The sequence below is a fragment of the Medicago sativa genome, chromosome 3, assembly GCF_051527215.1.
Source record: "Medicago sativa cultivar Bolivia chromosome 3, Bolivia_mono, whole genome shotgun sequence".
In the NCBI taxonomy this organism is placed as follows: Eukaryota; Viridiplantae; Streptophyta; class Magnoliopsida; order Fabales; family Fabaceae; genus Medicago; species Medicago sativa.
The window spans coordinates 47,824,415-47,896,503 of record NC_140751.1 but is presented as its reverse complement, the minus strand read 5'-3'; the positions used below and the strand labels follow the sequence as shown (position 1 = coordinate 47,896,503).

At 36.6% G+C, this 72,089-nt stretch overlaps 4 protein-coding genes, 1 long non-coding RNA gene and 1 pseudogene across 8 annotated transcripts; 2 read left to right on the top strand and 4 right to left on the bottom strand.

The window, feature by feature from the left end:
• Positions 1–10,821: 10,821 nt before the first annotated feature.
• LOC146937846 (uncharacterized) lies at positions 10,822–14,308 on the bottom strand. Of its 3 annotated transcripts, XR_015031054.1 has the most exons (4): positions 13,990–14,308; positions 13,729–13,849; positions 12,370–12,399; positions 10,822–11,809 (listed from the first exon to the last, which is right to left on the bottom strand). It is a non-coding gene; the product is annotated as an uncharacterized LOC146937846 (long non-coding RNA). The 3 variants fall into 3 exon arrangements; XR_015031052.1 differs by lacking the exon at positions 12,370–12,399 and having other exon boundaries at positions 13,990–14,283; XR_015031053.1 differs by having other exon boundaries at positions 12,370–13,849; positions 13,990–14,282.
• Positions 14,309–15,102: 794 nt separating this feature from the next.
• Positions 15,103–23,635, top strand: LOC146937845 (uncharacterized; annotated as a pseudogene). Its single transcript, XR_015029987.1, has 9 exons — positions 15,103–18,164; positions 19,035–19,568; positions 20,066–20,768; positions 21,026–21,153; positions 21,440–21,514; positions 21,749–21,802; positions 22,523–22,625; positions 22,721–22,855; positions 22,934–23,635. The product of XR_015029987.1 is annotated as an uncharacterized LOC146937845 (transcript).
• A 3,400-nt stretch (positions 23,636–27,035) lies between these two features.
• Positions 27,036–32,812, bottom strand: LOC146937844 (multicystatin-like). Its single transcript, XM_085749538.1, has 3 exons — positions 32,675–32,812; positions 31,951–32,376; positions 27,036–27,555 (listed from the first exon to the last, which is right to left on the bottom strand). Exons 1-3 carry the CDS (start codon positions 32,810–32,812, stop codon positions 27,358–27,360), a joined length of 762 nt encoding a protein of 253 aa, XP_085605664.1. The 3' UTR covers positions 27,036–27,357.
• Positions 32,813–48,965: 16,153 nt separating this feature from the next.
• LOC146937843 (multicystatin-like) lies at positions 48,966–53,406 on the bottom strand. The gene is made up of 7 exons (XM_085757802.1): positions 53,295–53,406; positions 52,893–53,027; positions 52,464–52,650; positions 52,225–52,280; positions 51,471–51,935; positions 49,785–49,944; positions 48,966–49,348 (listed from the first exon to the last, which is right to left on the bottom strand). The coding sequence occupies exons 1-7, from the start codon at positions 53,400–53,402 to the stop codon at positions 49,323–49,325; spliced, it is 1,137 nt and encodes a 378-aa protein (XP_085613928.1). The 5' UTR covers positions 53,403–53,406; the 3' UTR covers positions 48,966–49,322.
• A 67-nt stretch (positions 53,407–53,473) lies between these two features.
• Positions 53,474–53,839, bottom strand: LOC146937842 (uncharacterized). The gene has a single exon (XM_085749537.1). The coding sequence runs from the start codon at positions 53,837–53,839 to the stop codon at positions 53,474–53,476; it is 366 nt and encodes a 121-aa protein (XP_085605663.1).
• A 4,315-nt stretch (positions 53,840–58,154) lies between these two features.
• LOC146937841 (uncharacterized) lies at positions 58,155–62,320 on the top strand. The gene has a single exon (XM_085751942.1). The coding sequence runs from the start codon at positions 59,986–59,988 to the stop codon at positions 61,396–61,398; it is 1,413 nt and encodes a 470-aa protein (XP_085608068.1). The 5' UTR covers positions 58,155–59,985; the 3' UTR covers positions 61,399–62,320.
• Positions 62,321–72,089: the final 9,769 nt, after the last annotated feature.

Here is a 72,089-nt window from a genome sequence, read left to right as displayed (position 1 = left end):
TGGTGTTCGGGTTCTAGTCTGACTGGTTGAACCGGCTGCATCTAGTTTTAATTAGATTGGTTTATTCAAATTTTAATTTTCTCTTAACCCTCTAATTTTTTTCTCCTAATCAAGACACTAGAGTTAAGTTGCAAATAATTAAGTCCAACCAAATATTATCGGATGATCGGACCTATGTGAATTAACAAAGTATGATTCAAAATCGGCAAAAGTTTCATAAAATGGTACAAAATATGTATGTTTCGGAACACTCATCTTGCAGCGCTAACTTTAGCTAGTAAGATTCAATATTACTACTATGTTAGGAGACGACCAACACTAGAACAATAGAACATAAGACTAAAACATAAGAACTTACAAAACAAAAACAAAAATAAATTATCAACAACAAAAGAATAAAACAACTGCTTACATAAAAACTAAAGAGAGAAACAAAAGTTTGCTTATTTTAAAAAGAAAAAAATAAATTGTTAACCTCTTTGATTGCAGTTTCTCTCTGAATTTTCTCCTCACATACTGGGCAGCTGCTTCTTATATATTCGATAGTTTCAGTATATTCGATAATTTCTTGCATGCATAAGCTCTGGAATAGTTTTGTGAAAAAATTCCCCATAGTAGAGCAGGTTGAGACTATACCATTTTAGAGTTCGGATCTCTATATTTATATTGTATAATACTTTCTTGCAGCCAAAGTTTTGCAATTAATTAGCTTTTTTTTAAGGAAACTTTATATCTCCATACGATTGGGGAGATTAATTTGTAGAGCTAATTGAGATTATTTTTAAGAAAATTGAGATCTATTTCTTTAAGAGATTGATATATTTCCTAAAAAGGATTGGTTAACTATGTGTGTGCTTCTGAACAATTAAATTAAAGAGTTAAGGGATAAGGAAGATGACACAAAGCAATTATGTATAGGTTCACCCAAATGAGCTAGTCCATTCCCCAATAACTGTGAGATTTTCCAATATGGTGCCTGAGACACCCTCTCTGAATCTCCAACTTTCTCTTCTTTTCTTGTCTACTTGACCACACAAGTTTTGGACATCCTTTTCGTATACTTTAAGCTACCACAAAATCCACCTTTATAACCTAATGAGGATTAGTGAAGCTTTGCAACTGTTTACACAGTTGTTCTTGGGATCATGATTTTTTACTAGGAAGCAATTTGATCTTGTGATGACACCTCTCTCTCTCTCTCTCTCTCTCTCTCTCTCTCTCTCTCTAAGTTTAATCCGATTACATACACTTGTGAATATGAACTTTTCAAATACACATAAAAGATGTTCCAAAGATATAGTTGAAGGTTGAATGTATTTGAGATTGCTATATGATGTTTGAGAAGTGAATCTCAATTTGAGAAGATGTATAGATCTTTTTCAAGCAATCTGATCTTTTCTTCTTTTGATCTTTTTTTAGATTTAGAGATTCTTTCCAGAAAAGATTTTGCTGAGAGTTCTATTGTGGAGAGGGTTATCTTGTTCTCATTTGGTGAGCAAGCAAGGAACTAACAATTATAAAACTAGCGGTTATTTTGTCCTTTTATGTTTTGTCTTGTGGACCTAGACTGTTTTGAAACTAACCCGTTTGCAATGCTTCTCAGCATTTTATCTTTCCTTTTCATCATCTTGTGAACCTTTCGTCTAAAGGTGAGAAAAACACAAGAAGGGGGGGGGGGGGGGGGGGGGGGGGGGGTTGAATTATGTTAGCTTTTTCTTTTCTTTTTTAACTAAGTCCAAAGTTCAGAGTCTAATAGAGTTCAGATTCTAGAACAATGTTCACAGTCAATTGCAGCGGATATAAAAGAGATAGAGATAGAGAAGAAAGAGACACAAACAATTATCTTGGTTCCTTCCAAAATCCGGAAGTAGTCTAGTTCCCCTTGCACTTCCAAGGAGATTTTTCACTATAATCACACAAAATTACAATTGCTCAAGCTCCAAGCAAGAGACTTTAAATACTCAAGCACACAAGCAAGAGATTTCCTATGCTCAAGCCCAAAAGCAAGAGACTTCCTAGACAAACAAATTACAAAGAATAAGTTTGGTTGAACACTTGATATACAATCAGTGGTGTTCACAATACAAAACAGTTCTGACTCTAAGAGTTAAGAATTTCTAGGATGTGAAAGTTTCTAAGAAATTCTAAGTGTTTGGTGCACAATGATTTTAACGGAGTTTTGGCACAAGTAAAATATTGCAGAGTCTCTACTAATCTACAAGTCTTCATTAATTTATATAGAGGTATGAAAAAGACGTTGTAGAGGTGCCAACACATCAAAGAGTTGTTGTAGAAGCTTGATCAATCAACATTGATTTGTTGCTTGATATGGTTAATGTCATAGGAGCGAATAATTTGAAAACCATTACTCAATAGCGAATTAACTGTTCCAATCCAGTGTGGACATAATTGTAGCTTGTACTATGCACTGGAAATGTTGGAGTAGTGGAGGTAGTGGTTGTGCAATTATACTATTGTCCTTCACTGTCCTTTCTTTGTGGATAAGCATCTGATGCCTTCTAATTCTTGATATGGTTAATGTCATAGAAGCGAATAATTTGAAAACCATTACTCGATAGGGAATTAACTGTTCCAATCCAGTATGGACATAACTGTAGCTTGTACTATGCACTGGAAATGTTGGAGTAGTGGAGGTAGTGGTTGTACAATTATACTATTGTCCTTCACTGTCCTTTCTTTGTGGATAAGCATCTGATGCCTTCTAATTCTTGATATGGTTAATGTCATAGGAGCGAATAATTTGAAAACCATTACTCGATAGGGAATTAATTGTTCCAATCCAGTATGGACATAACTGTAGCTTTTACTATGCACTGTAAATGTTGGAGTAGTGGAGGTAGTGGTTGTACAATTATATTATTGTCCTTCACTGTCCTTTCTCTGTGGATAAGCATCTGATGCCTTCTAATTCTTTCGAATATCTGTTGCTTCAATCTTATATTCCTTCTGCATATTTGTGTCTTCAAATAACTATTTTCAGGTTCATCACTTCAGCTTCTGATGAATCTTCACACTCTGGGTGAACTTTAGACTCTGATAGTCAGCTTTTGGATAGTCTTCAGACTCTGACTTCTTCAGATTCTGAGTTGCAGCTAAGATTCTGTTGAAAATTCTTTTGCTCTCATTTGTTCTTCCAAAACCAATACTTTGTTTTAAAACATATAAATTTTAATCTATGGTCCAGCACACTTGAATAAATATTAGCATATCCAATTGAACTTTTAATATCTTGTTATCATCAAAACTTGAGAGGCATTGTTTAAACTCATTTTATTCAAGCATGGTCATGCTTCTGTCATAATTCATTTTGGTGTTTTACGAATTTTCAATTCTAAATTTTTTTAGAGACATCTCTGTCAATATTTGTGGCTAAAAACCTAACAATTAGTTTATCTTACTGCTAGATGCGACGCAAATCCAAGCTGGTTGCTGGGTATGGGTTCTGTTCGGTTAGCTGTGGGTTCACTTCGCTGCTCGCCGTCGTGGCTCTGGTGAGTTTTGCGTTTTTGTTTCATCTTGGTGGGTCGTTGGTGGTGTAGTGGGTTGTTGGTTCATTTTTGTGTCTAGCTTTCTGTTTGGGTTTTTTTGTTTGTTTCGGCTCGAGATTTGTGTTGGTGGGTTGTGCTCGCAGATTGCCTTCACCATTTTAGAAGGGGTTGTGTTTTTGTTTACAATCATGGTTGTGTTTGTATGTACCTTTATCGGCGACGATTGTGTTTTTTGGTTCAATTGTTTTTCAAAGAATGGGGTGGTTTTGGTTCTCTACTTGTGGTTGGTTATGTAAACCCGAAAGGGTATGTTGTCATTGGTTTCGTATATCCGTACGGGTTGTTGGTTCAATTAACCCGAAAGGGTCTGGTTACTAACTTATTGAACTAATCCCTCGATCTGAGTTCTTACGCGTCTTTTGGAAACCGTTGTGTTTGGTGGTCTATCCTCTGATTTTCTGATGTTTTCAGAACTGTTGAGTTCTGCAGGTTTCAAGGAGTCATTACTTCCTATTTTGCGGTACATGCTCGTGTTAATACCAAAAAATAAACATACTTTGGTTGATGCTAAAGGGGGTATGTTACTTTGGTCATGTTGCTATAATCTTGCTCTTATTAGAATAAGTCGCGGCAATGTTTTTATGGTATGGTCGAAGCGTTACTTTCTTCAAAGATGCAATTCTTCTAGGCGAAGAGACTACTAGTGTTTTGGTTATTGATTTGAAGTGCTTAATGGACATTTAAATTAAGAAAGCAAGACTTCAACAAGTCAGATGGATTATTTCGACATTCTGCAAAGTGCAAAGGGATTTCGACCAAGAACATACAAACTTCGACATACCGCAATTTTGACCAAGTGACTTAATGTGTTGCATGCATATGGTTTTCGACCAAAGATAAGGAGAAATAATTTGAAGTGGCAATTGGAGCACATGGGAGCAAACAATGCTGAGGTGCATGAAAGTTATTTTCTATAGTCTTCCCTGCAAGGTCTATATATATATATATATATATATATATATATATATATATATATATATATATATATATCTCAGTTTGTAATAAGAACAAAGGGTTGGTTTTTTGATTTCTAAAAAACTTTATAACACCCACGCCATGGGAGTAAACGGGTTCAGGAGTAGACAGATTGATAGATTCCAGCCACCATTTTATTCCCTACAATTTAATTGCATTATTACTGCTTTATTTTCCCTTTTCTTTACTTCAATATGCACTTTTCCTTTCATTTTCTTTCTCCTTCTTCTTCTTCTGAATGCTCATTTGAGTGTTATTTCTTTTAAGTTGTCATTTGATAACTTGTTTTATTAAAGTTGTTGGAATCAATTCGAACACTAATAAGAACAATTTGATTTGTTCTCAACAAACACATAAGGAAAGAGACCATAAATCGCCAAACCCAAAGAACCCCAAAACGGACTTTAGTTAAGTCCTTAAACTGTTTTTGATAATATTGTTTGTATTACCAAAAATTCGTGTAAACAGCTCAAAAGAGCTTTTATTTCAGGGAGCTGTTGGCACTTGGATTTTGATACCAGCTGGCGCTAGATCCATTCGCCATTCTTAATTCCTAATTTTTTTTGCAGAAGGTCACTCTTCATATTTTTTTGTAGCATGGTTTCGTGACTGTACGCGGGTTCGCTGGGTTGAGTGCGTGACTAGTGAATTTTTGTTAGAATAGATTAGGACTGGTCCAGTTGGTATGGTTTATCACGATGTATTTCCATATGGATTGTACCGTGGTCAGGTCTCATGCCCTCACAGTCTTTGTATCTTTCTTTTTATTTTAATTTAATTATCCTTTTGCCTAAAACAAAAAAAAATATCATAATTGTTTTTTTCTTTGGGTCAAGTAACTTAGTGGCTAGAGCTCACACATTTTAAATATGGAGAAGTAGAGTTTTTGGAGTTCGAACCTTAACCCCTTCATGAAAATTTTGAAAAATATAAAAATCAATTTGTTTACTCTTTCTTCTCCTTATTATCCATTCCTTTCAATATAGGAAAAAATCAATGTATTATGGCATAAACTACTAACATAACATAACAATATATAAAAATTGAAGTCCAGCAAAATTACATAATAAGCAAATAAAATCAATAACTGGTGTGACTCAACTATTTAACAAACTTTTGAATATATAAGAGAAAAATATTTAATAGAAACATAACATTGATCATCGTAATTTTCATTTAATTTTTTATTTTTTTTTGAAGAATCTAAATTAGTCGATCCGAATTGGCACTAGGGTGATCGAACCTGAGACATTGAGGTGGAGCACACTTCAAGGTCCCAAGCCAGTATCTCAAAATTTTCATTTAATATCTATAAACATTAAACAATATTAACAATTTAATTACTTTTTATATAATTAACGCAATGTTACGTGACCTGTGCGAAAACACGAGTATTTTACAGGTTAAAACCAAAATTCTAGGTTTAAACTAATGTTGAAATGGAAATTAATTTATAATAGTTGTGATTTAATACGGTAGTTATAGTTGAACATTTTGACTGGTAATATTCTGTCTTGCCAATCATGTAAACACATACATTTAAATTTATTTTTTTTTAACAAGCCAAAATGAGATATATTACACACAACTGAGTATTGCACCAAAAAAAAAAAATTGAGTATCCTTAATAGTACAAGATGTGCCAATAAGGACCTCAAAGGTATACAAGTGGTCAAGTCACAAAGAAAACGAAAATGCAACAAATTATCCGATGCTCAGACAAACACATGGGCTCGACCACCACATATGAATATTTAGACGAATATTAATATTACTAGTCTTCATCCACCAAAAGGAATGTAGCTTCACTATATCTAGCAACTGATGGATAAGACTTTCGATGTTCTTAAATATTCGGTTATTCCTTTCATTCCACAAAACCCAAATGCAACAAAGCTAAACAAGCTCCAAAAAGGAGTGACGAACTCTCAACCCACCTGAAGAATAAGTAAACTGAATAGCATGCTCCTAAAGATGAGACAGAACAAAGCCGCAATAAGAGAAGCAAAGATAAGACAAAAACATATGTTGAGCGGCATCTAACCCTCCACACCTAGTCACACATAACTGACTGTCGTGAGAAATAATGTCGCGCACCATCAGATTATCCTTCGTCGGTAACCTGTTTCAAAGGAATCTACAAACCAAAATAGAAACCTTTAAAGGAACATGTATATGCCAAATAAAATATGTAATAACATCAGAGCTTGGGGCCTCCTGGATAGTGATTATCTTGAGCACATCCCTGACCGAGTAACCACCATTAGGATAAAGCCGCCACTCCCACTTATCTGTAGAATTATACTGCAAAGAAATATCGTGAAGTAAAATTCTACAGTCCATTAACAAATCCTCCTCCCATACCCATAACCGATGACCCCACTACCAAGCTGCCCCGCCTTCCTCCGAACCTAAATCACATAATATCGTCACCGAAATCGACATATTCACAGCTAAGTTGAAAAGACGATTGTACCACACACACAAGGGAGAATCTCCCAACCACGGATCCATCTTGAAGAAAGTATCCACACCATTACCAACACTTATCACAATAAAAATCAAATAAATACTCTTAAGACTCTAGAATTTCTAAGATAAGTTATTAAGAAATTCTAAGTGTTTGATCACAACAATTTCAGCAAAGTTTTGGCACAGTTAAAATGTTGTAGAGTCTCTACTAATCTTCAAGTCTTCATTCCTTTATGTAGAGGTATGAAAGAGACGTTGTACAGGCGTCGTCATATTAAAGAGTCATTTCTGAAGCTTGATCAATCACCAATGATATGTTGCTTGATTTCGTTAACGTCCTAGGAAGGAATAATTTGAAATCCATTCCTTGTATGTAGAATTAACCAGTAGTGACACAATTGTAGCAATACTATGCGCAAACAATAGTAGAGTTGTGGTTGTACAATTTTACCATTGTCCTTTCTCTGACATTCTTCAATGGATAAACATCAAATGTCTTTTAATTCCTCTGAAATAGTCGTTGCTCCAGGCTTCTATTCCTTTTGCAAACCTGTGTCTTCAAATAACCAATTTAATTGACTTCAGGTTCTTCACTTCAGACTCTCATGAACTTCAGACTCTGGGTAACTTCATACTCTAACTGTCAGCTTCTGATGGTCTTCAGACTCTTAATTCTGCGAACTCTGACTTTCAACTAAGCTTCCCTTGAAAATTCTTTTGCTCTCAATTGTTCTTTCTGAACTAATACCTTGTTTTAAGACTTATAAATTTTAATTTATGGTCCTGCACACTTGAACAAATATTATCATATCCAATTGAACTTTTAATACCTTGTTATTATCAAAACTTAAGGTGACAATGTTAAACACATTTTGTTGCAACAAAATATTTCTCGTACTGGGTACTGCCACATCCTTTCCTCAGATAAAAAGTTGATAATTGTGCCAGAAAGTTTGTTAAATAGAAAGAAACGATCGGTGTAATAGCCAAGTCTTTCGAAGCTTCTTGTCAGGCCTTTTAAACTACATGCGATGGTTGTGGTGGTGATACATGAGCAATCACGCGAGCTTCCTCAACCCTTCTGTGTGATCGTGACGCCCTAACCCATGAGTGCGGAGCCGCTGACGAAGAGTTCATGTGAAGCCTCTCCTACTGTGAACCAAACCTAGACTGCCAAATCCCTTGCTCGTCCCTTTCTCCATGCCTGAAGTTCCCCCGCTGTCTGTCCCGACCTTGATCAACCTGTTACAGCGTTCTCCCACGTTGCGGTCTCATGTCAAGCTAATCTCCCCCATCCCCCTCCCCCCAATTTCTGGCACCCTCTCAGCCGGCGAAAACGACCTAAACGGTGAACGGGAGTAAACAACCCTCCACCGCCTCTCTCACGCTCTTTACCTCTCATTCTCTCAACCGCTCGTGGGTTTTCAAGCCTCTCTCATGCTCACGCTCTCTATGCATTTAATTATAATTAGTTGTATAAGAAATAAAAACGGATATTCTGTACATTTATCTTATCACTGTGTTGGAAACACAGTGATAAGATAAATGGACAGTGATATTCTGTACATTTATCTTATCACTGTGTTTCCAACGTTTATGCTTGAGTTTTGTGCTTGATCAACCTGAATTTTACTTTCAGTGGATATTTTAATTAACTGTTTACGGGGACCAAGTTTTAGATTTCTTAGGAGTATTACAAGGGTTTATAAATCAACTTGAGTTTTATGCTTTTGTATTATTTTTTAGAGGAAACAAATTCGAGTTGATAAGGATAGAATGAAACATATTCTACTTAACTTATTTTATTATCCATGTAGCACACCGTGTAGCTTTAATTTTTTATTCTTTTATATCTTTAATGTTTGGGTTAATTAAGTTTTTAATCCCTATAAATATTCAGAGTTTTGTTTTTAGTCCCTACAAAATAAAATCACACTTTTTAGTCCCTGTGACATTTTCCTTAAGCATTTTAGGGACCAAAAAGGACTAAAAATATTGATGGAAATATTTGGCAGAGACTAAAAATGCTGATGGAAAAATTTTATAGAGACTAAAAATGCTGATGGAAAATTTTATAGGGACTAAAAATTGTGTTTTTATTTTATAGGGATTAAAAACAAAATTCTGAATATTTATAAGAACTAAAAACTTAATTAACCCTTAATGTTTTAAGTAGTAACTTCAAACTTAATTAACCCTTAATGTTTTAAGTAGTAACTTCAAATATAGAATAATTATTTCCTGTTGAACCTTGAAGCTTAAACCAACTCGAAGTTTGGATTGACTTATTTTAAAGCTCATGCAAAACAACTTATGTAAATAAATAAGCTTTTGTTTATTATTTATAAGCTTGTAAAAGTGGTTTATGAAAGATCAGTTTATGAAGATACAATTTTCGTTAGTAAGAACATATAAATTAACATAAAAGTTTATTTATTTACATAAACTATTTGTGAAGCCCGAATACGAGATACGATACGGATACGATACTGCACTGATACGTCGATACGGAAAAATTTTAAAAATCAAGATACGATACGGCTGGGATACGTTAATAAAAAAATTATATAATTAAATGTACAATATAATTATAACCATTTTTTAATAAGCAAATATAATAACAAACAAAAGAAACCAGTCATAGGCTCGTAGCACATCAACATAAATATAAATAATATTGACGTTTAGGGGAGTGATAATTAGTCAATTACATACACAATATAACCCAAAAAGAGCACCATCAGTGCTATACTATATCCAAAAAATGTTATACTATATCGATCAAAAAAAGAACATATCACTCAAGAGTCAAGCTATTTTAGTTTACATTAACTAGATCGTCTACCCGTGCTGCCGCACGGGCCATAAATAGCTAAAAACATTACTTGCTATTCATTCTGAATTGTCGACGGAATGTCTATGACACACGCGATACATTATAAACGTAATGTGAATAAATAATTAATGTGGTTATTATTACATATGTTCTTATGGATGTAAAAATAACATAGAACCGCAACCATTAATGGACATCATAACGTACTGCAGTGTCCACCTTCCATTAGTTCCAAGACATTGGAACATCAAGATGAGTCTTATATAACCAAAATTAACGTCAAAAAGGTTCTTATGGCACCAATACATATATTATATGATGTACATTAATCCAAAGATAACAACATAACCAGCCAAACCTGCTATGGCCTTTGTTAGCAAAACCAAGTCCCAAGCCTTACAAACAGACAATGATTAAATCAACAAAGATGAGAATTGTAGATTCACTCTATATAATTTACATTACATAGATAGCAACACAAAACCAGCTGAACCTACTATGGCCAATGAGGAAGATAAATGAAGAAGAACATGGAGTGTTGGAACAATCGAGGAGACGAATTGAAGGAAATGAAAGTGTGTAGACTAAAGAGATACATGTTAGTAAACGAAAGATAAGAGGGAATAACACATAGCATTCACAAATATGCTTCAGGCATGACTGGAATATGCTAGCACTATATCTTTCTAAAATGCTATGATCTGCTAATTTATGCAATTCAAACAAATTCATATGCTTCATATTAACATATACTTGTGGAGCACAGGTGGCTTCAACTTGGAGGACATTAATTTTTGTCCCATTTGATGCAAAAAAATAAAATAAAATGTCAGAATAACTTTGTTAGCTATCCTACAACCGTAAAGCAATTACATTTAAGAGGCTAAAAAATTTCAAACCATCAAAACTAAATATATCAGCAATATCCAGCTCACCAAAAAACTGTATAAAATTAAATTGACATTTAAGTGTCCAAAACTCAGTAGACTTCCATTATAAAAATTACAATCAACAAATAGTTCCAAACTTATACTCACAAAATAAGCATACTCTTGACATCAGCAAATAGTCCTTCAATGTACATTTACTAATACAATGCATTGATTTGCTTCCATGATATACTACTTGCAACAACTAATCCACTAAGGTTCAAAACTGACTTTTGTAAGGACGGCTTGTAGTTTTGAGATTACATAACATTAATATGAACATCATAAAGAGACAAAAGGAAATGCAGTAGTTATGCAAGAGCACTAAAAAAAGGAAATAAGAACCAAGAGGGCATAAGAAACCATTCCAACGAATTCTCTAGTACCCACTTGCTTGGTAATAGTATGTTGTGGGATGTTTTGTGCCTGTCATGCTTTTAACTTCATTTGACTCAAAATCTAGCTGCAAATCATCAAAAGATTTCAGTTACATTAATCAATTCACATATGTCAATTCACAATATCAAAAGTAAGCGGCAAATAATCTTTTATTTTCTTCATGTATGGCTAAGAAATCACTTGTACATGCTTAAATAGTAAAGACCAATATAGTTTCTGATATACACTGATATAGTAAAATCATGCTTTTTATTTTTTGAAATCGAGTTGAAATAGAACAAAAATACCTCATTGATGACAAAATTTACTGTAAAATAATGCTTATGTTAGACAATATTCCTCCGCAATCCAACAGTACATTCAGATAACATAAGGCGAATAAAACTATATAAAGCAAAGGAATGCTTGAAGCCATAAATTGACATTAAAATAGTTTTTTGTACTTTCCTTCTAAACAATTGCCAATAGCAGTGGCCACTGCAGCAAAAACCAAGAACAAAAACACCTGAAATAAAGAACGGCCAAATCCAAGCAGTAGCTTAAAACAAACCCAAAGCTGTAACAAAAATAATTGTTGTAGCATACCTCAAAAAACCAAAGCGAAAGTGCCATGCTACTAACTCGTAGACCTAAAAATTAAAACCAAAATGTAAAAAAGAACAGTAGCAGAAAATTAAAACCCACATATGGCAGCAATGAGAGACTATACTTCAAGTATACTCTAAATCATAACCGAACCGTTGAATCATACTTCAATTATACTTTAACCAAAAACACATCAGACTAAAAGCACATAAAGTATAATTTAAGAAGGAAGAAGAGACTAATTTAAACTATTTATAAATGTAGAAATGAATACTGGCCTTCCCCTAGACATAGATAGCTATGAGACTATTGTCTTACCATCAAATGATCAATTTTATCTGACTATAAGCATACTACAATAGTTTATTTATTATTACTAATATCCTTTCATAGGAGCTACAATAAATCATGTCCCTATATAACATAGGACATGGAGGTCGCTCATGGTCATTCAAATGACCAAATGAAAAATTTTAGTCAAGAAAAAACTAAACATTTAGTATCAATATCACTTTCTATTAGGTACTGGTTGAGAACTTGGTCCAAATAGTCCTTAATAGATAGATCTCTTTCTTTGCCAATAAGTTTTCAGAGGCATTTTTACCTTGACATTGTTCTCATCCTCAACCAGTACCTGCAAGTTTCACCACATAGTTTGGAGAAAAAATAAGTTATTTTCATTGTTGATAGTATGAATACTTAGACTTGGCTTAATTAATTTTCTTGATCACATAGTTAATGTATTGTCGCAGTCGCATTCTAAACCGAAAGCATAAATTGTTGATAAAATAAAATATGAAAGATGTGCTTAGCAGTGCTTAGTAGAGAATGTTCAAGCCAGTCATTTCCTTCATTTCCATTTTAGAGAAAGAAGTTCCCTAGGTTCAACAATTTAATTTCATGACTAATGCCAATGTCTGCACTCATTCTCTTTATGCTTCTTTTCAATCAAACTTAGAAGAGAGTTTGGGAAGTTATTCTCCCAGAAACAACAAAATATATCATATCATAATAAATTGGAATACAACATGTGTTACAGACAATTCCTGCTGAACATGAGCTGCAGGCCAAGAATTTCAGTTCTAATAATGATGAAAACAAATTATAACATTACGCTATTCTCGAATCATTTTTTCTATTTCATTCAGAATGATAATTTACAATAAATTCTAAAAGAAAAGACATAAGTCAGAACACACATGTCACTAACTTTCAGCCATAACATTATGCATACTTATCAAGTAATTACAATAATTTCACAGATTATCAAATTTTAATTGCATTTGGTCATTATTCAGCATAAATAGAAGTAACGTGGAATCACTGGTAAAGTTAAGAATCATAAAGCACACAACCACCAGGACCACAAAACAAAAGCATGAAGCTTGCTAGAGTGAAAGTAAACAAAAAGTCAGGAACTGTATAATCAAATTGAAGTTGTCGACGGCGACGTTTTAATAATACTATATATAACCAATAAAAGAATTTGGGGAAATGAATAAAAAAATCAATAGCTACAGAGATGCAAGATGAAACTAAAGCATGGCTAAGTTGAAATCCAATTGTTATAGGGAAGTCACTTCTGATTGCTTTAGGGATGAATCCATGTTCAACCATGAATAAACATAATCTTTAATTTTATTGGACACATTTTTTTTTACACTATTATTTTAGTGCCACTGAAAAATTTAATTAGTTCCAATTTCCAAATAAACTGAACGAATCAGTCAAAAGAAACAATCAGGAATCACAATAGCTAAATTCATAGTTAAACTGATATCTATCATTATCACATATGAAGTATGAATACATGAAACTTTTTCAAAACATAGACAGAAACACTGTGATTTGGTTTTCAATCAACCAACATGCAGAACTAACAGAAACACTAATAGATCTACGGGAATCAGGTGTGGTTAAAATCAACACAGATATGAATTCATCTAAACTCTATAGAAAATACCTGGGGTCAGAGCACGATTTGCAGAAAATCCCTAGGATTGAAGAACAGACTTTCGGCACGAATATCGGCGGAAGAACTTCGTTCTTCGATTCTATTTCAATTGGGTTCTCCTGCTTCATGACTTATATTACATTCATGAGGAAAAAAAATATGAGATTAAAACTATATTATTGGAATAAAAAAGAAACAATCGTGAGAGAAAAAAATCATCAAAGAAAAAGCATAACAGTGATTTCAAATCTAGCATAAGTTGAACCTTACATTTCATAGAGGTAAATAAGGGAGAGACGACAGCGAGGTTGACAACGGTGGTTTCCAGTGAGAGGGGCAGAATTAGAGACGATGAGAACGAAGAAAAGTAGCGAAATCAGCGATTGAGAGAGGAAAAGAGCAGCGAATGAGACAGAAGAGCGATTATTTGTCATTGAGAGAAGAGCGATTGAGAGAGGAGAAAAACTGCTAGTGTGATGTGGTGATCGATGGTGGCACTGGGAGAATGAGGTATGAGAGAAAAGGGAGAGAGGGGGGTTAGGGAGAGTGATGGTTATTGAAAACATATGAAATTCATTTTTGTCATTTACGATGCAATTGGGTGCTGAGTCGTGTGTGGAAGATGTTAATAGATGGCTGTCAAATTTGAAATTCAAACATTAAGCAAATTAGATTCATCTAACGGCTGAAATGATTTGGAGCCAAAATATTAGGATTAGGGTTTGGAACTTAGGGTTAGCATGTTTGCTAGGATTAGATATAAAGGATTGCGAAATATCAGGGCAGCTATCGGTGCAGGATAATTATCGGATACTCTCCTGATATGTATCGGGAAGTATCGGATAATTATTTTTTTAAAAAAATAAAATTTAATCTTTGGATACTCTCCTGATACGTATCGGGAAGTATCAGGAAGGTATCGGTGCAGGATACGCAGGGGTTCATAAGCTCAAAATAAGTTCAATCCAAATGGAGATAAGGATAGAATCAAACTAAAGCTTAAACCTTCAAGCCTGCTTAAAAGAAGGGGAAATAACAGTGGATTGATACCAGCTGACTTATGTTAAACCTTACAAAAACCTCATTATTTTAGAAAGCTATTAGATTAATTAAATAAATGAGTTTGATATCCACTATGAATCATTGACAGGAGATCCTTGCCATTTCTGCAAGGTCCTATACGTTATTAGTTAAAGGATCCTATCTTTTAACTGCGCACACAATATGGTAAGAATATATTATGCCAAACTCCAACAATTCTATGATGATAACTGTGTTATCAAGTATCATTTGTCAACCATTTTATTTTTCAATACACAATACGACACACACATACACACAAACATATATATGGCTAACTTAGATCTATTGAAATTTATTTAGATGGCGAGTTTTCTGACCGATTTGGCGAAGCCTTGTGTGGACAAATTGATAAATGGGGCGATCACAGAGTCAAGTTATATATGTTGCTTCACGTGCATTGCTAAGGATTTTGAAGAAGAAAGAGCTAGATTGGAAATAGAAAAGACAACTGTCAAGCAACGTGTTGATGTGGCAACCAGAAAAGGAGAGGATGTTCAAGGTAATGCTCTTTTTTTGGGAAAAAGAAGCTGATAAGCTCATTCAAGAAGACACCAAAACAAAACAAAGATGTCTTTTTGGATTTTGTCCCCGTATCATATGGCAGTATAGAAGGGGAAAGGAACTGACAAATAAGAAGGAGCAAATCAAAAGATTGATTGAAACTGGAAAGGAACTTTCAATTGGACTCCCTGCTCGTCTTCCAGATGTAGAACGTTATTCATCCCAACACTATATTCCTTTTAAAAGCAGAGAATCAAGATACAAAGAGCTTTTGGATTCATTGAAAGATGACAACAATTATGTAATCGGGTTGAAAGGGATGGGGGGCACAGGAAAAACTACATTGGCAAAAGAAGTTGGTAAGGAACTTCAGCAATCCAAAGAATTTACTCACGTCATTGATACGACAATGTCATTATCTTTTAATATCAGTAAGATTCAAGATGATATTGCTGGACCCTTGGGATTGAAATTTGATGACTGTAGTGAATCTGACCGACCCAAGAAACTATGGAGTAGATTAACCAATGGTGAGAAGATTCTTCTAATACTGGATGACGTGTGGGGAGATATCAATTTTGTTGAAATAGGGATTCCACAAAGTGGCGATCACAATGGCTGTAGAATTCTTATAACCACACGCAATATGTTGGTGTGTAACATATTAGAATGCAGTAAGACAGTCCAACTAGAGCTCTTATCTGAAGAAGATGCGTGAACCATGTTCAAAAGGCATGCTGGTCTAAGCAAAAATTCAACTAAAAATTTGCTCGACAAGGGCCGTAAAATTGCAAATGAATGCAAAAGGTTACCTATTGCAATTGCTGTTATCGCCAGCAGTTTGAAGGGGATACAACGTCCGGAAGAGTGGGAATGGGCCTTAAAATCCATGCAGAAACATATGCCAATGCACGATGTTCATGATGACGATGATCATATGGTTAAAATTTACGAATGCTTGCGTTTAGCTATGATAATATGAAAAATGAGAAAGCTAAGAGACTATTCCTCTTGTGTTCTGTTTTTCAAGAAGATGAAGAAATTCCTATTGAAAGGTTGATCAGATTTGGCATCGGAGTAGGCCTTTTGGGGGAAGATTATGACAGCTACGAAAATGCTCGAAGTCAAGTTGTTATATCCAAAAATAAACTCCTAGATTCTTGTTTATTGTTGGAGGCCAATCAAAACAGTGTGAAAATGCATGACTTGGTTCGTGATGCAGCCCAATGGACAGCGAACAAGGAGATTCAGACAGTGAAGTTGTATGATAAAAATCAAAAGGCAATGGTTGAAAGGGAGATGAATATTAAATATTTGTTATGTGAAGGAAAGCTTAAGGATTTGTTTTCCTTTAAGCTTGATGGTTCCAAGCTTGAGATTCTAATTGTCAATGTGCATAAAGATAAAGACTGTCACAATGTGAAAATCGAAGTCCCGAATTCATTTCTTGAGAATAGTGCGGGCCTTCGAATTTTTCATTTAATCTCTGCTCGTTATTCTAAACTATATCTATCATTACCTCTGTCAATTCAGTCATTGAAGAATATTCGGTCTCTTCTCTTTACGCATGTCTTTTTGGGTGACATCTCTATTTTGGGAAACCTGCAAAGCCTTGAGACTCTTGATCTGGATGATTGTAAAATTGATGAATTACCTCATGGAATCACAAAACTAGAGAAACTGAAATTATTGAACTTGACAAATTGTATAATTTCAAGGAATAATCCTTTTGAAGTGATTGAAGGATGCTCATCACTTGAAGACTTGTATTTCAGAGGTAGTTTTAATGGTTTTTGCAGAGAAATAACTTTCCCTAAATTGCAAAGGTTCTATATAGATGAATTTTGCAGTTCAGTGGATGAATTATCATCAAAGTGTGTGTTTCTTAAAGTTAGAGATGACATTTTCCTATCTGAAACAACACTCAAGTACTGTATGCAAGAAGCAGAGGTGCTTAAACTAAGAAGAATCGAGGGGGGATGGAGAAATATCTCATACCTGATATTGTTCCGTTCGATCAAGGTATGAATGATTTAGTTGAGCTTGAATTACAATTCATTTCACAACTGCGGTGCCTCATTGACACTAAGCATACTCATTCTCAAGTACCAACTGTCTTCTCCATGTTGGTTGTACTAGATCTTTGGAGGCTAGAAAATTTGAAAGAATTATTCAATGGCCCTCTTTCTTTTGACTCTCTAAACAGTTTAGAGAAGCTGTCCATCAAGGATTGCAAACACTTGCAAAGCTTATTTAAGTGCAACCTAAACCTATTCAATCTAAAGAGTGTGTCGCTGGAAAAATGCCCGATGTTGATGTCCTTATTTCATCCGTCAACTGCTGTTAGCCTAGTGCTGTTGGAGAGATTGGAAATAGAGGACTGTGGATGTCTTGAATACATAATAGATGAAAGAAAAGGGGAGGAATCAAGAGGTGAAATAGTTGATGATAATGACAGCACAAGTCATGGCTCAATGCTTCAGAATCTGAAAGTTCTTAGTATTAAGAAGTGTCCAAGGATTGAATTAATACTTGCAATTCACTCTGCTCATGATCTACCAGCATTAGAATCCATCACAATAGAACATTGTGATAAGGTGAAATACATATTTGGCCAAGATCTCCAACTTCATGGCACACCAAATTCGATCAACATTTTTCCTGATTGTAATCTTACCATGTCTTTCTCCATTAAGGAAGCATCTTCCATATCTGGATATGCTTCCAAGCCACAAGAAAAATCAGACCCTATCAAATGCAATATCTTTTCATGGACTAATGTATATTGTTGGGGTAAAAAAAATGGGCACAAATTGAGGAGTACCACAAGTAATCAATTTCAAGTTCCGGACAACTTAATGGTAACTCTCTCAACTTCTCTTCTATCTTCATCTTCTTCAATGTTATTTTTTATACTTTTTTAATAAGAAACTATTGACACATTTTATTATTTAAAAGGAAAACTATTTTTAAATTCGTTTGATTACCTAATGGCAACCCTATCACCCAAGATGACACATTTGTCCCTTGATTATCAAAACTATGCCACCAAGACTAAGCCACTCAATAACACGATTTCCAATAATGACATTAACCGGTTTTGATAGGCACCTTCATCACCATGTAGGCATGCACTAACTTTGATAGGCATCATCATCCAAATCTTATGCTTTGATGCATAACCTATATTTGATAGACATCATCACCCAAATCTTATGCTAATGCTTTGATAAATAACCGATTAATGAGTTATGCGCTGCTCAATGCCTGGAAGAAAACTGTTCGTAGACTTTTTAGACTACTTCATGATTCTATCTGCCACACTCAAGATCATCTCATGATTTCTAAAACATATCTCTTTCTTCTTCCCACATGAATCCCAAACTGCTCTCTTTCTCATAAACTCGCCAAAACCTACCACTCTCTTTCGTCTCATTTTTTCTCCTAAAAAGGGCATATCTCTTCTTCTCTCATAAATCAGAACCCTCTCTATTTCTTTTGGATCCTCTTCACCCTCCCCTTTTTTGCTCGCTCTCCCCAAATCCCTCGTAAATATTACATTTTGCATATAACTTGCTTGTGCAAAGCACGGGTGCGTGATGTAATTATATATAAATGTAAACCGGTTGTATTGTAGGAGAGAAAAAATTACAATATATAAAAAAATTGAAACAAATTTGTTTTTATTTTCTTGAATTTTATATTCAAACACTAAGATTATATAATTGCAGGAATCAAATTCATATTCCCTTAACATATGGGAACGTGCTCAATGTCTTTCAAGACCATCACATATCTTGTGCAATGTTAAAGAGATTACATTGAAGAATGTTTCAAAGATGAAATCGGTATTTATCCTATCTACAAAATCAAGAATGTTGTTGGAAACTTTGAGAGTTCAGAACTGTGATGAATTGAGGCACATTATAATAATAGACATTAGAGATCATCATGAAAGCACTAGTGGCAACAGCTGGGGCACTGTCTTCCCAAAATTAAGACATGTTGAAGTTGAAGATTGTGAGCAATTGGAATACATAATTGTACATGATGATCATCTTTATTTTCAACTTCCAGAATTGGAATGGCTTTCTCTTTGGCATCTGCCAAGTTTAGTTGGCATGTGTCCTAAACAATATTACACAACAGCTCCAACTTTGAAAGGGTTTCAACTCCATGAATGCGCGCAGTTTAATATAAAATCTATTGGTGATTGCATAACTCATCATTCATTAACAAGATCTCTGAACAATACAACCATCAAGGTATCCATCCTTATTTCTATATATCTTTGTTGTTTGTGTTTCTAAACTTGATAATTTTGATCATGTTACAAGAAGAATACTATTGGATTGCAGTTAATAAATATTTTGCGATTGAATACAATTAGGAAAAGTGGGTAAAGGGAATTTACATTTTTTTTTAGGGTCTTGCTAATCGGTACCCTCGGGGCACTGGTTAAGGATGCCAAAAAAGGAAATTATCAATTAGTACCCTTGACATTGAGAAAATAATCTTTTAAACATAATTGCTAATTTGTAATTATATATATTTTAAAACTATGCAATTATGTTTCTTTTGACATCGGTTGAGCATATCAATTAGTCTCCATCATTGTCGTGTCTAAGTAGAGAGAAATTGTGAGTTTGAATCAACACTAGTATATCAAATATCTGCACAACCTTTTATATCTCGATTGTACTTAGGGGACTTTGTTATTCTTATTTTACGTGCTTGTTTATTTCTTATTCATTTATTGCAGGAATTGAGTGGGGATGTGGAACATTTTTGCGCTTTGGAAAGACTCAATGTAAACAATAACTCTAAAGTAGAAAGTATATTTTGTCTCAATGAAACAAATGAACAACAAATGAACTTAGCTTTGGAAGACATTATTTTGGGTGTTCTGCCTATGATGACATACCTTTTTGTCGGTCCCAAAAATTCGTTTGCCCTCCAAAACCTTACTAATTTAACAGTCAAGCGATGTGAAAAATTGAAAATTGTTTTCTCTAATTCTATGATAAGGTGTCTACCACAATTATGTCATATGAGAATTGAAGAATGCAAAGAGTTGAAACATGTTATTGAAGATGATCTGGAGAATAAAAAATCCTCAAATTTTATGTCTACAACAAAGACATGCTTCCCAAAGCTAAGAACACTTGCTGTGGAAAAGTGCAACAAGTTGAAATATGTCTTTCCATTCTCCACATGTAAAGAGCTTCCTAAGCTAGAGGGTGTAATGATAAGAGAAGCAGATGAGCTAGAGGAAATATTTGGAAATGAAGGGGATGAGAAAGTCAATATTCCGAAACTGAAAGTTGTAGCATTTGTCAACCTACCAAGCCTATGTCATGCCCAAGGAATTCGATTTCAAGCTGTAAAACATCGTTTCATACAGAATTGTCATAAACTCTCTCTGGCTTCAGCAACAACAGCAGACCTCAAAAATGATATTCGTGGTTTTTTTATCTTTCTACGGTAAACACTTTATCCAATATTTTTAAAAACTATTGCATGTTGGCTCTAAATAAGTGTTTCTTTTAAAATGTAAGCGCTCATGGATTGACCTATTTAATACAAGCTTTAATTCTATATAAAATATAGAAGTGATAAACAATATTCTACATCTTTGAACTTGAAAACGACGTTTTGATTTTATTGTTATTCTAATAAGGTACTATATAATGATGTTAACCACTATTATATTTTGCTATAGGTTTTCAATTGCACAATGATTTGACGAAGCTATTCGACCAATTAAATGATGAGCCTGGAGGCCACGATAAGAGTTCAGAAATCACTTTCGTTCAAACAGCATCAAGACACAAGTTGACTTCTTCGCAGGTCAATACTACTCTATTTATTCAATGTTCCTCTCCAATGCAATGTATTTGAATCAAACATTTTATTTTTTTGTGCAGAAAGAAATGGAAAAAACAATAGAGACAGAACATGAATTTGTTGAAAATGCTCCTCGATGAGAAATGCCAGCAGTAGCAATAATACAAAATATTTCTGATGTAATTTGTATATTCCTCTCCAAATATATACATATTCAATAGTTTACGCCTTAGCTAGTAATGGACATTATTGATAATGCAAGATCACTAATTCATATGCTCTTATATAGGAGTTGGCGAAACTGGTGCAACAACATGAACTTGGAGAAACTGATGCTACCAACAAACCTTCTCAGGAAAATAATGTAATATAGTACCACCTCGTTGTTTATATAAATCTAAAAATGAAACATTAAAAGAAATAAATTTACTTCAACTTCAGTTGGAGGGTTCAGAAACAACGAATGAGCTACCTATACAATTAGTTGCTCTTAAACGAAAGGCATTTCCCCTCATTTTGCTTGTATATTTTTTCACTCTTTGTCAATAAAGGAATTGAATTAAACTACAATCTTAAACATGTGTTTAATTATAAGCAGGGTAACAAAATAAGTGTTGAAGAAGCAGGGGCGGATCTCTTTAGAGACCCCCAGGTGCCACTGCACCCCCCAAACTTTATATAAATATCATATTATGCGTAATATAACAACTTATATGCTGGTGTTGCGGCGGTTATTCTGTCTGTATATCAGTTGAAGGTCGCGTGTTCGAACCCCATGGCACCCTCTTTTTATATTTTTTGACAAATTCTTCATATTTTATACCAAAAAAGTGGACCCAGTGGGGTTTGAACCGGAAAAAAAAGTGGACCCAGTGGGGTTTGAACCGGTGTCCCTCATGTCACAATTATTCACTTCTACCATCACACCAGTTTATAACATTGATTTGATTATTTTATGAGACTTTTTACTATATATTCTATAAATATTTGGCACCCCCGATAAATAAACTCAAGATCCGCCACTGTGAAGAAGGAACCACATCAGCTAATGCCAAAAGAATAACTTCAGCATCATTAAGTCAATTAGCTACTTCTAAGCATAAAACGACTTCACAGGTGAGTTTGAGTAATTAGGTCTTCTGCTTACAAGTATTCTTGTCGTGTTTTCTATTATTTGATTGCATTGGGATTGAATTTATAAGAGTCGAGATTTAAACTAATTTTGATACAAAGGGTACAAAATTGGAGTCTAATGCTTTTGACATGTAGTTCTTTTGTTTTCTATTTTTCTATTTTTTCCCTAATGAATTAAGGCTCTTCCAAACTAATTTAGGAAACCGTGATGATGCCATTTGTTTATTTTAAATTTTAGGAAGACGGTGATGTCCAAATAGCCATAGCTTCTCCTCCAATAGCCACTCAAGATGTTGATGTTGAAATCTGGCAGGAAACTAGAAAGACTAATGATGATCAAGGTAAAATATCTTTGGATCGGTTTTATTTTCTTAAGTTACCTCATCGCTCTTTTCATTTTGAAGTTGAGCTCTCTTCTTTCTCACCCTTTGTCCAGTTTCTCTAAATGATGATGATGTTGCGAAAGTAAGCTCAAATATTGAGGATCAGTTTCCTAAGAATGATGAAATATTAGTTTCCAAATCAATACCTTCTTGTATTGCATCTTAATATCCTTCAAAGCCTACTGAAGGTATTTTATTGCTTCATTTTATTTAATTAATTTAATTGTGCTCAAATAGGCTTAATTATTCTTTCCCTATAGTTTCAGGGGACCCTTCTCCAAAAGTAGAAGATTTCAGTTCTTCTTTGCTTGTCAAGAGGGAGCTTGATCAACTAGTCTCCAAGAAGCATTTCGATTATGAGAACGTGTTTTTTTTTGACTGATTTCTTTGTTAAGCATCCTTCAATTCTTTTGAAGGACACTTCATTGAGTAACAGATACAAGGGTTATGCCTACACTTGCCTAGCTGAGCTATTGAAATTCCTTCAAACTCATAGTGTGTTGGATGTGTTATTAGGTTCAAGCAACTCTGAATTTGTCGAGTTATTACAAGATGTGCGCAGATTTCCTTTTGATAAGAAATGGTTGGATGGTGTTGAAAAGCGCGCTTTGTTTACTGGTTTACATGTCTCTCAAGATGCATTGCAAAAATTGTTGGACTCAAAACACATTTTGACACAACATGTGATGGATCTTAAGCATCAATTGGATTCCTCTGACGCTGTTTTGCAGAACATCACTAAACAGGAGGCACAAATTTTACTAACTCGAGCTGCTTTAAGTGATCCTATTGGCTATTAGACTATTTTATTCCTTGCATTCACTCGATCTGTTTTCTGCTTTACTTTATCCTTGAATATTATGTATTTCTTGGGTAGTTTCGGTTTCTCATCTCAAATGAATTAATCAGCCTTACTGAATTCCTGATTTTTTAAAATTCTTATTGATTGTTGTATCATTGTATTATACATGTTGGTCATTAAGTATTGATATATTCTGTATTTCAAAGTAGAAAACAGGTTGAACAAATATTGTTATGTTGAACAGATATTTCAGATGTTTCCTAAGATTTGAATAAACAAAACGTGACTAAGAGAAAAGCCCGGATACAGCGACAATATGCAAAGATGTGTGTGTTGGAAATTATTACATTTAACCCGGTGCAGATACGGAAGCAAATGACATCAATAAATTCAGATATTTAATAAAGTTGGGATTTCATATATAAGCATTTTTTACGAGTTTATTGGGAAATGCCTAATGATTGCAGCAAAGAAATGTACAAAATATTTTCTGCTGGTATTTAAAAATGTTTTTTTTCGCCTTTTAGATTTTATGACTTATAATAAACAATTTACATTTTAGGTTTATTAATAAACCGACGCTGCTAGGGTTTCCTAGCTTGAGCGCCGCTTCTCAGTTTTATGGACTGATCACCATCGCTTGTGGTTTGGCTTCGAATTAATTGTTTTGTGAAGCAATTTCCATCTTCACATGTAATATACTTTGCTTGTTACAATTGATTCACTACGTGTTACAATTGATTATTTTTTGTTTATTAATCAATCGATTCTTTATGACACCTAATTCTTGGCCACCAGATTACTCTTTCTCACTGTTTTTTTCTTGCCCGTTACTGCAAGCTGAGCGTTTTAGATTCTGGTCCTGCGCTTCTCACAACAAGGTAGCAACAGCAGCCAGGCATGGGGTTTGCATGCCCTTGGCTCTGTGGTGCAGACTAGAATCCAGTGGCTTCTGCTAATCAGCCGCAGCAACATAAATCTTTCACCGAGGCTTTAAATGCTTCGACCGTCAACAACTAAGCTCTTCCTTTGCCAAAGCCAGTTATTCGTGGAGAGGGAGTAAGCATCACGATCACGCAAGAACCTTACCAATGAGGGCTGGAGCGTGCAAGATAAATTTAAGTGGTAGGCTCGTTTTGAATAAGGGCGGCAAGCCTTATTCTTCCCATTACGTAAAACAGAAGCTTGAAAAGAAGTGGAATATTGCTAGCCCTTGGATAGAACGCACTCTTTGTGATAGAACGCCCTTGGAATATTCATGTGCATGTATGGATTCGTTTAATGGAGTTACCGTAGGAGTACTGGATAGAACGCACTCTTTGTGAAATTCTAGTGTGGTTGGCACACCTCTGATTATTGATAATGCTACGACCAAACGACTTTTTTGTCACTATGCTCGGGTGCTTGTGGATTTGGACCTTTCTCGTTATATTTTCCATGAGGTAACGGTAGAGCAGGAAGAATATGCTTTTAATGTCGAGGTTATTTATGAATGGATGCCGGACTTTTTCTCCCATTAGAAAAGTATTGGTCATAATGTTAATAATTGATGTTGGATATATTCCCAAAAACAAGTCAAGATGGCAAAGGAGGGTGCAGCAATTGATAAGGGAAAGAAAGCTCTACAATCACAGAAACAGGTTACTACCCAATGGGTGGCAGTGGAGAATCCTTCAGGCATTGGCTCATCGAAATCTTTTGCTGCTACCGTAGGTGCAGATGAGCAGCAAAACGAAATCACCATAATTGCTACTGCTGAACAACAGTCGGAATTAATTTACAGCACGGTCCAGGGGGTGGCAGATGCAGGTACTGACAAAAAAAAATGCGCATTCAGCTGCAGACGTGTCGGATATTGTTGGTGTGCGTGACACAGCAGCTACTTTGCCTCTGGTTGCTTCGGCATTCTCATACAGTATGCCTGTGACTAACATCACAGATGATATAGTTCGGCCGCCTGGCACTACGGCTACCCCGGAGCATGAACCAGTCTTGACTAGAGTGGATGATGTCGGGCCTCCAGTCGCAAGTCATGATGCAGCCCAAGCTCATGTAAAGATTGATTCAAACCTACAACGCGAGCTTGCGCTTGTGGAACATTTTGTGGTCGCTGGTAAGGACGTGGATGTCCAGTTTATTCCTTATTTATCCAAGGGTCAACGGAAGAAAATTGCTCAAAAAGGTTATCAAACCCGTTCAAGGTGTTCTCCTCCAACTCCTCCGCAGTGGAGCTCTTTTATTGGAATATTCAAGGTATTGGGAATTCGGATTCTCGAATTTCCCGTGGTAATTTTTATAGTACTCATAAACCTTTATTCTTATTTATTGCCGAGCCTATGGTGCCATTTTCTGCCGTACCTGTTTGGTTGGATTCCTTACCTACAGTTTTGGTGCTTTTCCCAGATCGCGTAGGTTTGCCTATTTATAGGTTTCCTTAGGTTTCATTTTTCCTTGCTTTTCTTTTGAGGGTTTTGGTTTGGTACCCCATCTTGTATATATTTTTCCCCTTTTTTTATTAATATATATGGAGTAGGTGGTAGACGATGGATGCTTCTGCAGGGTGACAACCTAGTTGGGATGTTTCATCTTGACGTCGTCCCTACCGTTTTGCTTATCCAAAAAAAAAAAATGTTGATAAACCGATGTATTTGGTTTATAATATAGATCGGTGACATCGGTTATTCAATAAACCTAACAAGTGAATTGTTTCTTACAATAAAGACTAAAATGAATAATGTTTTAGTTTTTAAAAATACTTGGCATGTTTTAATGAAACGTACACAAAATATATAATATATAGAAAAACTGGTGTGAATGCTTGGAAATTCGTTATAATATATAACTCACAACTACACACGTTCTATAGAAAGTTAAAAATAGGATTATATGCTATTAAGATGTATTATAGGACCACAATAAAAAAATTAGTGTAAGTCACGGGGTCACTCAAAATGAGTGGACCAACCACAGTACTCTAAAGATCATTATTATAAATTGAGGCAAATATTCCTCTCAACGTTCATTCAGAACAGACCAAAGCCAGAAAGCACCCTCACTCACCATACACTGCAAAATCCCTCTGTTATTTCTTCATAATTTCTGATTCAGTTTCTTGAAATCTCTCGAAACCTTCTTTTTGAAACCATTCGACCCCTGGCATGGTGAGGCCAGCTGAATGGATTATTGGGATTGGTGTCTCATCATTCTCAGCAATTATGTAAGTTGGCTTTGTTTTGGATTAAAGGAAAAGCAAATTGTGGTGATCTATGCTATGTCTAGCTGAATCCGTTACAATTAGTTGTAATATGTTTATGTACTGATCAAGAAATTAAATACTCCAATGTTTGTTGCCATAGTTCTATTTGAGTATTGATTTTCTACTTCGCATAAATCTATATAAAAAGAGGTATCAATTTCGGTATCTACTACTTTGATCAAATATTTTTGATAAAAAAGATTAAAATAATCTTTTTTTTATAATGTTCAGAGGATTTGTATTGTTCTCTGAGGATAAAAGTGTTTTTACGTTGATGCATAGTTCGACGCATGTCGAGAAGATAATGTGCTTTTTCACAAGGTAAAACATACAACTATTTATAGCTTCAAATAAACTAGTGCATAGAGCTTTGAAGGTAGCATTATTTTGTCATACAATATGTGATTGTCTAATATGTAAAAAAGTATCAACAAAGGAGCTTCACCAACAAGCTCCTTTGGACCTTTATAACTTTCATGATTGTCCCCTGTTCTTCCCTGTTCTTCCCAGATATGATTCATATATTTAGAAACTATCTAACTTCAACCATTGGACCTTTATTTATTTAAAAAAAAAGAAAAAACCATCATAATACACTGGATTTCTATCTAGCAATTTCGTATGACTTTTGGCTAAATCAACAAAGGAGCTTTACCAACAAGCTTGAACTCTGATAGCTGCTGGAAGTTCAATCGAGGTCGCTCCCAAATCGCTGCTTGATAGACATTCACCTTCACTCCATCATTGGCCTCCAGTGTAACGTCATAAAAGTTTCCAAAAGTCAAGTACTGCTTTGAATCTATACCCTTCACAAACGTCAGATTTGAATGCTGCATCAGGTTAAAAAAAACAATTAACTAAATGATGTGGACAAATATAAATAACAAGTGAATTCATACTTTAACTTAGTCTTAATCCTGTACAGATCCATATGAATGTTGAAAAGTTTGATAATGTTGTGTTTCTGCCATCCAACAATAAAATTTCTTTTCTCACACAAACATTTGCTCTCAGGCAACATTAAAATACAAAAATGCCCCAACTGCAGTTAACTGTCATTGTCTCTGACTAGACAGTAATTAACTGCCACTGGCTATAGAGGCACTTAACTGCAGCTGCGATTTGGACATATTCCAAAACTGAACAACATGCAATCCATATGTTTAAAACTTAAAAAAAACTCAACCAAACTCCCTCAAATTTTTTAAGCAACTAATCAATCTAATTGCAAGTGTTCCTAAATCTATTGCAATCAACATTTTTGTTTTATTGTTTAGTTATTTTGAATTAAAATGGTTAAATGTTAGTGTTTAGGGTTTAATGAATTTTTGATTTGTTTGTTAGTTTTTTATCATGCTTTTATATGTTTTTCAGATATGAGAGGACCGTGTACTCCGCTGCATTGGACATGGGAGTAAGGTAGACGATCTTGCACGACCAACAAAGACGATGAACTAGTTTTAGGGTCTTAGTCATGCTTCTGGTCTTTATCCTTTGCTTCAGACAGGGTTCCATAGTCTGAGCCATGTTATGCTTACTGCCCAATCTAAAAGGTGGCATGAGGAGACTAGTAGTTTCCATTTACACATCCCAATTGAAGGGATAAGGTTGAGTCACGATAAAAAGTTCACTCGAGATAACAGAGTTCAACTTATGATTGAGTTGTTGGGAGTTTCAGAGGTTGCCGCTGTGAAAGAGTTGTTGGTACTAATTTAACTTATGTTTGGCTGAGGCAAGTTTATGCAAAACACCTTATTAGAGCTAACGACTTGGTAAATATGACTACAAGGGAAGAATTAGAGGAGAGAAATAACCGCCAGCTGTAGTGTGTGAGCAGATTTTGCTTTTTTTGCTAGGAAGTATGTTGTTCACTGGTAAGAGCAAATGGAAGATCGAGGTGATATACCTTGATATGACAAGGGACTTGGACACGATGGGTTAGTGATCATGTGGGGGAATGTTGTTGGCTTACCTTTATCACAATCTGAAAGATACAACTAATGTCACCAAAAATTCATTTGGGGGATAAATGACCTTGTATGTAATAATATGTATCGGTTATATTTGTGTATCTGAGTATGTTTCTTTTCTAAAATATGTTTGTATCTGAGTATGTTTGTTTTTTCAAGTATGTTGTGTATCTGAGTATGTTTGTCCTTTCATGTATGTTAATAGAAGTATTGTTTTTTAAAGAATGGGCTCACAAGCATTTCACAAAATTCTATGGATATACTTCTAATCCAGATTATACTCCAGGCATGCCACTCACAACCTTGTACTTTCCTATGAGGGGTCAAGCTACACAAGAGCCGTGTCGATTGATCCTTGATCGTCTTGAAGTGGACGGCGTAATATTTAGCCCGTATGATATGCATATGGAGGTCTAGGCATTCAAGGAGATATGTTGGTACTCCGGATGGATTATGTGCGGACGAGGGAGAGTGTGTCGCCACTTACCGGAGCGAGTGAAGATACAATACGGGCATGTGTAGGACACTCCTAGATCACCATCATATGTGGCTATTATTAGTTTTGCCTAGATAGTTGAAGCTTTCTTGGAATTCCATGTGCACACCATACCTAGAGAAGAGTGGGGTCCTGTGGTGGAGGTTTCGTGGCCTCACGTACCAGGATACATGTCATAGTTATGTCGGGTGTCTCACCCGAAGGTGATTCCACCTGCCTAGGGAGATCCTCCTAGGCCAGCTAATGAGGTATCATTGAGCAAGACCATGCCAGAGATAGTCCGGATTCACTCAGTATCATCATGACTGCGATCAGCCTGTGTGATGATGGGTTAAGTGGTGACTACACATCTCAGGGACTATCGTGATTACTTTCAGAGGATCGTGGCTACGTGCGAACCAGCGACGACATAATCCATCAGCAAAACAAGGAATGAGAGGTAGCACAAGGACCAGGATTAGGGATATGTCTTTAAAAAAAATTGGTTGACTTGTTATGTTGTTCATATACCTTTGTCGTTTTTAATTTCAGTTTTAACAGGGGATGTACATTATTGACTTGATCATTTTGTTAAAGAATGACATTGGTGCTTTAATATACATAAATTAATTTGGTTAAAATGTATATTTTATTTTATTTTAGATTTTATGAATGATTGAATCAAAATATTGATTGAAAAAGTATAGGCGAAAACCAATAACATCATTTTATGTAAGAAAGTGATGTCAATCTGTTAACAGGGCGCAAGTGCACTTAGTTGTCCTTGCTACCAGCGGTAGTTAAGTGTCGTCGGTTAGCCTGCTGGAGTTAAAAGTGCAATTGTGAGCTTTTATGTGTGGTTGAGGATGCAACGACAATTTATGTGGTCCAAAACGCTGAAAACCTTCTTTTAATAGGCGTGTTTGTTGAATTTACGATAAACTCATCAAAAAACTCAAAAAATTGCACTTTTGATTGTTGGTCATAAGACGAGTGATGGTGGAGGGAAGATGTTCCAACATCGTTGTTGTGAACACCTTCCCTTTCATCATCACTCATCACAAAAACTCAACAAAGAACTGTGAAAAATTATTCGTCATATCCAAACAAGAAGATGTTGTTATAAGCTAGACCTTGTTGTCTTGCCATTAAAAATATGTCAATTGGCATATCAACGGTATGTAGCTCAAAAACAACCTCTTGGACCATCTTTATCTTCATTTTATGGTATAAATTCAACATTTATCGACATTTTATGTTTTATTATCATGAGTTGTATGTAGGTCATTTCATTTCATCTGAAAAAGTTTGTTTGATTTCAATGAGTGTTTTACAAGTATGGTGTGGAAGTTTTAGCATAATCCATAACCACACTTTACTTAACTGTCACTACCATGACGATAGTTTACTGCATCTGGTTAGCCAACAAAAGTTAAGTGCAGCTGGAGGTATTAACGTATTTTCCTGGTGCATGTAAAAAATATATATCTTCTAGCAGTGGGAGCAATAAGGCGGCCTATTTGTTTTTCAAAGATGACCCATGTTGATATTGAGAGATATTGGATTAAGGAAGAGCCGAATTGCACTTTTTCTATTCTCTCGCGCCCTTCTATTTTCGAAAATACCCTTTGCTAGGATTATTTAATCCAAACATCTATTCTGGAATATATAATCTAAAATATCGCAGAGTTTGACAAACTGCATAATATGATTCTATGTTATTATATATTCAACAAAAATAGCATGTGTTACGGCCCTCGATGAACAAATTGCATCTCGAAATCACGTTTTTGACAAAAAATTTGTGTTTTTGGAGGTGTGTAGTGTTTGCTAAAAAAGGCGGTGAACTTCTATCAGGTTATGGGCAAACCTATAAATAGGAAGGTTTCAAATTATATCATCTGAAAAATTTCCCGCATCCAATTTTTTTTCTTCCAGATTATATATGGTTGGTGTAGGGGTGTGTCACTTACTTTTGGGCTAGAGTGTGTTGTTTTGACAATATTTCCCAGCTTTTCGCTTAGAGATCAAGTTCTTTTTTCATTTGATTCTTTGCTTTAGCTTCTGGTTGGAACTGTGGTACCTTGCTTTTTATTGATAGTTTAGTGTTTGTTTCGTTTATCTACCTGCTAGTTGCACTGTTTGTATTAATTTTTTAACAATGATATTGATAGGATACTTAAAATATGGAGCACTCGTGTGGTGACTCAGCTAGTTCTAGAAGCAAATATGACTTACATCAATCTCTTATCTAAAATGATCTAATGTAAAGAGTAATATTTTGTTAGGGTGCACTTGTCATATTGTGGGTGTATGGAGTAATATTTAGTATCTTAGGGTGTATTTGTCTAATTGTGGTTGTGCATTTACCTAATCATTTTATGGTCTCGTAATGAATCAATGAAGAATTTTAGTATCTTTAGTTTTTTTATATCATTAGTTGGAGTAATTTAGTACTTGGTGATGATATTCATCACCTATCAGTTATTTAGACATTCTGTCCTTTTCTAAACAATTATTCTCTCAACTTCTTCCTATCTCTCTTGATAGGTTAAAATGTGTATGAATTTCTATAGATAATTTTTCTTGGTGTTTAGTCTAGCTGCAAAGAACTTCTTGTGCTTTCGATTGATTAATAAATTTGGACGATTCCAAGAGAAAAAATAATAATCAAGAATTGAGCAGTGATAACACCTGAACGAATTTATGCTTGAACATTCATATATAAAGAATCACATACATAAAAAAAAAAAAAAAAAGAGAGAGACAAGAAAATACACCTTGTTTTTGATATTGTATTGATCAACAGCAAAACTAGCCAAGTTATCGGTGGTAGGAGGATCGATTGGATTAAAATTCTTCACTACGGTTGAGGTCGTTAGGTCTTTATGGCTCTCCTCAACTTGGAAAAATACTAGACAAAATACTCTTAAATCTTGGAAAATACTTGCAGCCAATACTCTTAAATTTAGGAAAATACTAGACAAAATACTCTTAAATTTTGGAAACATCCCTGAAGGAGCATCACAACCACGCTTGAATTCTGTTAGCAGAAACCCCTCTTGCTCATATAGCCGCCTCCGAATTTCTGCTTTGTAGACGTTCACCATCTTTCCATCCTTGGCCTTCAATGTGACATGATACAACTTTCCTGCAACAATGTACTGCTTGAAATCTACACCCTCGACACACTTCAGATTTGCGTTCTGCATTAGGTTTAAAGAAGATTAAATAATTAAATGATGTGAACAAAATTAAATATCAAGTGAGTTCATGTTTTATTTTGGTTTTAACCCTCGAATTCCCAAATATAGATTCTTTTATACGCTGAAGTTTTGGTCCGAAACAAGTAAATTCATATCAAGACATTACAACTTAGAATCAAGAACGAAACAATGATATTACATTGAGCGATTGGACCTTAACCAAAATGTTAGAACTTAGAACATTAAGATATAAACAATTCCATACAGAAGAAAAATGTGAGAGATTGAAGAAAAGAACCTCTTTCTCATTGTATAGATTAACAGCAAAACGAGCCAAAAAACCAGTGGGATCATATGGTATTCTTGATTTTGGAAATTCTCTTGTGAATATACTAGCCGCCGTTACTCTTAAATTTTGGAAAATAGTGGCTGCCATAATAGTAGCAGGTTTAGGTCAAAGAGGCCAAAAGTTCACACTTATATTTGCTGTGCGGCTTGAGTTTTGTAGTAATTAGGTTTTTTTTTTCCAAGGGAAATTGAAAGAGATCATCATCCAATAATATCTTGCCACATTATTTAATGAATTAAATTCAAATTGAAATGTCTGCTATATAATCCGGGATAGCCATAAATTTAAATAAGTGGGGTCAATGTCATATTTTTTTTTAATCGACAAATATTATTAAACGTCATCCCCGCAAGACGCAAGTTATGGACGAAACAAGATACAAATGGTGCCGCATATAGACGGTACACCATAACCACCTAAAAACCCTCGAAGAAACCCACCAAAACACATCACCACCTAAAACAGACTCCAAAAAACAAACACAGTAAACACGGTATCCACCATCGCCCAACGTCACTACTCACCCACAGAGAACACACTCAAAATAAAACTCCCAGACCTCAACACCCAAGCCGAGCCACATTCGAAGAGCACCTAACCGAAGGATCATGCAACTATCACAAACCTCGCAACCTCCGATCCACCGAAAGAGCACACAATAAAGCCCAAAAACCAACTTGAGTCAAAGAATTAACTCTCGATCTCGAATCAAAAGTGATCGGCCCACCTGATGTAATCTTTTTACATTTCATAAAACTATTTACACGTGAGTATATATAGGATCGTTTTCCGCAGGGAGTTACGCTAATCATAAGCATTTTCACAATAGTTCACATTAAGGGTATGGATATAAAATGTTTGTTTGTAACTATGTTCCTAAACGACATAAAAGTAAAAACGAGAGGAGACCGAACTATTTCGCTTGCGGTATAAGATAACAATCAAGCATAACAGCAACAATCTCTCGATCGATTAACAGACTCTAGCTTGACAACCAATATTATCACAAGCATTTCTACGACATCCTTCGTGTCCAAAGCGATATCGTTATTTCTAAGTTAGCATTTAAACATTCGTGTCCAAATCCCTTAAACGATAACAAAGTCGATCGGATAACTTAATCGACCGTGTCCAGCCTGATTAAACATCCGAAAGCATTGAGTTCTTGATTAAACTTGTCAAGAGTGATATAACTTAAGATAGATTGTTATTATAGTTCTAGATTCAAGAGTTTGTGTCCAAATCATCTTGAATCTCTTTGAAAGCATTATACACAATAATAACAACAATATTGAATCATTAAGCTAGAACCTTATACATTAAAAGATCAAAAGATTACATAATAGCTTGTTTATTACCTCTATACTACAAAGTAGATGATAGCTACACATAGACATGTATACTACGCAATGAATGAAGGAAAGATGAAGATTCCATGTCAAGATCCTTGATGTCTCAATGAATCTAGGGTTGAATCTACTCCTAAACAACTTGCTTTGTGTTTCTCTCTTGAAATAGCTCTAACCTCTCTCTTGAATGTATGAAAAATATCTAATAAAACAGTGAATAGTGCTAGAGAGAGGGAAAAGTTATATTTAAATGGGCTGAAAACGTGACAACTCGCGTGAGCGAGCTACATCTCGCGTAAGCGAGTATCATAAAAATCTAACTCTGACCAATGAAGTCTTGCCACGTAGCCCTCAGACCTGATGAAATTGCATCTCGTGTAAGCGACCTGGGAGCGAGCCAGAAGCGAGTTCTTGAAGATGATCCCTGGAGAAATCTCGCGTGAGCGAGTTTCCACTCGCGTAAGCGAGATTGCTTAAATCTTAAACCGCCTTGAATCATGCTTGAGCGACTTGGAAGCGAGATAAAAGCGAGATGTTTCAAAAGTTTCTGGAAGAATCTCGCGTAAGCGAGTTTTGCTTGGTTCACACACTTGGGTTTTGATCCTTGCTTGTCATTTCCTGCATAAATTGGGTAGGATCGGGCATGTAAAGCATAAATGGTATAATTATAACAATTGATTTCTTTTCCGCAGATAACTTGCATAACAAGTCACTAAAAATGCCTCTTTTAACACATGAAATATATTACTTTTAAGCACTTATCAAACTCTCCCCAACTTAGCTTTTTGTTTGTCCTCAAACAAAAGAATCAAAAGGAAACTAACAAGGCTTTGGACAAGCATTCTAGCACAGTACCAAACAATTTAAAACATTAAAAATTTTCAAGTGGTGATTCAAATGTGAATGCGCGGCAAGTATGAAGTTCTCCATTATTCTAAACACAACTATGAATGTGAAACCAGTTCTAAACACAAAATATACATCATAAACTTCAAAACATAAACATAACTAACTATGAACCACACCTAACACACTTCTTTAAAAGTAAATGAAATACTATGATAACAAATAAGCGAGGGTAATGAACACACACCCAACAATCATGCTAACATCCTGATTAAGTTAGGTGTCCATCCAAATATCGTCTCAAAAAGCATAAAAGCATGGATCAAAAGGTCTTTCAAGGGTTATAACTTGGCCGGGCTGCAAAAGAAATGTCATATGTGGGGCAATTATTCAGAAAGCCTATCAAAGAGGAACATTCCTTGTATTAACAATTCAAATCAAAACCTTCCCTACCAATCATTACAAACTCTTGGTGATTAACAATCTAACCAATAACCTTGACAACTTATTCTATTTTTGATTTTTCTTTCTTTTTCTTCTTTTTCTTTTCTTTTCTTTTTCAAATGTACAACTTTTTCATTTCTACAATGTTGTCAGGCTATTTTATCAATTTCACCAGATACTTGACATACAATGCCTCCTTATTCTCCCCAACTTGAATACAACAAAACTCTTAATTGAATGTTCCCCTATCCTAAGGCAAGGGACAAAGTACAATAAGGTTAAGGGTTCAACAAAGTAAAAATATCAAAGTCCTATAAGAGTCAAGCATGAACTGGATTTTTGAAAAATTTCAGGCAAATTCAATGAGCATTGTGCTTATGAATATTGACAGTTCATGTTTGAGGACTTGATTCATTTAGCTCAGATTGGGGTATCAGATACTCGCTCTTCTCACAGGTAGGCTTTATGTGGTCAATTAGGTTACTCTCAATTCAAAAAGCGCCTTGATCCTTTCCATGCTTTCAAACAATTCAAAATAATTATCTGATTTAACATAACTAAAACAAGTCAGACGGTGATTATCAGTCTCCAGCATATATATACAACAGATTGAAGCTACCTCACATTTATGTTAAGTACTAAGTGGTTCAAAATTATTTATGTTTATGAAAAGAATTAAATGAGATACATTTTGTGTAAAGTACAAGTTTCAAATTCATAGTAACACCTAGAACAACAGGAAACCAATACCTTGGCTTTGCTCTTTCTCCCAATTCATATCATTATCACATATCTGCTTTTGCTCAATAATTGGCTCCTTGGAGCACTTTAAACTTTGATGTTCATGAGCAATTTTTCTTTTGACGAAACACAAGCAAGATTAAACAAAAATTTTCATCCAAAGCAATAAGTTAAAAACCAAACAACAAGCTAAGCTATTTAACCCAAAATGAACTTAAAATTAAACCAAAATGTTGAACACCCAAAACCGTGCTCAAAAAGTATAAGTTCAAAAGCGATAAATTGTTCCAACATGAAAATAAAAACATAAACTAAAGAGTCAAAGTAGAAGTCAAAGCAAACTAAGCATCACTAAACAATCAAGAAATATTGTCAATGTGCTACATCGTCATCCATATCATCCTGAGATAGATGGACACTGGCTGTCCTGTCTGCATCATCATCGACACCATGAACACTAGCAGTCCCATGAACACTAGCAGTCCTCACCGCATCACCACCAATGTGGAAACTGGCTGTCCTAGTAAGGTCATCAGCTGCTCCACCAAATGTTGCACCACTGCCCCCTCTTGGGTAGATTGGCCTGTCCCCAGGCCACATGCAAGAGTCATAGTACTGTGCAGGAGTGAACATAAAACACTGAGGATCCATGTGAGCATCGTAAAGATGCGAGTAGATCCCCTGGTTGCTGCGGAAGACAACAGCCATCTGGCTCATCATATGCATATCTCTTTGCTCCTGTGCTTGAGCTAACTGAAAGGTTTGCTGCTGCTGTGCCTGAGCTCTCTCAACTGCTCGCTGCTCATACTGAACCATATATGCCTGAAAAAGAAGAAAAATCAAAAGTGCCAGGCTACTGAGGTGGTGGCATAGTCTGGTGAGGATCATCATGCTCAGGAAAGTCCTCAGGTGGGGGTACATCCTCAGGTGGGGGTGCTTGAGAAGAGGAAGTGGCACCCTTAGATAGTGCTCTGGAAATGTAACTCCGAATGTACTTGTCATCAATGGGAGAGACAAGCTCTTCAGAAAACTCAGGAATTTGCACCTGATGATGCTTAAGCAGCCCCATTATGAACCCTGGAAAGCATAGTCGAGTTTCAGCTCCTGCTGTCCCACCTAGAGCTATATTCTTAAGCTCTCTAGAAATGATACTAGCCACGTCCACCGGTCTTCCTTTACAAATGTGATAAATGAGAGGAGTTACAACCTTAGTAGCAGTGGTGACATGACTCTTCGGCCACACATTATGAACCAAAAATTTGAAGATGATTCCGGCCTTTGGCTTCATCTCAGTGAAGCCAGCTAAATTTGGGTTACCAGTTTTGGATGGCCGATACCTCCTCCCGGGTAAAAGGATCTCTCTCTGAATTTTCTCATGGTCCCATCTCCCATTTTTCTTCCTATCTCCATAAGGACAAAGGGCTTCTTCATCTGGGTCCTCAGGTTCAGGTAAAGTGAAAGGGTTGCCTAGATATTCATTAATTACATCCCTATCGAAGCGGATGGTCGTTCCTCTCACCATGGTGGTGTAAGAAAATGCAGTTTGCATTTCCTTAGCATTGCAATCCGGTAAGGCATTAGCATAAAACTCACATAAGAGGTCCAGATTGATTTTTGGGTATGGGTTAAGGAGTTTCTTCCACTTTCGCTCAGTGAAAACGGCTGCAATGTCCGCATACTCACCCTCAGGGTTTATCCGGAAAATTTTGTCATGCCAAGTTTTCTCTTTTTTCAGCTCGAGAAACCTGGCATAGGTTTTGTTGGAAGTGTAAATGGTACGGTCTGGGTTTCTAGGTAGGCGTGCAGGACGGTTTACCACACCAGATGAGGAAGCGGTGGTTTTTCGTTTCTTGGTTTGTTGATTTTTGGGTGCCATCTGCAAAACAACCAGGAAAAACCATATACAGTATAGAACAATGATTAGCACAAGTATGGAATCAACTGGGTTAAGGCAGAAAAACTTTCAAAATAGAGGTACAGAACAATCTCGCTTGTTCCTCGCTTACGCGAGTTGCAAGCGAGATTTTTCCAGAATTTTATATGAAGATTCGCTTGCGCGAGATTTTTGCTCAAGAACCTCGCTTGCGCGAGATTTGTCTGTACCTGCGAAAATTGACCCATTTCCAGCATAACACAACCAAAACCAAAATAATTTCAACAGAATTCAACCTCAATCCTCTTCTAACCAAACCAATTCATGAAAAGGAACCAAAATCAAGACTTGTGTTCACATTCAATCAAAACCCTTATTTTTCAAAGATTTCAACATGGGTTAAAATCTACAAAATTGAATGTTGAAAGAAATCAGTAATGATTTTGATTCATTTGCATTGTTATGAACCTAAGGAAATAGTCTCTAAACACACCAAAGTCACTAACCCTAAGCCTAGCCAATTCTACACATGTTCAAGAACATGAAATTTTTAAAATAAAAACAGAGTAAAGGCATGGATTCAAACCTGTTAGTGATGATGAATGCTGTAAGATGAATGGAATGGATGCAATGAAATGCTTGAATTGAAGTTTGTGTTTATGTGTGTGAGAGAAGAGAGAAAAAGAAATTTGATGGGAAGAAAGAAAGAAACCGTAGAAGAGAGAAATGAGTGGGTGGGGGTTGTGGTTAAGGGGAGTTAATCCCCTTGGGAACCATTACAACTTTTTGGAATTAAAAACTCATCTCGCTTACGCGAGATTTAACTCGCTTGCGCGAATTCAATGTCGTAACTTACTCAAAATTTGAAACCAAACTCGCTTACGCGAGATGCAACTCGCTTGCGCGAGATTTACCCAGAATGACTCAAAAATTGCTTCTTGCTTTGCTTGCAATGCTCATGATATCTATTCTACATGCTATAAAACATAAAAAATACTTACAAAACTGGGTGTGCCTCCCAGCAAGAGCTTGTTTTACGTCATGAGCTTGACGCTTTTATCTTTGAAGAATTCATGGTTCGATTAATGAAATCGTCGACAAACCCCGAACAATTTCACCACCGAAGTAGGGCTTAAGTCTCTGCCCATTCACAGTCCAGCTGGCTTTTGAACTTGGATCCTCTAATTCAACAACTCCATATGGTTTCACCTCTTTAACCATGAAAGGTCCGGACCATTTTGACTTTAATTTGCCCGGAAAAAGTTTGAGCCATGAATTGAAAAGCAACACCAATTGCCCCGGCGTGAATTGTTTTCGAACGATCTTCCTATCATGATATTTCTTGAGCCTCTCTTTGTAGAGCTTTGAAGATTCATAAGCTTGATTTCTCATCTCTTCAAGCTCATGCATTTGAACTTTTCTTCTTTCACCGGCCTTCTCTTGATCGAAGTTTAGGAACTTGAGCGCCCAAAATGCTTTGTGTTCAAGCTCGACCGGTAAGTGACAAGATTTGCCAAAGACCATTTGGAAAGGAGTGAGGCCTATAGGAGACTTGTAAGCTGTCCTATATGCCCACAAAGCTTCATCAAGTTTAGCCGACCAATCCTTCCGAGATGTAGAGACCGTCTTCTCAAGTATTCTTTTGATCTCTCGGTTGGAAACTTCAGCTTGTCCATTTGTTTGCGGATGATAAGGTGATGCCACCTTGTGCTTGACTCCATAATTATCCAGGGCTTTAGCAAGTTGTGTGTTGCAAAAGTGTGAACCTCCATCACTAATGAGAACTCTTGGTGTACCAAACCGTGTGAAAATATTTTTCTTTAAGAACTTCACTACCATCTTGCTATCGGCTTTAGGCGATGCTACGGCTTCCACCCACTTTGAAACATAATCAACGGCTACCAAGATGTATTCATTTGAAAATGATGAAGGAAAAGGGCCAACAAAATCTATGCTCCAACAATCAAACACTTCTACCTCCAGGATGTTTTGTAGAGGCATCTCGTTTCTCTTTGACATCGATCCGGTTCTTTGACATTCATCACAATACTTACAATGTGAATTGGCATCTTTAAAAAGTTTTGGCCAATAGAACCCGGATTGAAGTACCTTTGCGGCTGTTCTCTCCCCATTGAAGTGACCTCCAAAGGGTGAATTGTGACATCGCCAAAGGATCTTCTTTGCCTCTTCTTCATCTACACACCTACGCAAGAGGTTGTCCGATCCAATCTTGAACAAGTAGGGCTCATCCCATACATATTGATTAGCATCATGGAGGAACTTCTTGCATTGTTGCTATTCATAATCTTCTGGAATGAACCCAGTTGCTTTGTAGTTCACCATGTCGGCAAACCAAGGTCTCACGTTGATTGCAAGCAACTTTTCATCAGGAAATTCTTCAAGAACTTCGGGTTCATCCTTTGTCACCTCATTGTTTGTCAACCTTGAAAGGTGATCAGCTACAAGATTCTCCGTGTCTTTCTTATCTTTGATCTCCAAGTCAAACTCTTGTAGCAACAACATCCATCGGAGGAGCCGTGGCTTTGAATCGGACTTGGTAAGGAGATACTTGATAGCTGCATGGTCAGTATAGACAACAATTTTGGAACCTATAAAGTAAGAACGAAATTTCTCCGTTGCATAAACTATTGCAAGTAACTCTTTCTCAGTGGTGGCATAATTGATTTGTGCCTCGTTTAAAACCTTACTTGCATAGTGAATAACATGAAAAATTTTGTCCTTACGTTGACCCAACACCGCACCAACAGCATAATCACTAGCATCACACATTAATTCAAAATTTAAATCCCAATTAGGAGCTATGATTATTGGTGCGGTGGTCAACTTTTCTTTCAAAGTTTCAAATGCTAAAAGACATTCATTATCAAAAATAAAAGACTTATCTTTGTTGAGCAAGTTGCTCATAGGCTTTGCTATCTTTGAGAAGTCTTTAATGAATCTCCGGTAGAAACCGGCATGGCCAAGAAAACTCCGAACCCCTTTGACATTCACCGGTGGTGGAAGCTTTCCAATAACATCGACCTTTGCTTGGTTTACCTCGATACCCTTTGAAGAAATCTTGTGACCAAGGACAATACCCTCGGTAACCATGAAATGACATTTCTCCCAATTGAGCACCAAGCTAGTTTCAATACACCGTTTCAGCACGGTATCCAAGCTCTTCAAACACATATCAAATGACGGTCCAAAAACTGAGAAATCATCCATGAACACCTCCATGCATTTACCGATTAATTTGGAGAAGATTGCTTGAACACACCGTTGGAAAGTTGCGGGTGCATTACACAAGCCGAATGGCATTCTTCGATAAGCAAAAATTCCAAAGGGACAGGTAAAAGTTGTCTTCTCGTGATCATCTGGGTTCATGGCAATTTGATTGTAACCGGAGTAACCGTCTAGGAAGCAATAAAAGGATTGACCGGAGAGTCTCTCAAGCATTTGATCCATGAAGGGCAAAGGAAAGTGATCCTTTCTTGTTGCTTGATTAAGTCTTCTATAATCTATACACATCCTCCATCCGGTGACGGTTCTAGTTGGGATCAACTCATTTTTATCATTAGTGATCACCGTCATTCCTCCTTTCTTGGGAACTACTTGAACCGGGCTTACCCAAGCACTATCCGAGATTGGATAGATCATGCCGGCTTCAAGCAACTTCACTACTTCCTTTCTCACCACTTCTTTCATGTTGGGATTCAACCGGCGTTGCGGTTGTGCTACCGGTTTGAAGTTTTCTTCCATCATAATCTTGTGCATGCAATAAGATGGACTTATCCCTTTCAAGTTGGATAACTTCCACCCTATCGCTTCCTTGTTGGCTTTGAGGACCTCTACCAACTTTGTTTCATCATTGATGGATAAGGAGCTACTAATGATCACCGGTTTGGTACCATCTTTCTTTAAGAATACATATTTCAAATTAGATGGTAAAACTTTTAAATCTACCATGGTGTCATCAACTTTTGCTTCTTCCTTGGCTTCCTCCTTCAAATCTTCAATTGTAGCTTGATTAGGAAGAATCTCCTTCAAGGAATCTAGCTCCTTCAAACACTCTTCAATGTCTCTTTCTTCATCTTCATCAATAGTATTGAGTGCGTCCACCAAAGCACTCTCAAGGGGTGTTCTTTTGTGCAATTGCTTCCAAGTTGTCAAGATGACCTCTTCGGTTGCATCAATTTTGAAGCATGCACCCTTGTCTTTTGAGTGCTTCAAGGCTTCCCGGATGTTGAAAGTAACCTCTTCATCATTTACCTTAACCTTCATGATATTATCATCAAGATCAATCATCATCCGAGCTGTTTGCATGAAATTCCTTCCCATTAAAAGAGGCACATCCTCATCTTCTTCGACATCCATAACCACAAAGTCAGCCGAAAAAACAAATTTGTCCACTTTTACAAGAACATCTTCAGCCATACCTAGTGGTTTTGCAAAGGATTTGTCGGCCAATTGCAACATCATCCTAGTCCGCTTTATACAAAGGTCACCAACTCTTTTGGCAACGGACAAAGGCATGAGATTAATGCTTGATCCAAGATCAAGTAGTGCTTTACCTAAATGGTTTGTGCCAATAGCTACCGGTAGTGTAACTCTTCCCGGATCTTGCTCTTTATTTGGCAACCTTCTTTGAATGATAGCACTACAATTGGCATTGATTTGTATTGTCTCTTCATCATTGACTTTTCTCTTCTTGGAAAGGATATCTTTCATGAATTTAGCATAGACCGGCATTTGCTCCAAGGCTTCTGAGAATGGTATATCAATTTGCAACTTCTTGAAGAGTTCAAGAAACCTTGCGTATTGCCGCTCTTTATCTTTCTTCGATGGAGCATGTGGGTACGGTAATTGTTGAGTAGGAAATTTCTTCTCAACTTCTTTCTTCTTGCCTTTATCGTGCACCACATCTTTACTCTTTCTCTCCATCGACTCTTGTTCAACTAGTTCTCTTTTTTCATTTTTTTCTTTTTCAACTAACTCACCTTTATTTTCTATGTACACTTCCTTCTCTATCTCCACTACATCCTCCTCGAACTTCTCTTGATCCTCCTCATTAACAACTTCTTCATCCTTCTTTTCAACTACAATCTCTTCACCTACCCCTATACCGATCACTTTACCACTCCGTGTCGCAATAGCTTTAGACTGCTATGCTTTGTGATGCTCCTTAGGATTTGGTTGAGTGTTGGCGGTGAAAGTTCCCACTTGCGGAGGACCTTGAGCCATTTGTTGTGCTAACTGACCAACTTGCATTTCAAGGCCTTTGATTGACGCGTCGGTATTCTTCTGGTTAGCCATTGACATTTGAATAAATTGCTTCAAAGTCTCTTCGGTGCTTTGGGAATTGTTAGGTTGTTGGGGATTATTTTGTGGTGGGAATTGATATTGGTTGTTGAATGGTTGTTGAAATTGAGGGTATGATTGTTGATAGAAGTTGGATTGTGGCCATTGGTAGTTATTGTTGTAAGATGCTCTCCATGGTCTTTGAAAGTTTTGATTGCCCGGATATCTTCCTTGAAAGTTGGAAGTACCCGGATTTTGGGCTTGTTGTGAGGTTCCGGCTTGGTGTGGTTGGTTAGGTCTTTGTTGTTGGTTTCCCACATAGTTAACCTCTTCTTCCTCAAAAGAACCGGGAGCGGGACAATCTCCGGTGGGATGATCTCCCGTGCAAAGTTCACAAGTGTTGACTTGAGATGTACCTCCTTCTTTCATGAGATACGCGAGAATTTGTTTTGGCATAGCTCTCATCTCCTTTTGCAAAGCTTCCAATTGTTGAGTGAGAAGCTTGTTTTGAGCCAAAACTGCATCATTTGCTTCAAGTTCAAGGATACCGGCTTTCCGTTGTTGAGGATTCCGGCTGTGAGATGATCTCCGAGTGTTGAGAGCCATTTGGTTTATGATTTTGACAGCATCAGCTGGATTTTTCATAGCAATAGATCCACCAGCACTTGCATCTAACATTGTCTTGGACATGTCTTGAAGCCCTTGACGAAAAAGGTAGAGTTGCATTTGGCTATCAAAACCATGCTTCGGACAATTCCTTAGCAATGATTTATAACGCTCCCAAGCTTCACAAAGAGACTCACTTTGGCCTTGAGAAAAGGTTGTAATTGAAGTTTTAGCTTCAAGATGTCTATCCTCAGGAAAGAATCTTTCTTGAAACGCTTTCTCTAGCTCACCCCAGTTTTCCATCAAAGAAGTTGGTTGATCAATATACCACTCCTTAGCCTTCCCGATCAAAGAATGAGGAAACAATTGCACAAACACACTCTCTTCCTCATCTTCCTTCATACCAAGTGTACCGGTGATACCATAGAAGTTGGTTAAATGTCTATATGGATCCTCATGATCCATACCGGTAAATTGGTTATGAGTTATCAGATTTATCAACCCCGACTTCAGCTCAACTGATTTGGCATTACGATTGCCAAGATTAGCTAGCCTCCTCGGACTAACCCACATGGGTATAACATCATTATCTTCTTCATTAGCCATGACTACTTCTGGTTCACTCTTCGGAGATGATTGTGCAGAAGAGTGTGAAGAATCACCAAGTGATATAGTATGAACCGAACCTGAAGGAGAAGGAATAAAAAGTAAAGATTCCGGCTGAGCCAGCCTGGCTAATCTCTTAACTTCCTTTGCTTGAGCTCTAAGTAACCGAGCAGTTTTCTCTATCTCAGGATCAAATTGAAGATCTTCTTTAGCAACGGTACCTCGCATAAACAAAGTTCACAAAGACTATACCAGGTGGTTAGCATAAAAATAATGAATGACATATGTGTATATGTATATGCATGAAAGAATTTTGTGCAAAATTGACTTAACATGACAAAATTGTTTCAATACTTATAATAAATTTCCGTTACTCCCCGACAACGGCGCCATTTTGATGTAATCTTTTTACATGTCATAAAACTATTTACACGTGAGTATATATAGGATCGTTTTCCGCAGGGAGTTACGCTAATCATAAGCATTTTCACAATAGTTCACATTAAGGGTATGGAAATAAAATGTTTGTTTGTAACTATGTTCCTAAACGACATAAAAGTAAAAACGAGAGGAGACCGAACTATTTCGCTTGCGGTATAAGATAACAATCAAGCATAACAGCAGCAATCTCTCGATCGATTAACAGACTCTAGCTTGACAACCAATATTATCACAATCATTTCTACGACATCCTTCGTGTCCAAAGCGATATCGTTATTTCTAAGTTAGCATTTAAACATTCGTGTCCAGATCCCTTAAACGATAACAAAGTCGATCGGATAACTTAATCGACCGTGTACATCCTGATTAAACATCTGAAAGCATTGAGTTCTTGATTAAAAGTAATTATCAAAGGTTTACAAACTTGTCAAGAATGATATAACTTAAGATAGATTGTTATTATAGTTCTAGATTCAAGAGTTTGTATCCAAATCATCTTGAATCTCTTTGAAAGCATTATACACAATAATAACAACAATATTGAATCATTAAGCTAGAACCTTATACATTAAAAGATCAAAAGATTACATAATAGCTTGTTTATTACCTCTATACTACAAAGTAGATGATAGCTACATATAGACATGTATACTATGCAAGGAATGAAGGAAAGATGAAGATTCCATGCCAAGATCCTTGATGTCTCAATGAATCTAGGGTTGAATCTACTCCTAAACAACTTGCTTTGTGTTTCTCTCTTGAAATAGCTCTAACCTCTCTCTTGAATGTATGAAAAATATCTAATAAAACAGTGAATAGTGCTAGAGAGAGGGAAAAGTTATATTTAAATGGGCTGAAAACGTGACAACTCGCGTGAGCGAGCTACATCTCGCGTAAGCGAGTATCATAAAAATCTAACTCTGACCAATGAAGTCTTGCCACGTAGCCCTCAGACCTGATGAAATGCATCTCGCGTAAGCGACCTGGGAGCGAGCCAGAAGCGAGTTCTTGAAGATGATCCCTGGAGAAATCTCGCGTGAGCGAGTTTCCACTCGCGTAAGCGAGATTGCTTAAATCTTAAATCGCCTTGAATCATGCTTGAGCGACTTGGAAGCGAGATAAAAGCGAGATGTTTCAAAAGTTTCTGGAAGAATCTCGCGTAAGCGAGGTGATCTCGCGTAAGCGAGTTTTGCTTGGTTCACACACTTGAGTTTTGGTCCTTGTTTGTCATTTCCTGCATAAATTGGGTAGGATCAGACATGTAAAGCATAAATGGTATAATTACAACAATTGGTTGCTTTTCCGTAGATAACTTGCATAACAAGTCACTAAAAATGCCTCTTTTAACACATGAAATATATTACTTTTAAGCACTTATCACCACCAGACTTTAGTACCAAACTAGCAGGGCACCCCTCGCCCCCGGTACACCAGAGAAAAACCAAATCAAGTCAAACAAAGTTTGCAGCTAGACCCCGACTCCCGATCTCGAAGCCAAATGGACCATCCCACCGAAAACCAGTACACAATATGTAAGACGAAAGACATGGCATGTGAAGTTTAAAAAACAAACAAATCAAAAGGAAAAGGCTCAACAGAACATGACACGCACCTCCAAACTTTGTAAACACCTAAACCACCCAAAAAGCACAAACAAGCGCTAGTGACAACGAACATGGACCCGTGTAACAGAGGTTGCTTCCAAAGGAAATCACCCCAACAAGCACCCACCTCCTCACTTAAAACACCAACCACCACCACACATCACCACCCCCACCACAATTGAATAACCTCCACCACCATTGCATTACCACCACCGTGATCTGCACCTCACCAAGACAGCCCCACGATCCCCCACGCAAAACCACCACCACCACCACACAAACATAATAATACATCCAAAAAAGAACACACAGAGAGGGGGTCTTCCTCCAAACAAGCAAAATCTGAAACACCACAGCCACCGACGCTAACAACCACAACCATCATGATCTTTACGACGACAAACGATCCGGGAGTTTGTTGAAGGAGGATTAATCATGATAGACAGAGATGCTGCCACACTTGCAACCGCAGGAATCGGATCACACATATCAATACCACACATCACCCCCTCCACACCACGCGCCTGTCACCACCATCAACCACCCCGTCACCACCTTATTTTGCAAAAAGAAACCATGTGATGGTCTTAAGAGATAACAGCCAACAACATTTTGATGTACTCTACCACCACTTCTTCACCACCACCACGTCAAACCACCATGACACTACCGATCAGCCACCGCACATCCCGGAACCACCACCACAACACAAAACTAAGCCCAACTCTTCTCTCCACCGACCCACCAAAACATCCACCGCTGCAACCACCTTATACCACCAAAACCAGGACATCCACCACCCCAACTCCTCCTCACACCACCAAAACCAAAATCTTCCACCACCATCACCGCTGTACCTCCTCACCACCACGACAACACTACCGACACTTCCTCTCACCGCCCAAATAGTGGCTTACATCACAACCAACACCTCCTCCACACCAATCTGGAACAGATCAGAACACAAGCAAACCAGATCCAGACAAAACACGGCGGACACGAAAAGAGAGCCACCCAGACGGGATCGGATGAGAACAGTGGTGAAGTGACAAAGCAAAGAACATATGGGTTTCACAACCAACACACCAAAACCGTCGGCGCTGTAGAGGCCGTCAGAAAACAAGCATCAACCACCGGTCACTAGGAGCTCCGCCGAGAGAAACTAGCATAGGAGATGATGCGGATGACTGGGTCATCTTCGCACAACCAACTACCTCTTCTACATCTTGGAAGCTTTGAGTTTGGATAAAAGGGTATGCTGACGATTCAAAAGATAGAGAGAGGTCAGAGAGAGAGAGAGTAAGGTTAGAGAGAATCTTTTTTTGCATTCCTACTTGGGTCAATGTCATATTAAACAAATGTATATAAAAATATGTAAACACGTAAGCAATTAATTGATATAGGTTGAGTTCATAATTACTCTAAAATGTTCATTGATTTGTTTTTTTTTTTTCATTTCTAGCATATTAAAAAAAATACAACAGTAATTAATTATTTGTATAGTTCGACAATCATAAAATTTTAGGTCTTGTCAACGAGTGAATCCGGTGTACTCTTTAAGAACCCCAAATTTAGAAAGTATTCCTTAAAAAAATTAAATATAACAAATTCCAATCCATTGGTTAAACATATTTTAATAAAAGTTTACTATTAAAGGTTTTTAAAGAGTATCCCGGGAGCACTCGTTAACATTTCCCTAAAATTTTAGGTAAGACAACTGGTATTTGAGCTAGGATTAAAATGATTGTTGGATAGAGAAGGTATATTATCAACTGAAGGAGGGCCAACCATTGTAGGCAATGCATTGGATAGAGAAGATGACATTTACTTCATAATTAGAGATAGGAGGGCCTAGGATTGTAGAAGTTAAAGGCAGCGGAGTTGTTTTAGATGAAGAGGGGTCAATTTGATCCAAGACTAGCGGTTTTGAGGTAATGATTGATGAGTCTTTGGAATCTAAATTATCATATGTATTTTATGAAAACCACTCCTCAAAGTTATTAAATGTAGTGATGGATGAATCATAAGATTATGAGTGTGTGGGATTAGAATGAGATAAGTAAGAAAAATCATTTTTGTTAAATACTTTATGGCGTGAGATGTAGACATGGTGAGTGTGTGGTTCAAAACTATGATATCCTTTATGAAGTGGACTCTATCCTAACCTAAAAATACACAAGAAGTGGTTTTTCTAGAAAACCTATGCAATCCATGTGTCTTTAAATATGGAAAACATTGAGATCCAAAAATTATGAGCCCAAAATAATCACGATGTTTACCAAAAAATTTAAAGTATGGAGTATCCTTACCAACTGATAAAAGAGTTAGGTGATACATAAGATAAACAAAAGTCAAGAAAGCATCAACCAAAAATTTTAAAGAAACATTTGAATGACTAATTAAAGTTAACCCTGTTTCTACCGAGTTTCAATGTTTTCATTTGACAAGACCATTTTATTCTGGTGCGTAAGGACACGACAATTGTTTAGATGTCACTGTAAGCAAGATGGTTCATGGATGTGATTTCACCGTTACCATCACTTTGAAATTTTTTGATCCTCCTGTCAGAATGTTTAAAAAAAAAAAAGTTTGAAATTTAAGAAAGCATGTATAACAGTCAGATTTATTTCTCAAAGGATGACTTGCTTATATTCTTAAATTTGCAAGAATTTAAAGTTTGGAAGTCCTAAGCGAGCACGCCAAGTTTCGGAAGATGCTTTGTCTAATAGAAGATAGAGCTTCAAAAATCTCCCTTTTTAGAGCTGAGGTTTACTTGTTTATGTCCTTCAGCTAAGATCCAATGTTTCTGATCCTTATAGATAAAAGCAATAAGAGTTAAATTCAACATAAAACTATTACCTTTTTATTTTGACAAAAAAATAAAATCAGCAATATGTTCTTTTTAAGATTAGGCACTACCAAAATATTGTTTTGATCAAGATTATGTTTAGGCGCAACAAACGGCTGTCCATAGTGTATCGATGTTACTATCTTCACTTACATGGTTCAGCTATTAAGAAAACCATGATCTAATTTCTATTTATTAACTACAACTTAACAAGTACATGGGATTTTAAAATTTCACCAATTGTCCCATGTTCTTCCCGGATATGATTCATTAATTTAAAAACTATCAAACTTCAATCATTTGACCTTTATTTATTTTAAAAAAACTACCATCATAGTAAATTGGATTTCTATCTAGCAATTGATTATGGCTTTTGGCTAAAATAATAAAGGAGCTTCACCAACAAGTTTGAACTCCCATAGCTCCTGCAAGTCCAAAATCTGTGCTTGATAGACATTCACCTTCTCTCCATCCATGGCCTCCAGTGTAACGTCATAATAGTTTCCAAAAGTCAAGTCCTGCTTTGAATCTATACCCTTCACAAACTTTAGATTTGCATCCTGCATCAGGTTTAAAAAAATAAAAAAAATTTAACTAAATGAAGTCGACAAATATAATTAACAAGTGAATTCATATTTTATTTTAGTCTTAATCCTCTACAGATTCTAGTAGTGGTAGCAATAAGCCCATTTTCATGCACAGATTGCCCATATTGATATTGAGAGATATTGGATTGAGGAAGAACTTTTCTTTTAAGCACTATATTTTCCATCCTATGCTTTTATTGCGCGCCCTTTTTTTTATTGATATTCTCTTTGCTCAAATTATCTAATTCGAAAACCTGTTTTGGATTATATAATCTGAAAAATCTAAGAGTTTAGCTAACTGAATGAAATGTTCGAACACCTGTGTATAACATCCTTTGATGACCAGGTTGCGTATTGAAATCATGTTTTCGCAAAAAATGAGGTGTTTTTGGAGGTGGGTAGTGTGTTTGGTGAAAAAGTGGTGAACTCTTGTCAAGTTCTAAAAAAACCTATATATATTAGTGAGGTTTTAGATTATATAATGAGTTAAATGATTTGACATATGACGTAATGGGTCATTTGGAAGGCGATAAATGATAGAGATTTGATTACGAGACTAAGGATTGTTGGATGAGATAAAAGACGTGTTTGTTGTTTAGATGGGGTTTGAGTAGAATATTAATGTCGTCGTTCCTTTTTTGTGAGTCGTCATGGGATCTAGGAGATTGTTCGGTAAGGTAGTGGTGGTGGAATTGTCTTGGGTAGAAGGTGGCAGAATGTTTTTACGCTGTTAAGATTGGGATTTCAGTAAGAGCAGTGCTATTTCAAGGGAAAGTAGGCAACCAAAATTCTTGCTTTGGCAGAAAAAACGGAGGAGAGAGACTGCAATCAAGAGAGAGAAATTGCTAAATTGCACTGAAAAACCATTCAGGAAGGATTCGCTATAACACTGTGTCGCTGTATTTAGCAATTTCCTTTCAGTAATTGATTTGGAAGGGAGCTGTGAAATACAGTACGTGTGTTTGCTGGCTCTGTCATTTCTGGTTGCTACTGTTTGCTTCTGTTTTCATGTGTTATATGTGTTGTTTTGGCATTATTTCTAAGCTTTTCGCTTAGGGATCGAGTTCATTTTTCATTTGTTTCTTTGCTTTAGCTTCTGGTTGTAATTGTAATTGTCATAGGTTGATTATTATTGATTGCTTAGTGTTTGTTTCATTTATCTACCAGCTAGTTGCACGGTTTGTATTAGTATTTGAACAATGATATTGAGACATTCTTTTCTACACAATCATTCTCTCAATTTCTTTCTATCTTTCTACTTCAATCACATCACAAACATATCATATCTATCACATCATTCTATTTCTTTTTCTCAATATGTACAAATGTGTATGAGTTTCTGTAAATAGTTTTTCTTAGTGTTTAGTCTAGCTGCAAAGTACTTCTTGTTTCTGTAATGAATTGAGCAGTGATATTACTGAAACGAATTCATGCTTGAATATTCATATATAAAGTATCACATACATAAAAAAAGAAAAAAAAGACAAAAGAAAAAGTACCTTTTTGATATTGTGTAGATCAACAGCAAAACGAGCCAAATTATTGGTGGTAGGTGGATCGATTGGATTCAACTTCTTCACTAAGGTTGAGGTTGTTAGGTCTTTATGGCTTTGCTCTACTTCTAAATTCACTACGGTTGGGGTCGTTAGGTCTTTATGGCTTTGCTCTACTTGTGAAAATCCCGATGCCCATATACTAGCCACCTTTGCTTTTAAATTTAGGAAAATACTAGACAAAACACTCTTAAATTCTGGAAACTTCTCCGATTCAACAGAAGGAGCATCATCAACAAGCTTGAACTCTGTTAGCAAGAACCCTTTTTGCTGATATAACCGCTCCCGAACTTCTGCTTTATAGACATTCACCTTCTCTCCATCCTTGGCCTCCAACGTGATATGATACACCTCTCCCGCAACAAAGTACCGCTTGAAGTGTAAACACTTGACAAACTTCAGATTTGCGTTCTGCATTAGGTTTTTTTTAAAAAAACTAAATAATGCAGTAAAAAATCAAATTATAAGTGAATTCATATCTTATATTGGACTGAATCCTCGAATTCCCAATTATAGTGGATTTTATAAGCTAGTGTTCAGTTGGGAGATAAGTAAAGTCAGATCATGATATTACAACTAAGTATCAAGAATGGAACAATGTTTTTACACTGAACAATTGGAACTTAACCGAAAGGTTAGAGCATTGATATATAAACAATTTCATACAAAAGAAAAATGTGAGAGACAAGAGAAAACGAACCTCTTTCTCATTGTATCTATTAACAGCATGACGAGGCAAGCCATTAGTAGGATCAACTACAAAACAAGCCAAGCTAAATCTGTAAATACATCCTTCTATTAAAAGTTACCAATTAGAAATATAAGATATAAAACTGTAACCTTATTCATCATATATTCAAAATATAAATGGAAATTAACAATTGGTCATTATCAAAATGAAAGAAATCAATTTATTTGCAGAGTATACAGGAGCATCACCAACAAGCTTGAACTTCTTTAGCTCCTTCTTCTCCCAAAATTCCAAAATCCTTGCTTTATAGAAATTCACTTTCTCTCCATCCTTGGCCTTTAATGTGACGTGATACCAATAATAAATTGAATAAAAACTTCCTTCACCTATGTACTGCTTCAAATCTACAACCTCGACAAACTTCAGATTTGCTTTCTGCATTAGGTTTTACAAAAGCAAAGACAAAATTGAATAAAAACTGAATTCATATTTTATTTTGGCCTTAATCCTCAAATTCCCAAAAATAGAGGCTTTCATAAGCTAGATTATGTCAAGTCAGGCAAGTTATCGTTACAACTTACAATCAAAAAATGAAAAAAATTATATTACTGAACGATGGGACCTTAACTGAATGGTTAGAACATTCATATATAAACAATTTCATACAGAAAAACAACCTCTTTCTTATTATATTTATCAACAGCAAAATGAGCCAAATAATTACTGGGAGCGCTCCTTTCGTATTCAGCCACACGTGAAACTCCTCTCGTGAATATACTCCTCGAACTCCAGATTATTAGAACTTCTTTCTCCTAAGATCCGGAGGGTAGCACCAAAAATAGACATGTCAGTTTTGGAAAATGACACAACCCTGAAACACTCGACACACTTAGGATCATAAGTGTCGTGCTTCAGAGCTTACCATCAAAAGTATTGGAACAATGATATTACTGAACGATTGGATCTAAACTGAAAGGTCTAGAACATTAATATTCACACAATCACATACCAGATAAAAACGTGAGAGACAAAAGAAAAAGAACCTATTTCTAATTGCATTGATCAACCGTAAAACTGACCAAGCGATAAGTGGGATCACAGTGTATTCTTGTTCGGTATTTAGGTGCAACTTGTGTAAATCCTCTCGCCGCGGTTACTCTGAAATTTTGGAAAATAGTGGCCGCCATAGTAGTACCAGGTCAAGGTCGGAGGGGCCTAAGTTTTTTTTTTTTTTTTTTTTTTTTGAGCAAAGACAAGATTAATGTAATTCATTCATAAGCAAAGGGTACAAAGAGTCAGGTACAATATAAAATAGGTGGGGGCTAGTGTGTGACAGGGAAGCTCTAGCTATATTATGAGCGACTCTATTTGCTTGCCTCCGAATAAACGACACTCTGAAGTCGGTATTTAAAATCAAAAGGTCTCTACACTGAGAGACTATGTCTCCAAACTCATTAATATGAGCACAGCTAGAGTTCACAGCAGCAGCAAGGATTTTGCTGTCAGTTTCAAATTGTACGAATTGATAGCCATTGTTTGCTGCTAACTTCATCGCCTCAAGCAATGCCACTGCTTCAGCCTCTAAAACTGACATGTTAGAAGTTGAAAAATCAGACTTCCCCATTATGAAATGACCCTCAGAATTACGAAAACAGATTCCATAACCGGTGATAGCATTGTTGTGGAAAATTGCAGCGTCCACGTTACATTTTGTCACACCAAGAGGAGGTTTCGACCCCTAAGTTTTATAACTAGGTTTTTTTTTTTTTTTTTTTTTTTTTTTTTTTTTTTGTTAACCAAATATCTCCTAATATCGATACTTTTAAGGGAAATTGAAATCTCTTTCTTTATGAGTTTGATATCCTACATTATTTATCTATTTATTTTTCAAATAGCCTTATGGTTGTAGCTCACACGATTTAAATGTGGAGAAGTGGGGTGTCTTGGGTTCAAACCTCTGCCCTTATATATAGTATGCAATTTCTCTACCAACTGAGCTAAGGTTACGGGGACTATATACATTATTTATACTAACGAAAAGACGGACACCTACATGCCCTTCTTTCCGCTCTTTTTATTGCGCTAAGGTTTGAAAGCTATGAACTGTGATTTTTTAGGAAATTTAAACTTTGATTAAAAGTAAAATTTAAATATTTTTTGCTTTCAATTTATAACAAATCAAAGTAACCATGATTATTTATTTCAATGAAACCAACAATATGTTGGAACAAAATGTGTTTAACATTGCCACCTTGAGTTTAACATTGTTACATGTGTTATTTATATTGAAAATTGAGGGTATTTTTGGATAGAGAAAAAGTCAGCCTAAAAGAGCTAAAATGGGTTATTTTCTTATAAATTCAGATCATTTCAAACCTCGTTCATGCAACGTCTCTGTTAACCGAGTTGTCCTTGCAGGGACAACTATTTTATTAGTATTATTATATATCTTAATATAAACTATGTATCAATTGTATATCGATAAAATTAATAGAACCTTTGTTATTTTATTTGATTACTAGTATGATACAATTAATATACTCATAAAATTTTATCAAGAAAAAATTACTTTAAATTGCGTTGAAAAATAATTTACTAACCATAGTTCAGTGCCGCCTACTACCATCCTCTCTATCCAAATTTCAAACCAGTTCTTACTGATGTGCCCACGACTTCGTGGTGGTGTAAGATCAACTCTCAAGGATGCGTCACCATCGAACCCTAATTATGGCGCTCAACGCCGCATGATTCTAAGATGGTGCCTCATCACCAACATCATCATTCCTTGCATTTGTGGCTCTTAGAACGCATTTGTGTTTGTTGCCTAGTTCACACTCTATTTTTGTCTGAGCCGATATTCTTAATTTGTTATGTTTCTAGGTGCGGTGTATCTCGCATTTGGGTTCATTGTTGAATTTCTACGTGTCGTGTTTCTCACATCTGGGTTCATTATTCTTTTCCCATGTATGGGTTGCTCACCACGCTTCTACCCGTTCATCTAATTTGATCTACCCTTTTTTGATCTGACCTTTGTTTGTTTTGTTTTTATTTTAAGGAAAACCTTTTTTTTTTGTTTTGTGAAACTGGGTTTTAGTCGGTTCATATGCTTCATAACCCATTTAGTGTTTAAAGTGAAGCGTCTCTGCAACCCATGCTACCATCTTCACTGGGATTTTTTTTCTTGGGATTGTAAGCTTCACGATCTAGACGATTTATGATGTGTTGTTGTTTTTGTTGTTTAGTTTGTTCGTGTAATTGTTGGGTTCCTTCCTTCATATTGTCTTTAGACTCTTTGGCTTGAAAGAACTTCGGCTACGTGCTCTATATGCTTTCTTGTGTTTCAACTAGTTTGATGGTCGTCGATGCTTGTTGTTGTCGGCTTCACCGCATTTAGTTGTTGGTTAGTATGTTTGCTTCAAAGTTGGTGGACGGGTTCACTCGACCGTTTTCAAGATATGGGTTATGTTTTCTTGGGCCCGTCTCCAGTTTGGTGATCTTGAACGTTCACAAGCCATATTTTTTTTTTTGCAATCTAGTTTCATGCCCATGCGCTCGTTTGCTGGGTTATGCTCATGATAGGTGCTCGTTAGCTTCAAATCTTATTTTCTACCTGCTGGTATTGTCTGTTTATTACCCATTAGGGTTTCTCCAACTTTTGTGTATTTTAGCTTTGTCTGTACTATCAGTTAGGGTGTGTCGATTTGGAGTGTAAGGATTTAGCCAGCCAATCTTTATATTTTTTTATTTTAATCTACTATATCTTTCGCTTAAAACCAAGAAAATAAAATACTCCCATGTTTGTTGCCATACTTTCATTTGAGTATTGTTTTTCTACTTCGCATAAATCTATACAAAAAGAGGTATCAATTTCGTTGTCTACTACTATATATGATCAAATATTTTTGAAAAATAAGATAAAAATAATCTCTTTTTATAATGGTCAGATGATTTGTATTGTTCTATGAGGATAAAAGCGTTTTTAAGTTGATATCTTGTTCAACGCATGTCGAGAAGATAATGTGCTTCTTCTCAAGGTAAAACATACAACTAATAAGATAAAAATAATCTCTTTTTATAATGGTCAGATGATTTGTATTGTTCTATGAGGATAAAAGCGTTTTTAAGTTGATATCTTGTTCGACGCATGTCGAGAAGATAATGTGCTTCTTCTCAAGGTAAAACATACAACTAATATGTAAAAAAGAAATATTGCATTGTGTCATACCCCAATTTTTGACCTAAGGATCCTACATTCATACACCGACACGTGTCATTCGATCCTGACTAAGTCTTTGACTTTTCAGTGAAAAATTCGGCAGAGAGGTATTTTAAAATACCTCATGTTTGGTTTCAAGTCAGACCCTCTTTCTCTCATTATTTTTATTTTTAATTTCCATCTTTTATTTAAGTTTTAATTAACTTTAATTTTGTTTATAAAAAAAATCTTTATTTTCTTTTTTAGTTAAACTTTAAAATACCTTGTCCTTTTTTTTATTATTATTATTATTTTTTTTTTGAGTATTTATCTTTTTTCTTTTAGTTTTATTTTTGTCCATATCAAAATTTGTCCATATCCAAAGTGTGTGTACCAATCCGAAACGCAGCCTGTCATACGTTTTTCCCAATCCAAATCTGTTAACACTCATCTGTCCCAAGTTCAGGAACCGATACATTTCCTTCTCCCCAAGCCAGGAAAATCTGTTTCTTTTCAAACCCTAAGCCCAACACTATAAGTAATACCTGCAATTCATCAGCACAGGGGGGCGAATTTTTCAATGCACAAATAATCGGCCGAAACTCACACAATGACCTGCAAGCAATTCACGCACAAAAGCAACCAAAAAAAACACACAATTCGTAGCCGTCAAAACCAATTTATCACAAACGATTCACACCAATTTCCAGTCATAACACCAATAACCTTAACACTGCAAAACCAACAATACTGCAACATCCATCAACAGCAATATCTTCATCATCATCACAGATCCCTAAAATCACCAACACCATATAAAACCTTTCCCGATAACAACACTATCAACAACCCTCAATTCAATTCCGACCCATTCAAAACCCCAACAAACATCACAAACGGATCGAGCCAACGACCAAATCCGTACCAAAGAATACAAACTCAACAATACAAGAGGAATCGGACAGCACAGAACCGGTTTAACAGAGGAGTAGAAAGGGACCGAAATCGGAACCAACACTGACCCACCGGCATCAAACCTACACGACGTTCAGCCGTAAACCGGTCGCAGGCTTCATACTATCAACTGAAGTCGAACCCAGCACCAGGTAACGAACGAGTTGCAGCCCATCGCCGGAACCTCTGAATCGGACTCGTGCACCAACGGAAGCTCAACAGTCGAACCAAAATCGGAACCGGCACAAAAGGAAAGGTAGTAATTTTTTTTTTTGTTGTTTTGCTGTTTGTTTAGAGCTAGGGGACATGGTTTACTTTCTTTGATTTTTGGTTTAAGGAAATTGTAGAGGAAGAAGAACAGAGGAGAGAGAACGAGAGAAAAACATAGGGAAGAGAGAGAAAGACCAAGGGAAATGAACAAAACGTGTGCCTATCACATATATATATAGGTCCCTTTGGTTGTGTGCGTAATAGTGTAGGTGCTTCTGTGCACCCTCACGCATCCAGCCTTTGATGTGTGATCAAGAGGCCCCTGATGCCTCTCTTCATGATCAAATCAAGGCCACTTGATTTCAATCAGGTGGCCCTGATTAAATCCCCGTGAACCAAGCGCCCCTTTTTCTCTTTAGGCCCAATTTGCTTCCTTTTCAATTCCTACACCCTCCTTTAGTTATTGTTTACCCTCCCCTGCATTCATTCTTTTATATTGTTTAACCCTCTCATGCATTTTTCTTCATTGTATTTTAATTTTGCTGCATTTTAGATCATTTCATTTCAATGATCGTTATTTTTTTTCAATAATTAGAATGCATATTAGGTTAATGTAAAATCATTCATGCATCTTTAGTTTAGGTTTATTATCCTCATCATGCATACTTAACTTTTCGTTGTTTATTTTATTTCTCGTTATTTATCTTATTACGCGGACGTAGTTTGTACATTAGGCTTGAATGTAAATAATTCATGCATGTTTAATTTTTTTTTTCCGCATATTTTAGAATGTATATTTAGGCCTTAATGTAAATCTATCATGCATGTTTATTTTCTCGCAGACCATAGAATGTATTAATAGGTTTTTTGTAATAGCTTAGGTGCATGTGTGCGTGAGTGGGTGTATGTTTACTTTTATGCTTGGTAGTTTAGGTAAAGGCCTTTGTGGTGGTCCAACGCCACCATGAGGTCCCTACGCTTTTATTTCTTTATGCTCCGTTAGTTTACTTTTATTCTAATTATTTGAAAAAATACAAAACATGCAAATAGTTCAAAACTCACAAAAAGTATTTGTTCACAATAAACCTTGATCCAAAATCAAGTGATCGTTTTTTTATCTTCTTTCTTAATCAAATATCAATCAATTTAACTTATTTTGAGCCCATTTTTCTTTAACATAGAAAACACAAACAAATTCATTTTGCCACTTGGCTTTTCATTTTAAAACCTTTTTCAAACTAATAAAAAACACACAACCAATCAAACGTCAGTTTTTACCACGAACTACGTGATTTTGATCCCTCACGGGTACGTAGGCAGAGGACACTCGTCCTTTCAAATCAATAAAATGTAGATAAACTAGGTCTCCTTTCTTTTATCATTTCAAACTCCATTTTTTTCAAAACAAGCAAGTTATAGCACATTAATTAAATGAAACCAAGAGGTTCCCGTAGAGTACTACGGACATAAAGGGTGCTAACACCTTCCCTTTATGTAACTAACCCCCGAACCCTAAATCTTTTCAAAATGTGGGGTGTTTGAACTTTTTCCCCTTTTCTTTAAAAAATTAAATGTTCAGTCGTGAAATAAGAAAGTGAGTCAAAAGCTAATCAAATAGCCTTGATCTCCGAAAAATGACGCGACAGAAATGGCGACTTCACTAGGGACCCCCCTAAGAGGGTTGAGCCTAACTTGGTCTTATTTAAATTTTGTGCTATAACTTGCTTAAAAAATCAAAAATAAAAGATGGAAATACATGTATATATATGTTCTCCCTTCTCCTTCTTTCTCCCTTCTTTTAACGTGAGTGGTGAGATAAGTCCTAACCCGGACTTGAGAAAAATATAAGATAGGACGGGGTATAATCATAGTGTCATACCAAGAGCATTCTTGGACCATGTGCACATGTGATAACCCTACTCGGTGGAGGCCTCGCGGAAGGTAGTACTCTTGTTGTCATGAGCATTCATGTCGACGTTATTACTTTCAATGTGAGTGTCCGTCGAAGCCGTGGACCTTAGTAACCCTTAACCCATCTTGGCCTTTTTAGGACGTAGTGCGGTGGCTAAACCAAGAGCATTCTTGACTTTAGTTGTCACGCGATACTACACTCAAACTAGACTTCCTTGTGGATTATATTGGACTAGGAGCATTCCTATACACCGATATATTCATAAGGGTAGTTGTAATTTGGGAACTTGGTAGAACCTTTGTTACAAGTGCAAATGAAACCATAGTCCTTACCAAATGGCGTTGTTACCCTTGACTCCAACATGTGGACTTAACCTCACCATATTATCACTGTTTGTGTTAGCACAATCGTGCATACATGCATTCATTCATTCATGAAGACTTTTTCTCATTAAAAAAATATCGAAGGACTTAAACAAGTTTTTGTAAACATTGTAGATATGGCTACTAGGAGTATTAAGAAGTATAGCTTCCAAAGCCAAGATCTGGGAAGCTTGAGGATTTTAGGAGATGTCATCACTAATCCAGCAGGTTTTCAGTCTCACCATGGGAAGTTGCTCAAGATTCTCAACACAAAGTTCGACGAAGGGATCCTCAAGACTTTGGTCCAATTCTATGATCCTCTCCTCCACTGCTTCACCTTCCCGGACTACCAGCTTGTCCCCACCCTTGAAGAGTATTCCTATTTGGTCGGTCTACCCATACTTAATATAGTACCTTTCAGTGGTCTCGAGGGGGCCCCTAAGGCATCAGATATTGCAAAAGCCCTTCACCTCAAGATATCCGACATAACTGATAACCTCACTACCAAAGGGAAAGAGAAAATCCAGGGGCTAACTTCCAAATTCCTAATCCGTAAAGCCAACATTTTTGCTGCATCAAAGAATACCGTTGCTTTCGAGTCCATCCTGGCCTTGCTCATATATGGCCTTGTGCTTTTCCCCAACGTTAATGGTTTTGTCGATGCTAATGCCATCCAAATTTTCCTCACCAAAAACCCTGTCCCTACTCTCCTTGCTGATACTTACCACTCCATCCACCATACAACCGATAAGCAGGACGGAACCATTATTTGCTGTGCACCTTTACTCTATAGGTGGTACATCTCACACCTACCTCAATTCTACCTCTCCAAAGACAAAGCTATATACTCCGAAAAAATCATGTCCCTTGCTCCAGCTGATGTCGTTTGGTACAACCCAGCTTACGACACCGGAACCATCATTGACTCATGTGGAGATTTCGGTAATGTGCCTCTCCTCGGTATACATGGGGGAATCAGCTACAACCCTATCCTTGCTAGACGCCAATTCGGGTATCCTATGAAAGAAAAGCCTTGCAACATTGCACTTGAGGGCACATTCTATCTCAACCTCACCGATAGCAAAGGTATGAGAGACCAGTTCGTGAAAGCTTGGCGTACCATCCGCAGGAAAAATAGCAATCAATTGGGGGATAAGTCGGACCTCACTTATGAAACCTATACCCAATGGGTTATCGACAGAGCTGCTAAGCATAGGATGCCTTACCCTCTACCGAGGTACTTGTCATCAACTACCCCAGAACTACCTTTACCCTTACCCCTCAGTACCCAAGAGAAGTACCAGGAGAAAATGGCTGACTTAAACCGTGTGTGTACTACTTGGAAAAGGAAGTACGAAGAAGCTATGTCTGAAGTAGGGGATAAAGATGTGGAAATATTGCAACTCAAGCATGAGCTCCTTAACAAAGATCGACAATTGATCGAGAAAAATGCTCAGATCCAAGCCCAAAGTGCGACGCTTGCGCAATTTATCAGCAAGAAGGAGTGCATGGATTTCTTCGCAGGGGCGCACCCAGATTTCGAGGAGTAGTCTACTACAAGAGCTCAAGAGTTTCCCACCTGTTTCACCACTTTATGTTATTTTCTAGCTTTTTGTGATGTACTTTGGAGTCCATCCCTTGGCTCAGTTTGTTAAAAGGGAATTATCTTGTAGTACTTTAATTAGTCAATGAAATTTTCAATTATGATGTTTACAAATTTGCTTTTATAAGTCCTTCGATAAAAAAAAAAAGTGTCTATTTTTGCATAAGCATCATGCATCATTTTGCATTTCATAGTCTCAATTCTGAGTCTCACAAAATTTCTTTTCCATAGAGGTCAATCTATTTCAAAAGTGGTCCGACTGTCCTCGCCCAAGGCCAACTCGCACCTACGACACTCGTGCAAACAAAAAGGGAGAAGTGTGGACAAGAGATCACAACGCTCCAGGGCGAGTCAAAGAAGCCGCAGTTCCAGCAGGGATACGAACGCCAACATCAACAACAGCCTCGACAACAGGCTCCAAAGATGCAGTTTGACCCAATCCCAATGACGTATGCGGAGCTGCTTACCATCTTGCTCATGAAGAACCTTGTCAAAACTAGAAAGCCTCCTCGAGTGCCCAACGAGTTGCCGGTTGGGTATCAACCTGACCTCTCTTGTGCCTTTCATCAAGGAGCACCCGGCCATGACATTGAACATTGTCTCTCTTTGAAGTTTGAAGTCCAGAAGCTGATTGAAGCCAATATATTGCTCTTCGAAGATTGAATTCGGACTTGCAAGCCACATTTGGGTCGTTTTTGATGTTCCTTCTACTACTTATCTGTTCAAATAATGCGTTGGTTTGTTGTTTGCTGCTTTTCAAAAAAACCCTTTCGTTCTGCCCGAGACGAAAGTGAACTGGTGTAGGGCTTTTGCTTCATATATTTTCCATCATTAATAAAAAGGTCGTTTTGATCCCGACTTTCATTTTATCTTGTGCTTTTTCTGGAAAAATGGTAATACAAAAAACCAAAAAAATATAATCATTCTCAAATATCTGCATAATCATAACTTACACTTGTCAAAATCAATAATTAAATCATGCATTAATAAACCCGTTGAACACATTAACCATGTACTCTCTTCCAACTTTGAGTTCCCTGTGTCCGAAGCTGAAGAAGGGAATGAAGAGATTCCCGACGAGATCTCTCACATACTGGGGCATCTTAGCCATCGAAGCTGCAAACAAAATATCAAGGAGATTACCCAGAAGATGACATTCAATTACAAAGACTGGCTCGGGGTGCTACCATTCGCTTTGCTCAAATATCGTACTTCAGTACACATTTCAACAAGGGCAACCCCCCCCGCCCCCCCCCCCCCCCCCTCCTTCCCCAATATGCAACATGGAGGTCGTGCTTTCCGTGAAGGTCGAAGTCCCGTCAATAGGAGTTCTGCTAAAGTCCAAGCCTAATCGAATTTAAATACATGACGACCTTTGTACAAATATATCAAAAGAGGTTTGAAACAGGCTTCTAACAAGAAGGCTCGTCCCCTTGAATTCAAGAAAGAGACTTTGTGCCCAACTTTGTACTACTTTCCAACCAGACTCCAGGGGCAAGTGGACGCCTAATTATGAAGACTTGTGAGCAATGACTCTTACAATCATGGATGGTGACAAACTCACATGTCCTATGAATGCCGGTGCAGTCAAGAAATACTTTGTCAAAATAAAAGCTCGATAAGTCGCAAACCTGAAAAAGCGACTTAGGCAAAAATGAGCGTCTCGGTGGACTGAAAACCCGAAAGGGCGGTCCAGGCAAAAATTAGAGACAAAAAAAAAATGATGGTTATCCTGATAGATTGAAAACCCGAAAGGGCGATCTATGCAAAAGTTAAGGATCATGACAAGTAACTGCATCCGCCAGCACAGTCCTCTTGGGGCACCCAGTCGTCAAAAGAACCTCCGATTCGAAGCATCTGCATATCAAAGACTCGAAACGGGGGCATTCAAAGTTGTCAGGGAGTATAACGGTTATTGTGTTCAATGTACCCTTCCCATTATATTTACCATTTTCCAAAATTTTCAAAGATCCGTGGAGTCACGCCATTGGTAGGCCACCACTCAATTCATCAAATTTGAGCCTGTGCCATTTACTTGGAACTCTCATTTATTCTGTTTGCAAAATTTCTTCTATTTTTGATGGCAATACTTGAAGCAAAAATTTTCAAAATACAAAACTTTTTTTTTTTTTCATCTTTTGAAAAGCGTGAACAACAAACACACTCTCTTTGAACTTGTGAGTAGTCGAAGCGTACATCAGCATCCGCCTCGAGAACGGCTACATTCCGGAAGAGAAACATGTCTAAACGCAATGGAGGGGACCTCTGCTTCAAGCAAGATGCTTTCACAGTCAAAAAAATATATACAAAAAATGATACAAAAAAATCAATGCTCGCTAAGTCGAAAAACCTGAAAAGGCGGCTTAGGCAATAGAGAGCGTCCCAGTGGACTGAAAACCCGAAAGGGCGGTCCAGGAAAAAATTAGGGGCACAAAAAAGGAATATACTCCCGGTGGACTGAAAATCCGAAAGGGCGGTCCAGGCAAAAGTTAGGGATTCTCAAAACAAAAAAAATGACTGCTGAAGCATGCCAAGGGAAAAGCACTCTGCGTCGGTTTACAAATGGCGACTTCTTCCAGACTTTCGTTTAAACATTGGGCTCTCTCCCCAGGAGGTATCAGTTGCTACCTTGTGCTGGGTTTCACCCCATCAATGGCTCAATTTGTTCACAATAATATCATCTCCAAGGAAGTTTGCCGAGTGTTTGTACTGCGATGTCAGTTCGCCTCCCATCCTACATATCTTGTCTCGTTTCATCGAGTCGTCTGTCATATACAGTTCATACATTCATACAATCATACATAAATACCTTCACTTATTCATACATTCATACATATCATATACGCAATACCAATTCATACATGATTGCATTGGTCACCAAAATCTTGTTTCGGTCATGTCTTTTCAATTTGGTCTCTACTTATCATTGTGTCAAGCCGCAAGTTTCTACACATGAACATCTGACATTTACCTTCTCATCATCAAAAGTGTCATCCCCAGTGTGTCTGGTCAAGAGATGTCACCCATCAGTGTCAAGTGGCAAGTCCTAAACAGCGGACAGCTGGAGTTTACCTTTATCTTGTTTCAAGTGGCAAGTCCTAAACAACGGACAGCTTGAGTCTATCTTTTATCTTGTTTCAAGTGGCAAGTCCTAAACAACGGACAGCTTGAGTCTACATTTTATCTTGTGTCAAGTAGCAGGTCCTAAACAACGGACAGCTTGAGTCTACATTTTATCTTGTGTCAAGTGGCAAGTCCTAAACAACGGACAGCTTGAGTCTACCTTGTTTCAAGTGGCAAGTCCTAAACAACGGACAACTTGAGTTTACCTTTATCTTGTTTCAAGTGGCAAGTCCTAAACAACGGACAGCTTGAGTCTACCTTTATCTTGTTTCAAGTGGCAAGTCCTAAACAACGGACAGCTTGAGTCTACATTTATCTTGTTTCAAGTGGCAAGTCCTAAACAACGGACAGCTTGAGTCTACCTTTATCTTGTTTCAAGTGGCAAGTCCTAAACAACGGACAGCTTGAGTCTACCTTTATCTTGTTTCAAGTGGCAAGTCCTAAACAACGGACAGCTTAAGTTTACCTTTATCTTGTTTCAAGTGGCAAGTCCAAAACAACGGACAGCTTGAGTCCACCTTTATCTTGTTTCAAGTGGCAAGTCCAAAACAACAGACCGTTTGAGTCTCTTTTATCTTGTTTCAAGCTGCCAGTCCTAAACAACGGACCGCTTGAGTTTACCTTTCGTCATGTTTCAGTTTGGAATCACATTTTATCTCCTTGGAAGTGTCATCCCCAGCGTTAGCTGTTCTAGTGATGTCACTAATCAATTTCTATTCCAATTTCAATTTCAAAAGTGTCATCCCCAGCGTTAGCTGTTCCAGTGATGTCACTAATCAATTTCAATTCCAATGGTGTCATCCCCAGCGGTAGCTGTTCCAGTGATGTCGCTAATCAATTTCAATTTCAATTTCAAAAGTGTCATCCCCAGCGTAAGCTGTTCTAGAGATGTTGCTAAGAGTATTGTCTTCATTAAGCTATCGTCCCAGACCAATGCGGTAGTAGACAATCTTTTCCCCAGTGAAACTACATTCCCCCTAGCGGAGTCGGATCCCATTCTTCAACGAATTTGGGTATCCCATTGTTTCTCGTCTCAGTCAAGTTATATTTGTCGTCCTGCATTCATACTAGCATTTCACCAGCATTCATAGCATCTTAGGTCCAAAATTGGTGTACTTTGTATTTAAGTCTCTTCGCTCCGATCAAATTAAAGATTCCATCTTCAAATCTCCGGACGAAGAAACTTAAATAGGGGCATCTGTCATACCCCAATTTTTGACCTAAGGATCCTACATTCATACACCGACACGTGTCATTCGATCCTGAGTAAGTCTTTGACTTTTCAGTGAAAAATTCGGCAGAGAGGTATTTTAAAATACCTCATGTTTGGTTTCAAGTCAGACCCTCTTTCTCTCATTATTTTTATTTTTAATTTCCATCTTTTATTTAAGTTTTAATTAACTTTAATTTTGTTTATAAAAAAAATCTTTATTTTCTTTTTTAGTTAAACTTTAAAATACCTTGTCCTTTTTTTTATTATTATTATTTGTTTTTTTAGTATTTATCTTTTTTCTTTTAGTTTTATTTTTGTCCATATCAAAATTTGTCCATATCCAAAGTGTGTGTACCAATCCGAAACGCAGCCTGTCATACGTTTTTCCCAATCCAAATCTGTTAACACTCATCTGTCCCAAGTTCAGGAACCGATACATTTCCTTCTCCCCAAGCCAGGAAAATCTGTTTCTTTTCAAACCCTAAGCCCAACACTATAAGTAATACCTGCAATTCATCAGCACAGGGGGGCGAATTTTTCAATGCACAAATAATCGGCCGAAACTCACACAATGACCTGCAAGCAATTCACGCACAAAAGCAACCAAAAAAAACACACAATTCGTAGCTGTCAAAACCAATTTATCACAAACGATTCACACCAATTTCCAGTCATAACACCAATAACCTTAACACTGCAAAACCAACAATACTGCAACATCCATCAACAGTAATATCTTCATCATCATCACAGATCCCTAAAATCACCAACACCATATAAAACCTTTCCCGATAACAACACTATCAACAACCCTCAATTCAATTCCGACCCATTCAAAACCCCAACAAACATCACAAACGGATCGAGCCAACGACCAAATCCGTACCAAAGAATACAAACTCAACAATACAAGAGGAATCGGACAGCACAGAACCGGTTTAACAGAGGAGTAGAAAGGGACCGAAATCGGAACCAACACTGACCCACCGACATCAAACCTACACGACGTTCAGCCGTAAACCGGTCGCAGGCTTCATACTATCAACTGAAGTCGAACCCAGCACCAGGTAACGAACGAGTTGCAGCCCATCGCCGGAACCTCTGAATCGGACTCGTGCACCAACGGAAGCTCAACAGTCGAACCAAAATCGGAACCGGCACAAAAGGAAAGGTAGTAATTTTTTTTTTTTTTTGTTGTTTTGCTGTTTGTTTAGAGCTAGGGGACATGGTTTACTTTCTTTGATTTTTGGTTTAGGGAAATTGTAGAGGAAGAAGAACAGAGGAGAGAGAACGAGAGAAAAACATAGGGAAGAGAGAGAAAGACCAAGGGAAATGAACAAAACGTGTGCCTATCACATATATATAGGTCCCTTTGGTTGTGTGCGTGCTAGTGTAGGTGCTTCTGTGCACCCTCACGCATCCAGCCTTTGATGTGTGATCAAGAGGCCCCTGATGCCTCTCTTCATGATCAAATCAAGGCCACTTGATTTCAATCAGGTGGCCCTGATTAAATCCCCGTGAACCAAGCGCCCCTTTTTCTCTTTAGGCCCAATTTGCTTCCTTTTCAATTCCTACACCCTCCTTTAGTTATTGTTTACCCTCCCCTGCATTCATTCTTTTATATTGTTTAACCCTCTCATGCATTTTTCTTCATTGTATTTTAATTTTGCTGCATTTTAGATCATTTCTTTTCAATGATCGTTATTTTTTTTCAATAATTAGAATGCATATTAGGTTAATGTAAAATCATTCATGCATCTTTAGTTTAGGTTTATTATCCTCATCATGCATACTTAACTTTTCGTTGTTTATTTTATTTCTCGTTATTTATCTTATTACACGGACGTAGTTTGTACATTAGGCTTGAATGTAAATAATTCATGCATGTTTAATTTTTTTTTTTTCCGCATATTTTAGAATGTATATTTAGGCCTTAATGTAAATCTATCATGCATGTTTATTTTCTCGCAGACCATAGAATGTATTAATAGGTTTTTTGTAATAGCTTAGGTGCATGTGTGCGTGAGTGGGTGTATGTTTACTTTTATGCTTGGTAGTTTATGTAAAGGCCTTTGTGGTGGTCCAACGCCACCATGAGGTCCCTACGCTTTTATTTCTTTATGCTCCGTTAGTTTACTTTTATTCTAATTATTTGAAAAAATACAAAACATGCAAATAGTTCAAAACTCACAAAAAATATTTTTTCACAATAAACCTTGATCCAAAATCAAGTGATCGTTTTTTTATCTTCTTTCTTAATCAAATATCAATCAATTTAACTTATTTTGAGTTCATTTTTCTTTAACATAAAAAACACAAACAAATTCATTTTGCCACTTGGCTTTTCATTTTAAAACCTTTTTCAAACTAATAAAAAACACACAACCAATCAAACGTCAGTTTTTACCACGAACTACGTGATTTTGATCCCTCACGGGTACGTAGGCAGAGGACACTCGTCCTTTCAAATCAATAAAATGTAGATAAACTAGGTCTCCTTTCTTTTATCATTTCAAACTCCATTTTTTTCAAAACAAGCAAGTTATAGCACATTAATTAAATGAAACCAAGAGGTTCCCGTAGAGTACTACGGACATAAAGGGTGCTAACACCTTCCCTTTATGTAACTAACCCCCGAACCCTAAATCTTTTCAAAATGTGGGGTGTTTGAACTTTTTCCCCTTTTCTTTAAAAAATTAAATGTTCAGTCGTGAAATAAGAAAGTGAGTCAAAAGCTAATCAAATAGCCTTGATCTCCGAAAAATGACGTGACACATTGATATATACATGTAATAGGTTGGAGTTTGTAGATTGAGTGATATACATGCTAAACATTGAAATATCAACGTGGCCATTTACATACTGCACAAGAGTACAAGACGCCTGAATTGAACACAGAATGTATCAAACGGATATTTTGTTTCCCTTGAAGAAATTTTGCATTGAAGGTAGCATTATTTTGTGTCATTTATTTTAAGATTTTTGTTTAATGCACATTAACTGAATAAAAATTCAGATCACAATTTTATCAACTAAATTTACAATGTTATTTCTTCAAAACTTTCATGGTTGTCCCTGGCTTCCTCTATATGATTCATAAATTTATAAACTATCAAACTTCAACGATTGGTTTAAAAGATTGGGTACTGCTAGGGCGGTGGAAGAAAAATTAGACAGAGCACTTGTGAATTCATCTTGGTGCAATTTATTCTCGGCCGCAGCTTTGGAATGTCTCAGGACTACGTCTTCTGACCATTACCCGCTGTTACTTAATTGCAAATTGCTTGAGACTATTCACAAAAACCCACAACGCTTCAAGTTCGCAAACGCATGGCTGGCTGAACCTGACTTCAGAGAACAAGTTAAATCACGCTGGCAACACTATCCTCATGGCAATTTCACGCAAAAATTATCTCACTGTGCTACTGATATTTCTGAATGGAGTCGCAGCAATAATAATTTCCGGCGTGAAATCAGTAAAGTTCAGAAAAATCTTGAACGGATTCGAACCAACGTCACAGCCTCAAACATTGACTTCTTCAATTCTCTCAAAAAACGACTCGACAGGTTGCTTATTCAGGATGATATTTATTGGAAACAACGGGCGAAATCCTTTTGGTACCGTGATGGGGATTTAAATACTAAACATTTTCACGCTGCTGCTACTTCTTGGAAAAAAAGTCAATCGAATCACACATCTTGAGAACTCATGTTGAGTAGTATGTCGTAAAGAAGAGGATTTGCAAACAATTGCACGTGACTATTTTTCTAACTTATTTACCAAGCTGCCATGTAACCGTGCATCTGTTGTTTCGTTAGTTCCAAGTTCAATCACGGATGAAGACAACTTCTCCTTAACTGCATATTTCACAGTGGAAGAGTTCCGAACAATTGCGTTTTCAATGCAAGCAGACAAGTGTCCACGACCGGATGGCTTCAATCCGGGTTTCTACCATAATTTTTGGGATATGTGCGGTCAAGAGGTGTATCAAGCAGGATGTGAATGGCTTGCAAATGGTGTTTTCCCTCCTCATTTGAACTCTACAAACATTGCTCTAATTCCTAAAGGTGATTCTCAGAAGTCTATGAAGGACTGGAGACCTATTGCACTATGTAACGTTGTTTATAAAATAGTGGCTAAGGTCCTTGCTAATAGGCTTAAAGGTGTACTTGAAAAATGCATCTCCTCATCTCAATCTGCTTTTGTGCCAGGCAGGTCTATTCTTGATAACGCCTTGGTTTCCATCGAATTAATTCATCATATGAAGGCAAAAACAAAAGGTATGCAAGTTGATGTAGCTCTCAAGTTGGATATCAGTAAGGCATATGATAGGTTGGATTGGGAATATCTTCGTACCATTATGATTCAGATGGGTTTCTCTGCTAAATGGGTTCAGTGGATTATGTTATGTTTTGAGACAGTTGATTACACAGTTCTGGTGAATGGAGTTCAAGTTGGACCATTCATTCCCGGTAGAGGTATACGGCAAGGCGATCCATTATCCCCTTGCTTGTTCATTCTTTGTGCTGAAGGGCTCTCTGCTCTTATCCGTGATGCTGAGAGAAGAGGTGCGATCAAGGGTACCCACATTTGTACACGTGCAATGAAAGAAATGGAAATGAAGAATATTTTAACATCTTATGAGGCTACGTCAGGGCAATCAATCAACTTGCAAAAATCAGAGATGTACGGTAGTAGAAATACAACATTGGATTGTCAGGAGCGCATAACAACAATACTTAGGGTAAAGCAGGTATTAGGCACATGCAAGTATCTAGGAAAGCATTATCACTAGCTAGGGAAGCATTATCACATGCTAGTTCCAATTACATCTTAACATTCCACATTGTATATCTACTTTGATTAATAATGAAAAGCTATAAGCTTCCTTTTCTAAAAAAAAAATAAAAAAAGCTAAGCAATTAAAGTTGATATAAGTTATTTATATAATTTCTCTAAAATGTTGATTGATTTAATTTATTTATTTTTTCATTTTTAGCATATTAAAAAAATACAACAATAAAATTATTTTTATAGTTCGACAATCATAGAATATTAGGTAAGACAGAGGGTGTTTGTCTCGAGTTGGTCGACTAGTATTTGAGCTAGGGTTAAAATGATTATTGGATAGAGAGGGTATATTATCAACTGAAGGAGGGTCAACCATTGTAGGCAATGCATTGGTTGGTGGAGAAGATGACGACGTTACCTCATAATTAGAGGTACAAGAGCCTAGGTTGGTAGAAGTTAAAAGCAGTGGAGTTGTGTTATATAAAGAGGGGTCAATTTGATCAAAGACTTTGGATGTAATGATTGATGAGTCTTTGGAATCTAAAATTATCATATGTATTTCCTGAAAACTACTCGTAAGAGTTAGTAAATGTAGTGTTCGATGAATCATATGATTGTGAGTGTGTGGAATTAGTATGAGATAAGTAAGAAAAATCATTTTCGTTAAATACTTTTTGGTGTGAGATGTAGACACAAAGAGTGTGTGGTTCAAGACTACGATATCCTTTATGAAGTGGACTCTATCCTAATCCCAAAAATACACAAGAAGTGATTTTCTAGAAAACTTATGCAATCCGGGTGTCTTTAAATATTGAAAACATTAAGATCCAAAAATAATGAGCCCAAAACAATCAGGATGTTTAGGAAAAAAGTAAAAGTATGGAGTTTCCTTACGAACTAATAAAAGAGCTAGGCGATACATAAGATAAACAAAATTCAAAAAAGCATCAACCAATATTTTTAAAGGAACATTTGCATGAATAATTAAAGTTAACCCTGTTTCTACAATGTGTCAATGTTTTCGTTCGACGAGATCATTTTGTTCTGGTGTGTAAGGACACGACAATTATTTAGCAATTTCGCTGTAAGCAAGATGGTTCATAAACTCATTGGAGGTGATTTCACCACCACCGTCACTTTGAAATATTTTGATCTTCCTGTCAAAATGTTTAAATGTTTGAACCCCGGACCTTGCATATATTATGCATTGTCTCTACAAACTGCGTTAAGTCCACGAGGACTAAGAAAGCATGTATAACAATAAGATTTATTTCTCAAAAGATATACAACAAAAATTACATATTACTGAAACGTTCGAGAGGAAATTGTGGGTATTAGCCCCACAAATCACTGTTAACTTTTTCTAATGGAAAATGCGAAGTAGAATTAGAATTAGAATTATTGAAGGAAACTTGATGATTTGCTTATATCTTAAGTTTGCAAGAATTTAAAGTTTGGAAGTCCTAAGAGAGCACGCCATGTTTCGGAAGATGCTTTTTTTAACAGTAGA

What these genes read in the sequence shown, in the direction of transcription:
- LOC146937844 (XM_085749538.1), bottom strand. Translation starts at nt 32,812, where the DNA reads ATGGCAGCCACTATTTTCCAAAATTTAAGAGTAACGGCGGCTAGTATA. An exon ending in ATCTATACAATGAGAAAGAG is followed by an intron (nt 32,377 to 32,674) that starts GTTCTTTTCTTC and finishes AACCTAATGCAG; the next exon opens with AACGCAAATCTGAAGTGTGT. An exon ending in AATACAATATCAAAAACAAG is followed by an intron (nt 27,556 to 31,950) that starts GTGTATTTTCTT and finishes AACCTGATGCAG; the next exon opens with CATTCAAATCTGACGTTTGT.
- LOC146937843 (XM_085757802.1), bottom strand. Translation starts at nt 53,402, where the DNA reads ATGGCGGCCACTATTTTCCAAAATTTCAGAGTAACCGCGGCGAGAGGA. An exon ending in GTGATCCCACTTATCGCTTG is followed by an intron (nt 53,028 to 53,294) that starts GTCAGTTTTACG and finishes TCCGGATCTTAG; the next exon opens with GAGAAAGAAGTTCTAATAAT. An exon ending in ATAAATATAATAAGAAAGAG is followed by an intron (nt 52,651 to 52,892) that starts GTTGTTTTTCTG and finishes AACCTAATGCAG; the next exon opens with AAAGCAAATCTGAAGTTTGT.
- LOC146937842 (XM_085749537.1), bottom strand. Translation starts at nt 53,839, where the DNA reads ATGGGGAAGTCTGATTTTTCAACTTCTAACATGTCAGTTTTAGAGGCT.
- LOC146937841 (XM_085751942.1), top strand. Translation starts at nt 59,986, where the DNA reads ATGGCTACTAGGAGTATTAAGAAGTATAGCTTCCAAAGCCAAGATCTG.